The sequence below is a fragment of the Trichosurus vulpecula genome, chromosome 7 (assembly GCF_011100635.1).
Source record: "Trichosurus vulpecula isolate mTriVul1 chromosome 7, mTriVul1.pri, whole genome shotgun sequence".
NCBI classification, from domain to species: Eukaryota; Metazoa; Chordata; class Mammalia; order Diprotodontia; family Phalangeridae; genus Trichosurus; species Trichosurus vulpecula.
The window spans coordinates 209,711,289-209,783,377 of NC_050579.1; the positions used below are offsets into that span (position 1 = coordinate 209,711,289).

The window sequence follows — 72,089 nt, forward strand, 5'->3', positions numbered from 1 at the left end:
TAGCTGTGTGACCCTAAGTCACTTAACCCTGTTTGCCTCAGTTTCCTCATCTGTAAAATGAAAGGAAATGGCAAACCACTCCAAGATCTTTGTCAAGAAAACCCCAAAAAACGGTCATGAAGAGTCAGATACAACTGAAAAATTACTAAATAGAAAAAAAAGTCTAGAAAATCGTTTCATGGTAAGTACCAAAAGACTGACACTTCATATCTTTCCCAGTCCCAGAACCAAGTGTTCTACACACAGCAAGCATGAAATAAATACATCTTGTTGTTACAGACAATACAGGTGACAGAAGTTCAGATGAGGGACAGATCAATATTTATTAGCACAGTGAGGGACATTTTCTTGGAAGAGAGTTGGATTTGAGTTGATCCCTGAAGAAAGGTATGAATTGGAAAAGAAGAGTGGATAGCTGATATTGTTAGAAAGGAAAAGAAGATCTAAGGAAGAAAGAAAGAGACAGGAATTTGCAAAGAATATTTGAATATGATGGGCTGGCTTATTTGGAGGAGCAGTTGGTCATAAGTTCGGAAAGATAGTTGAAGACCTGTTTATGTCAGGCTTTGGAGGTCAGGTTTACAAGTTTATGATATATCTTGAAGATTAAGAGGAACTACTTAAGACTTTAAAGCATGAGAATGAATACATAAGTGGGATTTCAGGAAAATTAACATCTTGGAAAAGAGAAACTAGAGACATCAACAAGGATCATATTACAAAGATCAAAAGCATGAAGTTATAAGAATTAAAGTGTAAACAGTGGGAATAAAAAGTAGAGGTGAGATGTCTTATGAAGGAGGAATTAAGAGAATTATTTGATTATTACAACTTTAAAATAATGCCTCAAACCAAATTCTGGAGTGGTAGAGTCAACAAAAGGTCAGGGTAATATAACTGTCTACCCCAAGACAACTTGGAAGATTGGCAGGAAAAGTCTGTGACACCAGGGTGGAGGCCATACTGTGGCACCAGCAGCAGGTCTTGGAAATGACTGCAACAAGAGCAACAGCAGCTTCAGGAGCTCTCAGTCGATAGATTGGAAGTAGGTCAGAGAGAGATTACAGGGGACTCTTTGAAGGCTCTGAGGTCAGGACCCTGTTGCATTGCCCAGACTCTGTTCTGGGTTGGAGTCTTAGAGTGAAGAGTAGCAGCCACAGGGAAGGATGAGTCCTGGTCACAGTTCCAGGGTGGACAAGAATGCTTGTGATTGCTCACAGGGGAGTAGGGACTTTGCTTTTAGTTCAAAGGAGGAAAGGAACACTAACACTTGAGCCTGCAGGAAAGCAGAGACCCTGGTCATACTTCCAGGCTCAAGAGGAGCACCAATGCTTGTGGCTTCAAGGGAACATCTTAGCTTCTTGGGTAAAGACCAGAGAACAGTCCAGGAGAGAAGCGACCATACCTTTGCTTACATTATACTACCTTGGAAGCAGCAAAAACCTATAGACCCACTCCCAGAGAACTACCTTTGAGAATAGCAGCATGAAAAACCTGAAGCTTCAAGTAGTGCACCCCATCCTGAAGAGCAGAGCACAACTTTAACATAAAGTTAAAAGTCAAGAAATAGGCTGAAAAAAATGAGCAAATAACAAAAAAAGTACATGACCATAAAAAGACTATGGTGACGGGAAGATCAAGAACAAATTCAGAAGACAACCATGTAAAAACAGCTACAAGCAAAGCTGAAAAGAAAAAAAAAAGTGAATTGCACAGAAGTCCAACAAGAATTCTTGGAAGAGTTCAAGAGATATTTCCAAAATCAAATAAGAGATGTACAGAGGATTCTGGGAAGATGGTGAAGTAGGTCAGAAGATTCCAAGCTCTCCATATTTCCCCCACAAACCAGACAAAACAATGCTTCAGGGACAATGTAGAGCTGTAAAAATAAATAAGAGTTGGGGCAAAACAGTGGTTCTCCTGGGATAACCAGAGAAGATATGAAGAAAAATCTTAGGTCTGAGGTTTGGTCCCCATGAAGTGTAAACATCTTCCAGGCTAGTTCCACTGTAACAACAAGTGGCAAGCCCTGGGGCTAATTGGGTTGGAAGGTAGCATTGGCCCAAGCCACAGGAATTTTCACCTTCTGGACCATGTGGGGAGTCAGGCCTCTGAGTGGGGGATGATTGATAAGGGACACTAGACCCAGCTGTGCTACTGAGATGGAGCTTAAGATGAGAAGGGAACTAGCATTTGTCAGGTGAGTGCAGAAGCAGTGGGGTGGAGATGCCACTGGCTGTGGGCACTTACAGGAGGACAGAGGTCTTGGTTTCAGTTCCAGGCTAGAGAGGAGAAATGAAGGATCTGAGAGCAGAGGTACCATCCCCTATACCTGAGGACTAGAGGTAATTACAATAAAAAGCTGCTACAAATTTATTTTAAAAAAAATGAGGAGAAAAAGGAGAAAGAACCCAATTATAGAAAATTACTATGGGAATAGTAATAATAGCATAATAGTAATAAAAATAGTAGGATCCTCAGAGGAGAATCCTGAAGCAAAAAAGACTCTCAGGGGCAGCTGGGTGGTGCAGTGAATAGAGCACTGGCCCTAGAGTCACAAGGACCTGAATTCAAATCTGGCCTCAAACACTTGACACACTTACTAGCTGTGTGACCTTGGGCAATCACTTAACCCCAATCACCCTGCCTTCCCCCCCTCCAAAAACAAACAAACTAAAAAAAGCCAGAAACCAAAACAAACAAAAAAGACTCTCCTATCTGAAAGAGAAACATCAAAAGGTCACCTGCCCAAAAAGGATTCATAGAAAATCTTTAAAAAGACTTTAAAAATCAAATGAGAGAGATTGAAGAAAAATTAAAAAAAAAATAAAAACAGTCCAAGAAAAACAAGAAGATTATGAAAAGAAAGCCAACCAACTGGAAAAGAGGATCCAGAGTCTTAAGGAAGAAAACAACTCCCTGAAAATTAGAATTGCACAGCGAAGTTATAAGAAACCAAGAAATACTAAAACAAAATATAAAGAATGAAAAAATAGAAGATAATGTGAAACATCTCATAAGAAAAACAACTGATCTGGAGAACAGATCAAGAAGAGAAAACACAATAATCAGATTTTCTGAGAGCTATAATAAAAAGAAGAATCTTGATACAATAGTACAGGAAATAAAGAAAGAAAATTGTCCTGAAGTATTAGAACAAGAGGGGAAGGTAGAAATAGAAAAAATCCACCAATTACTATCTGAAAGAGATCCTCTGAGGAAAACCTACAGGAATATCATACTTAAATTCCAAAACCCTCAGTTCAAGGAGAAAATATTATGAGCAACAAGAAAAAAATTCAAATATGGCAGAGCCACAATTAGAATCACACAAGACATGGCAGCAGAGACACTAAAAGACTGCAGGTCTTGCAACACTTGATATTGAAGAGCAAAACAACTGGGGTTGTAGCCAAAAACATCCAAGTTAAGCATAATCTTGAATGAAAAAAATGAATATTTGATGAATTGCCTGACTTTCAGGATTCAAAAATGCCTGAACATAATAGAAAATTTCACATTCAAGATCCAAGATAAATATAAAGTATACATCAAAGACTAATTACAAGGCACTCAATAAGGACAGACTATTTACTTTTTATATGAGGAAATCTAAATCTTATGTCTAAGATTGTTATTAGCAATTGGGTAGCTTGAAAGAAAGACTGGGGTAGACCTGAGTATGATGTGATTCTAAAAAGTAAAACCATTTAGGAAAAGGTAAAAAGAATAATTATACACATGAGGTGCAAGAGGAATTAGATGGGGGAGCAGACCTAGTAATTCTGTAATCTTACTTTCCTGGATTAGACCAGGAGAATATTATACATGATTACAGACCCACGGTATCTGTGATGACAAATTTTGATAGGCTTGGCTCTTCTCAGCAATGCAAGGTTCTAAGACATCTCTGAAAGACTCATGATGGAGAAAGCTATCCATATCCAGGGAAAGAATTATGGAGTCTGAATGCTGATTGAAGCAAACTATTTGCTCTCTCTCTCTCTCTCTCTCTCTCTCTCTCTCTCTCTCTCTTTCTCTCATTTTCTTTCTTCTTTCTCATAGTTCATTGCACTGGTTATACTTCTTCTTTACAAAGTTGAAAATAAGTTCAACATGAAGGTTTATGTAGAACCTATATCAGATTGCATGCCATCAGGAGGGGTAGGGGGGAGGAGAGGGAGGAGGAGAAAATTTGGAACTTAAAAACTGGTGGAACTGAGTGTTGTAAACTAAAAATAAAAAGGGAATGGGTTAGAGAGGGAATAATACATATATAATTGGAAGGGTAGAAAAGTCTTCTAAATCCAGAAAGAAATAAAAGGCTAAAGGGATAAGTAGTGGGGAAAGGATAAAGAAGAGATTTTTAGAGGGAACATTACTCACATCAGATCTGGGTATCTATCTATCTGAAAAAAAGTACTCTAAATTTATAAAGAAATAGGAGGGTGAAGGAATAGGAAAAGGTGGGGTATAAAAGGGTGTCTAGATTGATGGGGATTGGATAAAGAGGTAATATATATATATTTATGGAAGGCTATAAGAGTCTTCTAAATTCAGATAGAAACAAGAGGATAAGGGGAAAGGGTGGGGAGAGAGGAAAAGGGAGGGATCTTTGGAGAGGAGTAGGGTAAATAATAGGAGGGCAAAGTAACAGTTGAAGTAAAGCAGAGGAGTCATAAGGGATAGGAAATAAGAAATACACACAAACACAAAATAAAGATCCAGGAGTAGAATTTATTAGGGAAAAAACTGGGGTAGTAATCATGATCTCAAACACAGTTAAAGCTAAAAAACGTTTAATTGAAAGAGAGAAGTAGGGAAACGATACTGGATATCAGCCACATTGATCAACATGTTTTAGACTATTTAAAATAATTAGACAGTATAAGGTTGCAATATTGCTGTGGTGTAGGAAATGATGAGTTGATGGACTTAGAAAAATAAGGAATGATTTGGACTTATGAAGGAAGATGTTCTAGAGGGCAAACAAGTATATTGTGATCTTAAATAGATGCATATGAATATATATGTCTATATATGAGTATGGTTATAGATATCTAAGCATGTGTATGTATGTGCATATGCATGTGTGCATGTATGCATGTTTGTGTGTATATATGTGTACATACTTATATATACATATGCACACATATGTGTATGTGTGTGTATACACACATACACAGCAGAGAACAAAAGAAAACTCACAAGGAAGTAAATATGGACAGCTCTGAACACAAAGTGTAGTGTTTATTATATAGGCTTTCTTGAAATTGAAATTTATTTCTGTATATTTTAAATCCTCTCTTACATTCTGCCATGCACATAACAATGCTTTTTTCTTTTCTTATTTTGTATTTAAGCTTTAGTATTTAAGTTTCTAATGTTTCTTTTCTGTTCTTATTGTATATTTATTTAAGTTGTAGTATTTAAATTTAAAATAAATTAATGAAAAAGAGATGTAGTATAAATATTGGGAAAATAAATGAGGCAATACAAGAAAATTATCAAAAGAGAATCAACAGGGGCAGCTAGGTGGAGCAGTCAGTAGACTATTGGCCCTAGAGTCAGGAGGACTTGAGTTCAAATCTGGCCTCAGACACTTGACACACTAGTTGTGTGACCTTGGGCCCTGCCTTCTCCCTCCGAAAAAAAACAACAACAACAACAATGACAACAACAAAAAGAGGATTAACAGCTTGGTAAGAGACAAAAAAATCCTGAGGAAAATAACACCTTAACAAAGAGAATTGGTCAAATGACAAAAGAGACACAAAAGTCCACTGAAAAGAATGCCTTAAAAAAATAAAATTGGCCAAATGGAAAAAGAGGTACAAAAGCTCAATGAAGGAAATAATTCTTTAAAAATTAGAACTGGTCAAATAGAAAGTAATGACTCAATGAGACATCAAGAAACAATAAAACAAAGTAAAAAATGAAAAAAAAAATAGAAGAAAACGTGAGATATCTCTTGGAAAAGCAACTGACATGGAAAACAGATTGAGAAGAGATAACTGAAGACTGATTGGACTACCTGAAAGCTGCGATCAAAAAAAAAAAAAAGAACCTAGACATCATCTTTCAAGAAATTATCAAGGAAAACTGCCCTGATATTCTAGAAGCAGTGGGGAAAACTGAAATTGAATGAAACCAGCAACCACTTTGTGAAAGTGATCCCAAAATGAAAACTCCCAGCCAAATTCCAAAGCTGCCCCTGCCTCTGCCCCAAATCAAGGAGAAAATACTGTGTATAGCCAAAATGAAAAAAATAATTAAATATTGTGAAGCTACAGTCAGGATCACATGAGACTTAGCAGCTTCCACACAAAAGGACTGGAGGACTTGGAATATGATATTCCAGAAGGCAAAGAAACTAGGATTAAAACCAAGAAGAACCTGCCCAGCAATAAATGAGTATAATTCTGCAAGGCAACAAATGTATATTTAATGAAATAGAAGACTTTCAAGAATTCCTGACAGAAACACCAGAGCTGAATAAAAAATTTGACTTTCAAATGCAAGACTCAAGAGAAGTATAAAAAGGTAAACACGAAAAAGAAATAAGGGATTCAAAGAGAGATTAATAAAATTGAAAGCAAACTTTTGAGCTAATAAATAAAACTAGAGGATCTTTTTATGAAAAAAATAATAAAATAGATAACCATTGGTTAATTTGATTTAAAAAAGAAAAGAAAACCAAATCATCAATATCAAAATTGAATAGGGTAAATTCATCTCCAATGCAGATGAAATTAAAGCAATTATTAGGAGCTATTTTGCCCAATTATATTCCAATAAATTTGACAACCTAATGAAACAGATGAAATTTATAAAAATATAAACTTCCTAGATAAACAGAAGAGGAAATAGCATACTTAAATAACCTTATCTTAGAAAAAGAAACTGAACAAACTATTAATGAGCTCCCTAAGAAAAAATCCCCAGGATCAGAATGATTCACACATGAATTCAATCAATCATTTAAAGAACAATTAATTCCAATACATAAACTATTTGGAATATTAGGCAAAAAAATAACAGGCAAAAAATCCTACCAAATTCCTTTTACAATACAAATATTCCTAAGCCAGGAAAAGTAAAAAGAGAGAAAGAAAATTATACAGTAATTTCATTAATGAATATTGATGGAAAAAATATTAAATGAACAAGAGCAAGGAGATTACAGCAATATGTCAAAAGAATCATATACTATGGGGATCCATCTATGTGTTGCATGCAGCCACCAGGCCCAAAAAGTGACTGCTGGAGGTTGGCAGGTGGCCTTTGTGACCTTACCATGGCCATGGATGGGGCTGTGCTCACCAGGCTGTTCATTCTGGATCCTTATTCTAGCGCCTCGTGGGCCCCGATGATGACAAGATTCTTTCTGAGTAGTTCTTTGAGAGCGAATTCTAGTCAAGGACAATCTGAACTAAGCAAGCAAACACTAAGAAGCCCAAGTCATCACAAGGACAGTTTGATGCTCCAGAAGATTCCAATTTAGAACAGGAGCCACTAGAAAAATTTCTGGGTGATATCAATCCTCTTACAAAGGAAAAGGGTGGCCCCAAAGGCTCTGAACCTACTCAATATGGAGGTTGGGAATGGAAAGGACGTTGTGTGGATTTTTAGTGGTCCAGCTCTTGACAAACTGGTCTCTTCCTCTGAATGTAATATATTAAATTTAAGTTCTACATGTTTAATTTCTTTGTGTTCCTTTTTTTTTAACTAACAAATTGTCTGATTTGAAGAATGTCAATCCAGAAAAGATTAAGTTTTGCAAGTATTTCTGCATTAGCACATTTGTTATTACAAATTTGTTAATGAAGAGATGATGTTCAGGACTGCCTGTCACTTTATCATTTAAATTAAAATTGCTTATATAATAAGTTTTATAATTTAATTTTTTATGGGGCTAAAGTGGTTGATTGTTTGACAGGTCTTACTGGAACATAAAATGTCATAAATCCCCAGATATATGTTTCTGGGTCTAGTCTCTAGTCTTCCTAGCTGAAAGATTTGGAAACAAGTACTTGAAGCGCCACAATTGAGATCTTAAGAAATAATTATGTAACTTATGCAAAATAATCCTTTTCAGTTCCACTAATTGAGAATTTGTGATAATTTGAACAAGTAAATTAGACTATGCCATTATCATCTGCAAAGAAAGGTATTGCCAAGCAAACAATAGCATAACCAGCATTTCAGTTAAGCAAATCCTTATTGAATACCTTCTCTTTACCTGACACTGTGCTAGATTGGGAGAGGGGAAAATAACAAAAGGAAAAAGAGGCCTAGACCCTGGCCTTCAGGAGCATATGGTATACTTGGGGAAATGATAGTACTGTTTTCCAAATTGTGGGCTGTACCACATTGGTAGGAGACAAGTCTTCTGTCTGTGGGGTCAGGGAATGTTGAAGCAGTAACCAAGATTATTGGGTGTTTTTAAATATAATTCTTGGATGAATAGATCCTTTTATTGAATTGGAAAAAAGTTCAAATCAAAATCGGCATGTGAAACTAGCATAAAATTCTGGATAATTGGTGAGGCAGTGTGCCCTAACATAGGTGACATGCAGGGAATAGGTAGTCACATGGAGAAAGGACCTGGTCCTTACACCAGAGGGAGGGGTTGGGTACTTTTATCCCCCAATGCTGCTTGAATGCTCCCTACCAGCCCTTCTTATGGCAGATGGGACTGGAGGAGGCCAGCTAATTGGCATTTGGACCATAAGTACAGCCCTTCCCTCTGGTGAAGGTTCCTAATCTTTTAACAATGAATTCAGTTCATCGATTATTTTATATTTTATCTTACTTTTACTTTATGTGTAAGTTTTGGGATTTTTTGTTATAAAATTGTGATAAATACTTAATTTTACTTGAATAAAATGCAAGCTGAGAAAAAAAGAAAGAATCATACACTATGACAAGGTGGGATCTACACCCAAAATGAAAGGCTCTTTCAAAATTAGGGATATGCTATTAGTATAATTGGCCATACTAATAACAAAAACAACAAAAATGTGATTATCTCAATCAATGAAGAAAAAGCTTTTGACAAAATAAACATTCATTTCCATTAAAAAACATTAGAAGGTATCATTATAAATGGAACTTTCCTTAAACTGATAAGTGACATCTATCTAAAGCCATCAGCTGGCATTATTTGTAATGGGAATAAGCTAGAATTGGGAATTATCCAATAAGATAATGGATGAACCAAAGATACCCATCTTCAGCACTATTCAAATTAACAAAATTATTACTCTTTGCAGATGATATGATGGTATACTTAGAGAATCCCGGAGTACCAACTAAAAACTATTTGAAATAATTAACAACTTAAGCAAAGCTGTGGGATATAAAACAAACCCACAGAAATCATCATTTCTATATATTACCAACAAAGTCCAGCAGCAAGGGATAGAAAGAGAAATTCCATTGAAAATAACTGCAGACAATAGAAAATATGTGGGGGTTTACATGCCAAGATAAACTCTGGAACTCTATGAACACAATCATAAGACACTTCACACAAATAAAGAGATATCTCCACTTCAAATGTTCATGCTATTTATGCCTAGCCTGTAGTAGAGTATTCTGAGCTCATCTTGGTCTAATCAGATGCAGTCAAACACACTGTACTTTGACTCTAACATAGTGATGTCATTTTGGTCCTCTTCTAGAAAAAAAGGACAACACGCATCCCAAAATAAGGTCAAAATGGCTATATGATTTAGATATAATGGGTGATATCATAAGTATTTTAGGTGAGCATGAATAATTTATCTATTAGATCTATGGATAAGGGAGGAATTTATAACCAAACAATAGAGAATATTATGATATATAAAATGCAAAATACAAAATTTTGATTACATTAGGGTTTTTTTGGTATAAAAAAGTCACTGCAGCCAAGATGAGAAGGAAAACAGGAAATGCAGAAAAATTTATAGCAAGTTTCTCTGATAAAGGCCTCATTTTTCAAATGTATAGGGAAATGAGTCAAATTTATAAGAATATGAGTCATTCCTCAATTGATAAATGGTTAAAACATATGAAGAGGCAATTTTTAGAAGGCAAAATCAAAGCTATCTATAGTCATATGAAAAAAAATGTTCTAAATGATTGTTGACTAGAGAAATGCAAATTAAAACAACTCTGAGGTACCACCTCACATGTATCAGACTGACTAAAATGACAGAAAAGGAAAATGATAAATGTTGGAAGGGATGTGGAAAAATTGGCACACTACTACATTGTTGGTGGAGTTGTGAACTGGAGAACAATTTGGAACTATGCCTAAATGTTTATAGAACTGTGAATACCCTTTAACCCTGCAATATCTCTACCAGGTCTACATCACAAAGACATCAAAGGAAGAGGAAAAGGACATATATGTTCAAAAATATTTATAGCAGCTCTTTTTGTGGTAGCAAAGATTGGAAATTGAGGGAATGCCCATTAATCAGGGAATGGCTGAGCAAGTTGTGGTATATGACTGTGATGGAATCCTATTGTGCTATAAGAAATAACAAGCAGGATGCTATCAGAAAAAACCCGGGAAGACTTATATGAACTGATGCAAAATGAAATGAGCAGAACCAGGAGGATATTGTACACAGTAACAGCAATATTATACAATGATCAACTATGAATGGCTTAGCTATTCTCAGCACTAAAATGATCATAGAGAATTCCAAAGAACTTATGATGAAACTGCTGTCCAGTTCCAGAGAAAAAACTGCGGGGGTCTGAATGAAGATTGAATTATATATTTTAACCTTATCTTTATTTTTCCTGGTTTCTGTTTCCTTTGCAACATGACTAATATGGAAATATGTTTTGCATGACTTCACATACACACACACACACACACACACACACACACACACACACACACACACATATATATATACATCTATAATCATATCAAATTTCTTATCTTCTAAAGGATGGTAAGCAAAATAAAAGAGAATTTGGAATTCAAAATTAAAAAAAATTAAAAACTTTTTTACATGTAATTGAGTAAAAATAAAATAGACAAAAATATTATTCCAAAGTTTTAAAACTGGATTCTTAGGAGTACAACTGATAGAAATATAGAAGTTAACAAAAATTATTCTGTTTTAGATTGAAGACTGAATTCAGAATTGAACAAATTAAGTATAACATGTGACAGTAAGTTGTCCCAGTAGAAATAATAAATTTTTAATAGTTATTCCATGTTTAAAAATATTAATCCTAGGTCTCATTAACTATGATGCACATACATACGCACAACTCAGAAATCAAGAAATTAGAAGAAGAAATGTCAAGAGATTTGTCTTAAAACTACATAGCATCTTTAATTTATAGCATTATTCAGTAGCATTTCTAATATTCATTTAGCTCAGGAAGTGAGTAGGGTAGAAATCTTACTCACAGTCATATAATCAACTTAAATTAGGTAGCCTATCAGAATTGATGGCACTGAGAGGAATAGATAAATGTGACTTCTGTTTCAGATTCCTACTTAGACAGCTAGAGTGGTGAGCTAAGGAGCAGCTTTTTTCATACATAGGAGCCACAGCTTGAGAGAAGTAAGAAGAAAAGATGAACTTTAGGTACATCTCTAATATATTCTAGGCTTTTCTTCTCAGTGAGCTTGGAGAGTGGGATTTCTCTTGAGTATCCCTCACAGTTTCAATAAAGAAGCTCTTTACTGCCCCACTTGGTATCTAGGTAGGGGTATAGGATAGAGATAATATTGGTCCTCCCCTTTCCCTGAAATCAGTCCTATTTGTTTTCTAACCTTCACTTGAACTATTGAGCTACTCAGGACGTATGCAAGACAATTGTCCTTTCTATGTTGGAAATAACCATTACACTAAATTGCTCTACCCTCAAGAATTCATCCCTCACTTTGGAAACACGTTCATCCATACTAGAGGTCTGCTGTTCTTTAGCCGTGAGTTTCAATAGCCACTGGCCCAGATAGATCACTATGCAAATTCCAAAATAACCTTAAAATATGTCAATTTTCAGATTAAAACTGGCATGATGACAAAAAAGGTTTATGTGTGTTTTTGGCTCTGTGCCTAGAGGAAATCTTTCATCAATGACATATTAGAACAGTGGACATTTTTCTACCACTGATGTGGGAAGAATAGAATGGATTTATTCCTAATGCATGAATCAATTCTCTTTACCAATTAGCTTTGTATAAAAAAAGCAATCTGTTATAAGCAATCAATTTGTCTTTTATTTTAGTTTGTCATCTTTCTCTCTCCTTCTCTCTTTTTTTTCCTCATTCTGAAACATCTGTCCACACCTTACTTAAATAATGGCTATCTAGTATGACACACAACATGGCCAATTTATAGTTTGAAGGTCAGAGATAGGAGTGTCTCTTGGGAGGAAAGTTATAAGGCAACATATTGTAGTGGAACGAATATTGGACTTCACATAAGGAAATTTGGGTTCCATTCCTAGTCTTGTCATATCACTTAACCTTTTTGAGCCTGGGTTTCCCAAATGATTCAAAATGGAAGGAAGATTAGAGGATTGCTCAGTTGCTTCCACTTCAAAAATTCTGTGATATAATAATATACATGTGTAAAATGATGGAAAGATGTTATTTTATAAGGGAAATGACCAATGTCATAGAAAGAATACCTGATTGTCCACACTACAACTGTCTTACCATTAAGTACTTGTGTAATATTGGACAAATTTCACCTTTGTTGCCTCATTAAACCTCAGTTTTCTCTTCTTTAAAATGAAGATGTCTTCTGTGCCTAACTTATGGGATTACTACGAGGTTGGAATGAGATAACACATATGAAATCATTTTGTAAACTCTAAAGCTCTGAATAAGTGCTTCAGTCAATCAGTCAAAAAACGTAAGTGTCAACTATATACCAGGCACTGCACTAAACTCTGAGAATACAAAAAGAGGCAAAACACTGTCCTTATCCTCAAGGAACACACAGTCTAATGAGGGAGACACATTTGAACAGAAATATATAAACTTAACCATATATAGGATAAATAAAAAAAATACAAAGGGAAAGCATTAGAATTAAGAAGACTTGGGAAAGGAGTTGAATAGGGAGAGCATTCTAGGCATGGGAAACAGTAAGAGAAAATGCCCAGAGCCAAGAAATGGAGTGTCTTGATCATTGAATTGCAAGGAGGCCTGTGTCACTTGATCAAAGAGTACATGGAGGGGAATAAAGTGTAAGTAGTATCGAAAGGTAAGAGAGAGCTTGATTGTGAAGGACTTTCAATGCAAAGTAGAGGATTCTGTATTGATCCTATTAGTAAAAGGGAGCCACTGAAGTTTACTGAATAGGGGGTGACATGGTCAGACCTACATTTTAGGAAAATCCCTTTGGTGTCTGAATGGAGGCTGTATTGGAATGAGGCAAGACTTCAGGCAGGCTGATATACTGACAGGCTATTGTAATGGTATAGGCATGAGATGATGAGAGCCTGCACCAGGGTGGCGGCAGTGTCAGAGGAGAGAAGGGGGCATTTTTAAGAGATGTCGTAGAGGTGAAATTGACCATCATTGGCAAGAGATTGGATACATGATTATTATTAACTTTTTATAGATTTATTAAGATGGCAATTCATAAAAGCCAAAGAAAAAGTAAGTAATATTGAAACAAAAATAAAACCCCACACTCTGTACTTGACTCTGCTTCTGTTTTTACCTTATGAAGAAAAAATATTTCAGCTTTAGTGAGGTTTTATGGCTTCGAATTAAGGTCCTTGGAGAACATGCATTTAAAAGATTTATGAAACTTAGGCAATTAATTTGTCCTGAAGAACTGAGCCTGAGATAAATTCTCATGTGACATATATGTATATACATGTATATGCACATATGTACATGTCTGTGTATATATACATACACATACATACATAGTGGGATATATAAATGGCACTTGTTGAATAGGAATAGAAAATCAAAATTATGTAGAAAAACTCTAGCCAAAAGATTATTTACTTAAGGGAGGAATTCAGTTAAAATTAATCAGATAATCTGCTCTAGAATAGAACATATCAGAAAATTCATATATATATATATATAAAACCCTAGAAATTTAAGGAATTAAATGTTTTCAGTCAATGAGAATTTATTGTATACTGTGGTAATCAAAGTTATTTGGAGGAGAGGGAGAAGTACAAGAAAGAGAAGACACATTTACCTCCTTCAACTACATTATGTAATACAACTTCTGAAGCATTCCAAAAGAATGGAAAATCTGAGCCTTTACTGAATGTCTGGTAGAGGATATTGACACACATAAACACTTGGAACACAAAGATATGAATTTATTCACAAATAATTTCATATGAATGAAGAAAAGAACAGGGTGGGAAATTGTTTTAAGGTAGTGCTTTTTTCCCCTATGAATACACATACATATATACATACATATATACACACACATACATACACACATTATATATATGAAAAATAATGATAGCAGTTGTGACATTGAATAGTATATCTATTCTTAAATTTCTAAATTTTAATTAATAAGATCATACATTCTGCCCTATATCATGTCTTCATATAGTCATAAGCTGAGCATATAGGCATTTCATAGTTATATGACAGGATGTTTTTCCATTCATTTACTCTTTTTTTTTTCTGAAGTCAAGATCCAATCAACTGTGCAATTTCTCTGAGAAGGGCTGTGTCAATCTACTTACTGTGGCCTCACCTCCTATCCCAGTAATGTTTGGGACCAAAGTGCTCCTCCTTGACCACTATTCCCCTTTGCATATTATGTAACCTGCACATTATAACCACTATTAAATTCCTTGAGTACATAGATCTAGTAAGCTCTTTGAGATCAGACATATTTCTTCTTTTTTTGATTTGCACAGTGTTTGACATACAGCAAGAATTTGTAAGTGCTTTTTAATGCATTCTTTGGTCCTATAAAGGTAGAGAGGAATTATTTGATTTATTTGAACAAAATTTCTGCTCCCTCTCAAATACTTTTCCCCATATGCCCTTCCCAAAGGAGAAAATAGACACGAATCTCTTTTCATTTTTCTCACTGTTGATGTTGTTCTTGTCACCAGTCTACATAAATATCTAAGATGTTTAGGGATTAGCTTGATACCCTCTGGGGGCAAAGGGTCCATTATAGTCCAGTAAGTGTCCTGGGAAAACTGGAAGATGAATCTTTCCTTGCTTTCTAACCTGAAAGCATGACTTTCACTATAGATATGTGCATTTAATCTAGGAGGCATCTATCATAGACTTCTGGATGGTCTCCCTGCCTCAAATCTCTCCCTGCTGCAGTCTGTTCTCCATTAAGATTTCAAAGTGATTTTTTGAATTTCCTGACTAGATTACCCCTTTATTCAGTCAGCTCCAGTGACTTCTGTTGCCTCCCGGATCAAACAGAAAATCTTGCAGTTTTAAAAGCCACATGCAACCTGGCTCCTTCCTATCTTTCCAATTGTCTTACATCTTACTTGTATCTACATACTCTGTGATCTAGTAACACTGGCTTCCTTGATGTTCTTCACATAAGACAATCTATCTCTTGCATCCATGTACTTTCTCTGGCTGTCCTTTATACCTAGAATTCTTTTCATCTTTGACTCTGCTTCTTGTTTTTCCTGGCTTCCTTCAAGTTTCAAATAAAATCCCACCTGTAAAAAACCTTTCTTAATGGTAGCATCTTCCTTTTGACTTTATCTCCAATTTACCCTGTATATGTCTTGTTGGCATATGATTTTGTTTGCATACTGTTTGGGACTATTTTTTAAAATATTTCTTTTTATCCCCATCATTGCTTTATACATAGTAGTAAGATTCATTGTTGACCTACTGATTTGTCGTAACAATGTATCTCTGAAATGTATCTCTGTAGCAAACCCAGTAGTCTTTAGCAACTGAGAATACTTCTTGATTTTGTTATAAATGAGGAATTTATTTAATTTCTACAATATCAGTTCATGTTTTCCATAAACTCTGTGTGTGTATGTTTGTAAAGTTAACATTGAGTAGTTGGAATGTGTTGGTGAAAGTAAATAGAATTTTCATTAAGGAAAGAATGAGTCCAAAGTCTAAGTTCTTTAAAGAGAAAACTAAATTTTCTGCAATTATTATGTACACAACAAATGAGAAATAGAACAAGCCAATCAGAATCCAGACAGTTGAAACTCAAAGCCAATTCCAGTTGGAACAATCTTAAAGTATTTTGACTGCCTTGTCAAATTTTATCTTTGTATCTTTATAGATGGCACTTACATGATGTTTGAATTGAATTTCAGAGAATGATGAAGGCCATCTATTTGTGGGAATATATGTGGGAAACCCCTTGATAGATAAAGAAATTCTATCTACATGAATGTAGGGGGATGATTTTCCTGTTTCTGGTAAATACATCTCTTCACTTTATTTCTCCTCATTAATCTTCTGATATCTGGGTATTGACTGCTTCACTGGTTGCTAGAAAAACCTAAAGATGGTGAACTCAGGGAAAGAGGATTGGTAAATTTTAAACTCTTTTTTTGTGCTAAGATTTTACAGCTTCTACTATATATTGAAGTAAAATAGAAAATTAAAATGTCATTTTTTTTGGTAGCAGTGGTGGTAGTGATGATAGTGACTACAGCTGGCATTTTTAGAGCATTTTAGGGTTTGTAAAGCATTTTACTTATATCATTTGAGTGTCACAACAATCCTATGAGGGAGGTGATACTATTATCCTCATGAGGATAGGTGTAATTTGAGAAGTTGTAATTTGCCCAGAGTCACATGGTAAATATCTGAGGCAGAATTTGAATTCAGGCCTTCCTGACTCCAACTCTAGTACTCTACCCACTATAGGCATTTAGCTTCTATGATGGTACTTGAAATTTAAATAATACTTAAAGGTTTTCAATGTGCTAAACATGCATGATTCCATTTGATCCATAACAACTCTATGAAGTAGGTACTTATTATATTTATTATATCATATTATATCATATCATATTATATTATATTATATTATATTATATTATATTATATTATATTATATTATATTATATTATATTATATTACATTATATTATATTATATTATATCATATTATGTTATAAATTGATTTTTCATCATCACTCTACTAGTGTCAGAGGCATAGTTTGAATTCCAGTCTTCCTTCTTTTAAGTTCAACACTATAGTACTACACCATTCCATCTTTCAATAAAAAATTATGGCATACTAAATAAGTATATTTATATCATCATATTTTAAATATAACTTTACATTCATAGATTTTAAACAATGGCATCTATTCCATTCTAGCATTCTTTTCAAATTAAAATTTAGCTTTTTAAAAGTTTAATGACCTGCCTCAAAACCTGTTGCTTCTTTGTCTTTGGAGGCTGGACTATTACTTGCTGGGTATGCTATAGTGTCTTGGATTGGTTGGACTGTATCGACACTAATGTATGTTGAACTCTCAAATTTTGTAAATCTAGATTATTGCTTTGTCTTTACCACACTCTATATTTCTCTTGATCATAATGAATTCCACCGCTTTGCTATTATTTGTTTATTTAGTTGTTGTTCAGTTGTGTCCCACTCTTCATGACCCATTCTTAGGATTTTCTTGGCAAAGACACTAGAGTGGTTTGCTATTTCCTTCTCGTGCTCATTTTACAGATGAGGAAACTGAGGCAAACAGGGTTAAGTTGGTTACACAGCTAGTAAGTGTTTGAGGCCAAGTTTGAACTCAGTCCTTCCTGACTTCATGCCTAGCACTCTATCCACTGGGCCATCAAGCTGCCATTGCTATTATTAGAATGAAACAAACTTGAGAGCAGGGATTGCATTACTTGGAATGAGCACAGTTCCTTATACATACAACCAGGACTTGAACCCATAATTTCCTCACAGTAAGCTTGCTCCAGGATACTGTTTTGTCTTTTTCCTGGCAAAAAGTAGATAGTTCATATTTATTGACTGGCTCTTCATAAAAATGTCATATAAAACAAGAAAAATGTATATATCATCAACACATTTGATATAAATGAAGAAAGCATTACTAGAAAGTAGAAGTCTTACTGTCAAGATTTTTTCCTATGTACCTAAACAAAGGTTGTAAGTCAATATTTGCACAATATTTTTGAAAGATATACTCAAATCAATAAATACTTAATGTACAGTGCCATACAGTGTACAGTGTTTACACTCACCTGGGCAAAGAGCAATATTGCAAGGTTTATGATGAGTTTCAGGTCCCTCACATGGTCTTCCCCCATACTGGGGAGGTATACATGATCGTGTCCTAGTTCTTTGGCCTCGACCACATGTAAAGGAACACAAACTCCAGGGTGACCATTCCTCCCAAACTCCATGTACTGTAATAAAGTAAAAAGAATTTAACAAAAAAGAAGGCAATAAAGACAGTCAAATCAGAAAAAAAGATCAGAAAAATAAAAAATTTTATCTTTTCCCCTGAAACCACATTATCAACCTTCTTAATTATAACAAAAATAGGAAAAAAATTGGAAAAGTATTGCTTGTTGGAAAGTTATTATTTTTTTCTATATTTGAGTACACTGAATTTTAAGCTATAGTGTTATGTGTGGGGCATATGTATACATTTTTTTCACTAGGAAGATTTTCAGTGAACTTATTTCTGCTTTAAGGTAATTATCACAATAAAGCTAGCGGCATAATGATCATTTTTTACTAATCCACTCACAGTAAGTTAAACGACTTTTCACTTAGGATCCTAAATTAAGAGCCTTAATAGACTTCTGGGGTCATTTATAACACAGCTGTTCTCACTCCTAATGTGGAAACTGAGAATCAGAGAGGTTAAGACACTTGTCCAAAGGTCACACATAAATAACAGTACACTATACAGTACCGAAGTAATAAGTGACATCCTTAAAAGTTTTGCCATACATTAAAAAAAGATGAAAGAGAATCAGCTGTTTGGGAAAACTAGCTTTGCATTATTTCCTTACTTAATTTTTTTTTCTTTGAGGATAAATTAAATCAACATTTTAATGTATAAAAACTGAGAGCTTTTAAGAGGAATATTTTAAATATTGCAGGTACAAACCTTTTTTGAGTTTCTTAAACTTTCTTCTCACCAGATATTTTCACTACTATCAAATATTTTTCCTATAGCTCTTAATTTTGAATCATTTAATACCTTATTGACCTTATATTATCAATACTTAACACAATATATCATGACTTAAAGAGATTGGTTCCTTTACGACTGTGCTTAAATTACTACAAATAATAATTTATGCTGACTTTTTAATCCTTTTATTAAATGGCCCAATAGTATATCAACAGTAGCTACTCTTAAAAAAATCTTTCTCTCAATAAAAAAGAAGAGAAAGAAATCAGCAGGAAGAAGATAAAGAAATATCTGACTTAATTTACTGCTAGAACTTGGCTTCAAAACAATATTACATTACTAGAAATTCAAAACTCCATCAAATAAGCAGTGAAGGCAGCACGTCTCCACATTGTCAGTTAAAAAAGAAGTCACTCCTATTCATACAGGTCATCAGCAAAAGTTATCTTATTTTCCTCTCAAATAGTGATAACAGGAAATAAAAACACTTAGATAATAAAAATGGGTAAACACAGACAAGTTATACTAAGACCCCTACCTTTATATTACAAACATTATATTTACTAGATCCTCAGAATGTTAAAAAATGTTTTAAAAAATGACAGCCCACTGGAGATAGGGGTATAGGAGATTTGTGAAGAGAAAAAAAATCTGTTTCCTCTTTAAAACTAGACAGGGATGAGCAGTAACCTGAGGGAAGGTGAGGGCAGCAGGATGGAGGGCAAGAAAAAGGTGTACAAGTTATGAGAGTCATTACAAATAAAGAATTTGCCCAATTTGCCACTCTTAGGTCCACATCTATAAACTTTCTAATTTGTATGGTTTTGCATGTTTGTAATCATGGAAAAGAGAAATATTTGAAAATAATTTAAAAATAGTACTCTTAAATAATATAAAAATTATTATATGTTGGTTTATATATACATATTATACACATATACACATACAAACATATACACATACATATATATTATATGAACACATTTACATATGTTCTATGTATACATGGTTAATCTAGCTTTAGTGAATGTATATCAATTGTTGTTAAAAAATAGGGAAGGCCATAGGGCTCAGCCTTTAGAAATAGCAGATATCATTTAAAATGATAAATAGCAACTTTAAAAAATAAAATATGATTTAGGATGCATATTTTAAAATATTTTCTGAATATATTGATATTAAAAATTTCTTATTGAATAATATATCCTTTCTTCCTCCCCTGTAGTCAGCATTTCTCATTTCTGTTGAAATAGCTGGTTCAAGATTGCTGAGTAGTGTCATTAATTACACTGCTCTGTTATTTAATTTGCTAGTTTATACATTTTCTCTCCTTAAAAATACTTCAGTATTCAAAGCATCCCAGAAAAAGGAATTTACTAAGTGAATTCCAAATTGGCAGATTTTCATCTGCTAATCTTAAAATCTTTGATTAACTTTGATGGCTTATGAAACCTAATGCTTTTGAAAAATAAGTTAATGATTAATTTTTTTCTTGAGTCTTTATTTTTCATGGTGTGATTTCATGATTCTCCCATCAAAGAATCAAAGCATCAAAGAGAGTAAAATAATATTAACTTTTTTTAATTAGGAAGTTTTGATCTAATATTGAATATAAAATCCTTTTTCTTCTATAGAATCCTACTGATTTGCTATGGGAAATAATGTAGTGCAGATACTGTGCCACAATTTCACATACTTTGCAATTCATAGATGCTCATTGTAAATGGTTTCAGTATGGTGGAAGAGGAGGAAGAAGAGGAGGAGGAGGAGAGAAGAGAGAAAGAAAGGCAGGAAGGAAGGAAAGGAAGGCAGGGGGAGCGAGAGGGGAGGGGGAGAAAGAGAGAAAGAAAGAAAGAAAGAAAGAAAGAAGAAAGAAAGAAAGAAAGAAAGAAAGAAAGAAAGAAGAAAGAAAGAAAAGAAAGAAAGAAAGAAACCGTCCTAATTCTAAATCTTAAAAATGTCTGGCACATTTAATCAATGCACAGGTAAACAAATGGGACTTGGGGAAGCAATCTTTTTGGAGCATGATCTATCTGTTTTGGCTGTAGAAACTGACCAGATTGACCATGTAATTGTAAAACCCCTCTGCTTGACTTTTTACTGTATATTAATACAGTGAACAAAAAGCTATATTATTAGAAGGTTTTGAAGCCAGTATAAATAGTGCAGCTTCTTAATTCTGTGGTTTCAAATTTTATAAAACAATTTTCAATGATATTTTCTTATAAAATTATTATCTCAAAGGAGAAAATGTAGGATACAACATATGCTCCTTTTGAGTAAGTATTGTTTCAGTCCTCGTATTTAAATCTCCAGTGCCTAACAGAACACTTGTCACATAATAAGTGCTTAATAAATAAATGTTAATTGGTTGCTCAAAAAAATATAAACTGGATATGATGCTGATGGGAGAAAATTAACTATACTTTAGTCTATGTAAAACTTTCCAAAGGGTAATAAAAAAATGTGAATGAGTACCATAAAATTACAAATCAGAAAACAATGATGTCTAAAACTGGTTACATAGCTTTTCACTTTCTTTGTTGTAAAATTATTTTCTATGGATCACTCAAAATTTATAATTACCTATTCAAAAGTACAAACTGGGAAAAAGAGAAGTTAGATTTCCTAGAATCTTAAAATGGTAGGGAAGTCTGAGATCACTATAAGGCAAGGGTCAAAGGACTACAATTAGTGAATAGCATAGCCAGGGCTCCAACCCATCTTTTGTGACTTAAGGTCTAGTAATTTTTCTCCTCTACCAGATGGCCCATGAAGAAAGAATTATATGATTTAGCTAAGGTAATCTGTAAAGTGAAACCTGAAAGTGAAAATGTTTCATTTTCCATCATTCCCCTTGGCAATGTAAATAACCTCTAGCATCACCATTTCATAATGTGAAACAAGGAATGGTTAACTCTCTAGTCTGACTTTGTACAATTTTATGTTATTTCTTTAAATGCAAACATATTTAGGATAGACACAATTTAACTAATCAGGTAATGGTTTTTAGCTCTTTTATCTCATTGCAAATGTGATATTTGAGTACAGAAAAAATTATACCATTTCAGGCAACATTTAAATGGAAGAATTCATTTGGAATCATTGCTTTCATTAAAAATTAGCTTGAAAGGAAAGCATACATAATGAGTTTGGAAAATATCAAAACAAAATAAATAACACATGAAATATTTCATAACAACCATGCAACATTTATGTAAATATGTTAAAACACCATTTGAAAGCATCACCTATGAGAATATTAGCATATTTATTCTTAATATGGAAATAAATCAAATTACTGTATTACAAAATGTTGATAAAGCAAAAGAAGGAAAAACTCAAATCTGCTTTTTCATTATCTTCAATTCTATTTTTCTGTATCATTATGAAGTAAAGATGCATTCCCTAATATCAATATCACATACTAAAACTTATAACAACAAATAAAATGGACACAACTGTTTGGAGAAAACTGTCATCAGCCAATATAAAGGGATACAGTTTAAGAAAATGAGTTAAAATTTCTGTCATGTAGACTACTCTTCAGTTTTCTCTTTTATTCTAGTGATATAATGAAGTGAAAGTAAGGATGAATGGAAGATGGAGAAATGTATTCTCAAATCCTCTGACAGATTTTCTCCTTTGCCTAGAGGAAGGACAGAATCACATAACTTTTGGTTGAAATATATAAACATGCACACATGTAAAATTGGCTGGAAAGAAAAACCTGACCAAAGTGTCTTCCAGTCCAACCTTTATTCCTACTCATAGCCATTTGAGGATAATAACCTGGGTCTCAGCCCAAGTTTAAAGAAAGAAACTGACATTCTTTCAAAAAACCATGTTCTGAAGAACTCTTTGCTTGTAAATCCTCTAGCCTTTATTGATTTAATACTTTTATCTCTCAAGTTGCTAACTCACAATTTTTTCTTATCCTTAGAAATTAATTTGATTTGGCTAATGGATTAGGGTTCAAGTAAGAACCAACTTTAAATACAGGCAGAGTACTTCCTCACCTGTAGAGTGAGATTAGTGAAGGGGATAAAAAGGGCTCTCTGTCCACAAATAATTCCACCACTGTATCTTTAACCCTTTTGATTGTCAATAAAGGGATAGGAACTGAATGTGATTTCTTTCTCTGTAATGTAGAGTCTCAGAGCATTTCCCAGAGCAATGAGATGTTAAATGCTTTGCCTAGAGTCACACATCCAGTATAAGAGGTGAGACTTAAAACCAAGTCTTCCTGGTTTCAATGCTAGCTTCCTAACTACTGTACCACAGTGTCTCATGCTGCCAATGCCTTTAGCATTGAAGGACAATGTTAAAATGCAGCCACCATTGGGAAAGCACCATTATTGTTCTTGCCTTATATCAAATGTGTTTAGTATTGTAACTAGTCAACAGACATGTACATTTTGATGATGAGAGTGGTGTGGGAGATGAGGGAGGCCTAGAATTTGGGATATTACCTGTAGTGTATAATATGGTGTAGTATACTAGGCAGTGAGACATCAACATGATGGTACTGGATACTTAAGCTGATGGGTGTCAAAATGAGGGATTGTACCAAGAAAGCCATTACAGCTCCCACAATTTTGCCTTGGGTTTGTCTTTGACTTATAGTTAACATTTAGCTGGCAAGGAATTCAATGAATTCTTTTTCTTTTTTAAATGTGATTTCATTAATGTAGGGAGGTGTCAGTGAGAAATCCCTTCTACTGATGCTCATCAGCCAGTAGTCTTCAACTTATATTCTTAGTGAGTTGACTGTGGCACTGAGAGATTAAATGACTTGTCCTTAGTCACATAGAAAACATGTGTCAGAGATAAGACTTGAACATAGATTTTCTTGCCTCTGAGGCCAGCTCTCTATCCAATACATCCTGCTGCTTTTCAGGAATCCCAAATACAGTTATACATTATTCTATAGCAGAGGATTGTTTATGTACAACACACACACACACACACACACACACACTTGAACTTAATAAAAGTGAGATTCCATAAATATTAACCACAAATTCGCTGTGTTTCACAAAGCATACACTACTAATTGCTCATTTTCAATTTTCTCAGTTTCTCAAATCTCTTCTATTCTTCTATGGAATTCTGGACCTTCTTTTCTATATTTTTCTGCATATTGATCTTATCCCATTCTCTGTATTCTTTCCAGTGTCATCTATGCTTCGTTCAATTTTTGCTCTAATTCCTCTTATCTTTCTTCCCTTAATGGTATCATTCCCTTTGTCCTTCACTTGTTCTTTCTGTTCTTTTAAAATTATATCAATTTCCTTTTGCCACTTTCTCTTTGTGTGCTTTTGTCTTATTCCCCTCCTATCCTTTATGTTCTATTTCTTTCCACATTCTACAGACTTTGTCAATGCTTTCTTGCACACTTGGCATTTTTTACTCTGCATATATCCTGTCTATATCTAGATATTTATTTGTCATCTTTTTAATTAGAATGTGATCTCCTTGAGGACAGGGATTATGTGTTTGTTTGTTTTTTGTATCTTCAGTCCTTGGGACAGTCCCTGGCATATAGCAAATTCCTATAGCATTTAATACATTCTCATTGATTAATTGTCTGACTGATTGGTTTCATTTGTTCTTTCCCATCTACTTCTTATCAATTCTTTCCCAGACCTTCTCCCCACCCTATCCTCTAATGTCTTATATAATCTCTTCTACTTACTGGTGAACGTATCTTGTTCTACTCAGCTGTGATTGTTTATCTTTCTACATAGCTTTGTTTCCTACTTGCAAGGTTGGTTCCTAGGATCAGGAGCTCCTTTGGGAACATCCATTCACTTAAGTGCCCCATATTTCTCTAGTATTCATTTCTACCTCTCTCTACTCAAAGGAAGAAACCCTAAGGGGCCTGAGATATAAAACCATAGGGGTGTCCCCAAGAAACCTACAAAACCAGAAAACTGTGACAGGCCATGTGTTTAGAGGGGGAGCAGGTAAAAATCCATGTTCCTCTGTGGACCCAAACCACTGCTGGTTGCCATAAAGCAACTCTTTATGGCATCAGTGCTGCTAGATCCTGGATTTATAGTTAGGATCTTTCCAGGCTATTCCACAGAGAATGAAATACAAACTGACAGCTACCAATATCAGAGAGGAGAGGAAAAGGGAGAGCAGCAGAAGGGAAGAGAAGAGAGGGAAAGAGGATGAGGGATGGAGAAAGACAAAGAGAGGGGGAAAGAGAAGGAAAAGGAATCAGGAGAAGGAGTGTGAAGGAGAGGAAAAGGGATAGAAGGAGAGGAAGAAAGAGAGAAGAAGAAGAAAGGGGAAGGAGGGAGGGAAAGAAGGAGGGAGGGAAGGAAAGAGGGAGTGGAGGAAAGAGAGGAGAAGAGACAGAAAGGAGAAGATTGAGGAAAAGAATTCTGTAATTGTATGAGTGCACCAGAAAATGCTGATTTGCAGGGAAATATTCAACATTTGCCTTAAGTAAGAAAGAGATGGTACTCTGTTTCATTTGGATGATATCATTTTCTGTTTTCTAAATGACTATCAAATGTCCAAAGCAATGGACAGTTCAAAAGAGGGCAGTCATTTCAAATTTTATATTAAACAGAAGTGTAAAATAGGGCCTCCAGCTCACAGACAGTAGCTGAGTATAGAGAACCAAATGTAATCATTGTACATATATAAGCATGGTCAAAGGAAGAGTTTGAGCTAAATAAAAAAAAGCCCTGAAAATTATTTTTTTTTACTTATAAAGTTATAATAACTCTTGTGGCAATTGTGGAAAATGCATGGCTCCAAAGGCTTGTCACTTGTCTTAAATAATGAAAATTTGTTTCATGTTCCCAGCATGTTAGTAAATTATGTTTTTCTTCTTCCTAAATCATTCAACAGAATATTTTTCCTCATCTTTTATTCCTGAAAAAAAACTTTATGGATAAACATCTAATTAAAAACATATACTCATATCTAGAACTAGCATTTGAAAAAAAATACTTGTATGGTTCTTTTGACTGCTATGAAAGCAGAAATAATCACATACATAATGAAATTTCCCAGATGAATAAGAATTACACTTATCCACTCTAATTAAAATGTCTATACTCAATTCATGTGAAAATAACCAAATGTTTCAAATGCTTAGCAAGACACAATTCAATAACATCCACAATTGTATTTGCTGCTAACACTACCTGGACAGAGGGCAGTGTTATTGCAAACCCTTGATTCTCTTAATGGGCCGCTGCAGTGTGTCCCGTAAGGTGATACACAAGCTCTGGTTCGCACCTGCGACCCTTGACCACAAGTAACTGAACATGAACTCCACTGGGACCACTCTTCCACACCAGATTCACCTGTACACAAGACAACAAATAAAAATGAATACTGCCTTGAGTAATAATATAAAACATTGTACGTAACTAAACATTGTGGCATGTAAGCATATTTGAAGGCAATATGACAATAAATAGTTGAAAGGGCCCATGGAAAAAAATGTTTAGTGAAACAATAAATTAAAAATTGGGATGCACAGAGAACTGATGCAAGAACTGACTTTGAGTCCAACCTTATAAGTAATGCTTCTTTTCACAAAACACCACTGCACTACAGACACTAAAAGAAAAAGAATTGGTCAACATTTTACGTAATGGAAGGCGAATTGGTTTTTATTCTCTGTCTCAAAATCTTTAAATAGATATGAATGGTACAGGGGGAGGGGAGCTGAATGCTATTTAAACATACTCTACTCTTTTAAAGTGAGGAATGAATTATATATCCATGCATTTCTACCTTGCCTTCATTGTAGATCCCCATTCCTAGCTCTTGGAATGTTCAAGCCATGGGTATTTTTGTCATATTAATTTGTGTTGTAGCACACTGAACAATTACTCTCATTGTATCCAAAAAGGTCCTAGAGTAGTACTACTTTGACATTTCAAAATGAAACTATTCATTCTATTGCAATTATTAATAAGGGAATTTTGACAACATGATGGTTTTCCCAGGGTCTAGACTAAATTAGTGACTCTAACTCAGAATGGATGAACTCTCCCAGTATTTGCATTATAATGCTAAAGAAAATGACAACAATGGGCTTTTATAAAATAAGGAAGGTCTGGAGCCGTTTCCCCACACCAAATAAATCACTTCTATAGCCTCAATGGTTTCCAAATTAATGAATTCAAGTTCTAAGGAAATTTAAAGTCTAAAATACTGAAGATCATTACAGTGGGCTCCTAATGCTCTCTTAGCCTAATATTCATAGTGGATATTATAAATTTGATCTCAAAACAAAATTTTCTTGGCCAGACATAAATACTATTTTCCTATCATTAACAAGTTATCAAGTTTTGACATTATCATAAACATTATTTCCATTACTTGCAGTGTTTGAGGAATGACTTAAGCATGCTTCTATTTTAAGTATTCCCACAGAGGTACTGATGATAATGAATTTTACATTTGGTATGTATCATACTAAATAGAGCATAAGGAGGGGTAGTCAGGTGAATGCATATAGAAATAAATTGGGCTAGTTTTTCATGGGTAATTCTCTTGTCTTGCTTGTAATAAATTGTATCCTACATCAGAATGTATGATCTAGAGTAATATTCTCCTTCAGTTTCTTTGTCCTAACAGAACATTTGATTCTGATTTTATACAAGGGACATATTAATTACTGATTACATTAGACTGTGAGATCCTTGAGAATAGAAATGTTTTGCCATTCTTTACATCCCTAGCATTTAGCTCAGTGGCTGGCACACAGTAGGCACTTAATAAATATTTATCAACTGGCTGAATAGTGCAAGTGACACTAAAAGTCAAAATTTTTCTTCTTAGGTATTCTTTACCATAAAAAACCTTATGCAGAATGTAAAATTTTAAACAGCAATGTTTCTCTGTTAGGTACTGAAGGGAAAATTTGTCAGGGTACAAATTTAGAGAAGATCTTAAAAAAATTGATCTTTAAAAAATTTTGAACCTATATGCAGGACCTATGTGCAGAAGCTATATTAAGAAAAGTGGCGATTTAGTGGGTTTTAGGAAGTTATCAATTAAATACTGGGATAGTACAATACAGATTTTATAAATTAAATAAACTGAGATAGCTTTTGTCCAAAATTGAAATTATTTTGTCTCAAGTAATGGTTCTAATTTTGCCCTGGCATGTAGGAAGTCAGAAATATTTGGTTTAATTGCACTTTCCAATGGTAACAGGTTTAGAACATTCAAGTACATATTGTATATTGGCAAATTAAGCATTGTAAGAAAACATTGATATTTTGTGAATATTAAACAATTACATGTTAACTCTCAGTTCATTTTTGCCAAAAAAAGTTTCAAAACTTGGGGATTAGTTCTGAATGATAATGCAAACTTTTCTTAATTCTGCTAAATGAGGTCTTAGAATGAGCAATCACTTGTCCATGGAAATTAGCACTGCCTTTCCTCTTTTTCCTCATCCCAAACTTTCAAATCAATTCATTGACAACAAATTTTCCTTCATTTGAGACCTTTTCTGATGACATGTATTCACTTTCAAACATGACTTTTTAATTTTAGACCAATGAAAGTGCGCCTATATAAATGGCAGCTTGCTGAAACGAATGCTTTGCTGGTAGAGGTACAGGCCAAATACTTCTTTTGCTTCTGTGCAGTTTGCTTCTGTTAATGTCTTGATTTTACAAGCCTGTGGAAAACAGCATAGCTCACTGGAAGATTGACAAAATTGAAATTCATTAGATGACTCATATGAGAGATTAAAAACATTTTGGATGGAATGTTTTAAGTAAAAAAGGACTATGTGTGATTTTCAATTTTTGATGCAAACTGCATTTTTTGAAAGGAAGAAGAAAAAATAATCATTGTGAGCATCTTTATAGCACTTCATGAGGTACAAAGCACTTCACAGACATCTATTTTCATCCTCACAACACCCCTGTGAGGTAGGTAGTAAAGGCATCTATTACCATTTTATTGATAAAGAAATGGAGACTTTGAGAAGTTAAGAAATGATTACTTGAAAAGTTTTTTCTTGGGTGATAGAGACCTTTAAAAGCAACTTGGACATTTCAGTTTGTTCATTCTATTGTGCATATGTGCATGTGTTTACATGAGCACATACATCTGTCTGTATACATATATGTTATAATATCTAGATTGTATGTTTGTGAAGAAAAATTCTTAAATGAAAATAAATTAACATTTGGTCTAGATGGTGCAATAAGACTAGTTGTATCTGAGCAAGGGAAAAGTCTTGATTTTACAATCTGATCATTTTGCCATCTAAACAATTGTTATCTATCTGCCCACAACCTGTTTGTCCATGGTCAATTAGATTACATGATACAACATATAGAAGTCTTATGCTTTAATAAGCATAGATTAGAAAATAATATAGAATAATCAGACTCTTAACCATGGCTATTTGATAAAGGATTTATTAACATTTGGAAATCTCTATGTTTTAAAGTATTGGTAAGTTCTTAAAGCCAACAAACAAAAATAATTGGAAACAGCTATCAATGCCAGTATTCCTTTTTAAAAATAAACTTAGAAACCTGATTTTAAATCCTGGTGTTGTTTTTTTTTTTTTTGAATTTTAAATGGCATGGCTCTTTAATATATTGAATGAGGTATTTTTTCTCAGTAAAGTAAAAAACTCTCATATTATCTAAAAGAAAATCCACGTCTATTTTAGTGTCATAAACTAAAAGTAACTTTTATAGCCAAATAGTAGGGATGAAATGTATCATTATCATGAACTATTTTTAAATATTAAAATCTGATTTAATTATTTAATTATTTTGGTAGGATAAGGGTCTAGACCTCTGATTTCATCAGGATAGTGAACTCCTGGAAATGTGAAAACTCTCTTCACTAACTTAGATCAACTATACCTCTGTAACTTCTAGTCTTAAAGAGTTACCTGAGGAAATGACAAACTAAGGCACTTTCCTATTGTTACACAGTAAATATCATAACTTTAACCCAGGCCTACTTCACTCTAAGATCAGTTCTCTATCCATCTATGCCAATATGTGCCCAAAAAATTAATCTATAGAACAGCAACCTCAATTCTTAACCCAACTTGACCAACTATTTAATTATGGTTATGACTTGTATGATAATAGATACCAGTTCCAAAAATTGGCTCAATGAATAGATTAACTATGCCAGCAACAATTCTTCATATTTATGAGGTGATAGATAATCTTATTGCATCATGAAGACCTTAGTATAATAAATATTTTTAAACTAAACACTTTCTAAGGAAGTTTCTTAAAATGTGCATACAAATCTGCAATGCAAGGTTTTCTGGTGACTCCTATAGATCTCTAAAGTTAAAAAAGAAAAAAAAATGTTTTTTTAAGTATTTCTGAAAAGTGTAAAATCTATTCTAGTACTTGGTTTTTCTACACTCTATATGGAGATTACAAAAATCATATCATAACCATTTCCATTATTATTTTATATTTATAGCTATCATATGTTCTCAAAATAACGTGAACAAAGGGAAAATATTCATGTCTCCAACCATTTCCTTTGCTTAAAACATAGGTAGAAGGGAATATGTAGTAATAAAACACTGTACAGGATGTCTAATTGTGTGACACTTACCTTTGTAAGATCCATACTAACTCCTATAATGCCTAAAGGAATGATAATTTCAGGAAAATGTAAATGAAAAATGATTATTAAAATATTTCCAGTAGACCTGATGGCTGCTTTTCACTTCATAGTTTTGCCAGTGGTGACTATTTCCTTCCCTCAAAAAAGAGCTTTATTCATAAAACAAAGCTTTGATTTTGAATGTTACTTTTATCTAATAGTAATTTTAGTTCATGAATATATATTCTGTTTATACTTCTTCTGTATCTTTATGCATCAGTCTGTTATATCCAATGATGAGTTCTCCAACATTAAGATTGTCAACTCTAGCACTCTAACAATTTTTTTCAGACATGTGGCAATAAAGCTGCTCATTATATTTTCAGAGATATGGATAAGAATGTGAGGAAATATTTTAAAATATTCTCATAATTCAATTTTTAAAATGCTTCATTAATTGTATAATCCAAGAGGTACAATATATTAGATATAGGATAGTGACTAGAAAGGAGCAATTAAATGAAAATATAGATATTAGTAAGTTTTTACTTTAAAAACCATAGTTATTTAGTTTTGGTTATCTGAATTCATAAAAAAGTTTTGATTAAAAGTTGGGTTTGTTAAGTTGTATGTACTGCTTATGCACTATAAGCAAATAAATTATGTGCATATGTATGTATGTATGTCTAAAGTATACTTATGTAAATTCTGATTTGCCCCAAATCAGTGCAAAAAACAGAAACAAAATGGGCAATTGTCATACGCCTGAGCATATGAGAACTGCACACTCAGGTTTCATGAATCCAATAAGTTCATCTCTTTTAAGGTGCTTTCTTCCTGACATTTGCCTGACACAAGGAAACATTCCCTATTAGCAGACAGATGAGTCAAGTGAATCTTTCCACCCTACCAACCAGATCATCTTTCAATGTAGTATTTCCCTTTTACTTGAATATTCTCCCCTGAAATTGTCCCTGAGATGATGGTGAGCACTCTGTGCCTTAGCCATTTCTTTAAACCCAATAGATGTCCCATGGTAAAGCTTCTCAAAGCCTACTGGGAAGAATGGCAAATTTTAGGATGTCTGGACATTTACACAAGTCCAGATAGACATTTCTTAATCCAAAACACAAATAGATTGCTTTGTATTGTTATCAGTGCCCATAAGTTTTGGCCTGAGCAAAGCAGTTTGTAGTAATTTCTGCATGTGCTAGAAACTAAACTTAGGTCATTACTGTACATTATTCTGAACATCAATCGCCCTCTTTATATTGCTGAATTTAAACCTGGTGATACTATTATCTCAAATTAAGTTCTCTAAAATACATTCATTTATTGTCTACAAAAAGCACATTTCAATGATATTAAAATATATTTTTAACATTGTATCATTAATTCTTGTATCTGATTAAACCTTATCTAGATATAGACAAAAGGAGAATATATCTATTCTTTCAGAGGTCTGTATCATAATCAACCAAGGCTTCATTTCAGAAAGGTGATGAATTTGCTTGAGACCATCTGCATCAATGGACCCCTCTAGATTGCAACAGATAAAACCTTTGTGGAGACAAAGATGTTTTAGTTTTCAAAATAAAAGTGACAATTGGATATGCTCATGACACATTTAAAAACAAAAACAAAAACCTTTCATTTAAGAGGTGCCAGTTGCAGAATTACCAGATAGAATGATAGCTCATTTATTACAATGAGCCCTAACTTGAATGTAAGATTAAGCAGCATCTCTGTATACACACAGACACTAAATATATAGGCAAAACCAATATTTTCCTAGTTATTTGTATAATATATGGCATTTTAAAATATGTGAAAACACTTATGAGAAAGACAGCCTTTTTATTGATATTTATTTTTTCTTAAAGTTTTGAGGTATCATATTATATGCAAATAGACTGTCTTCTTTTAGTTATTGGGTTTCCTTGAGAAAACCTGTTTTAAACCAAGGATATTGTAACTAATATTAAAATCACACAATTTGTAATGAATAATTTCTGCAAAATATGAATATTTGATTTATGCATAAAGTTAGGCAACTGAAGCCAGAACTTACAAAGAATTTGTTAAGTTCTGAACGCATCTCAGTTTAAATGTTATAATATTGAAGTCTTCTAATGTTGATTCATTATTAAGAATCTGGACTTCATTGGCAAGAGTTTCTTTAAAAATGTTTATGATATATTTCAAGTCATTAATTAGCATATTTAAATTGTAATGTTGCAGTCCTAATATTCAATTTGCATGCTACTTTATGAACAATGAAATCTATTCTGATAGTTAAGTAGTTCATAGTGCATATTTTTATGTCTTCTATTCAATTTCCAGCTACTTTATTTATGGACTTTAACTGGTGACAAAAAAAATGGTTCAAAAAAAGTATCAGCTTCAAAACTGACAAATGTGCAGCAAAAGATTATGAAAACATGCAGTGTTTTTTAAATTAAATTAACAACAGTAAATAGAAAAATGTAACTAATGTATTACCAGTTTGTGCCATAAATTTAGCAGCATCAGCTTGTTCCTGAGGGACCCTTTTCTCATGAACAGATCGAGGTCGCTGACTTTTAATTGTATGATCTCCCATCATTCCAAATTCTAAAGACAGAATAAAGGTATATGAAAGCTTGTGTGTAGACATTTCTCAAAATTTACATTACTGACTCATGCAATATGTTCCTACACATAACTAGAGATTCCTGATTAGGTTTACATTTACTTCATTTGCTAGACTGATCTCCTTCAAATAGATCTAATCTCAGTGTCAGCAGAACTTCAAACATGAACATATTTCAAGAAACAATAGAAACATCCATTGTAATGACAGACATAAGAGTGTAAACCAGCTAAATTAATGGAGACGCTGTACTATTGGGGATATTGTTTTAAAGCAAATGCATCATATAAATACAACCATAACATTAAATATTGCTGTTCAGTGATAGAAATTTGATTATCTTACAGGATGCTCCCTTCTCTGAACATTAATCAACCTGACGGATTTGTCAGCATCTTTCTTTGAGTATGGGACCAGTGTCAGACACTGCTTTATTTACTGAGGGGAACAGTGAATTGATGGAATACTGTATTATTTATAGTGGCTCTTTTCCCACAGGTATGGAGGTACTTGGTGCATTCGGAAACTTAAGGGAAATAGAGGTCAGGGTAACTTATCAATCTTTCCTAAGCAATACAAACTACATCCCATCCTCATCCCACCCCCATGGTCCCATCCTTTCTCATGCCGAATATAAGAAATTCAACTCTCCTCTCAGTTTATAACTCATCTGGAGTATAGAATCACCGAAGTCTTCTGTCAACGAATTATGTGGCTGCACAGGTTCTGGGCTAGGGAATGAGGAAAATCTGTGTGTATTCCAATGAGACATATCTTTTCCCGTATGGTGGGAGACAGATTGGCTACTCATCAGATTGGCCTTTCTGTTCAACCTCCCTTTGGGGAATAACCTCATGTATATAGAACTTTCAAAAGAGGCTATGCTTTATGCCAATGTGGTTGTTAGAAACCTATTTTAGTATTTCTAACACTTCAGGCAATTTCAACAAGATTATGACAAAATCTCATAAGGGATAGGCCAGAGGAAAAGAAGTAGGGGTAATTTCACTTGTATAAAGATATATGAAGAACAGACTTTTATTTATGGTAAAGTGAATTGGATTTGGCACTTTATAACAAAATGCAAAAGGATTCTTAAGTTAAAACTCTAGCACTGAGAATGTCAATAATTTAGAAAAGAATGATTTCATAAGCCTCAGATTTACTCTTGCCATCAATTCTAGATGAACTTTAAAAGAAAATATAAAACAATCCCCTCCCTAAACCATTTTCAAAGCATATTTTAATACTTACCCTTCATTCTAAACTGTAACTTTTTATACCACTAATTCTACCCATTGTGATCAGGTTTTTATATGGAAGTAATGTCCTGAGCCATATCCAGCCATATCTGACATATGCACATTAATAGGAAAATTTTAGTTCCATTTAGAGAAAAATCTAATGAGATGATGAAAACCCTTTTTTCCCTCCCACGCCTCAGACTTGGGGCAGAAATAGTATTGACATGGTCATGTGATGATTTTGATACAGTCAAAGCAATTATGGGCTTGTTGCATTTCTTCAATTTCAGTGGAAGGTTTCAATTGTGAAACTCGTTACAACTTTCATTTCTGTGCATGGCCTAACCCAATGTTTTACAACACAAGTAAGAATAAGATAAATGCCATTTCATGGTATTGGCAATGAATTATTTATACATAGAACAAAACTGGGTGAGGAAATTTTAAAATCCTGAGGATTTCATTAGGCAAAATTATTTTATAGGTGTAAATTTTTATTTAATCTTTTCTGTATGAAAATATATTTCATGCAAAACACATAACGTAGAGAAATTTAAATTCATCAAGGTGTTGTGCTACATCGGTATAGACTTTTCAATTTATACCCTGCATTGTGTATTTCAAAGGAGTGGTGTGTTTATAAAAAGGATGGTTATTCTTACATAAGAAATGGGAAAGATAATTCCTCTAGGATTATATCTGATATAATTTCCATTATTATCTTGAGTTAATGAAGAACTATTTTTTTTCTTCAATAACAATAAAACAAGTTATCTTTTAGGAAAAATTAGGATATATGCAAAAATCCATTACATAACAACAGCAGTAAAGATGATGATGATGACAAATAACTTTAGATTTGCATAGGATTTTCCCATATAAGGTGCATTCCATTGAATATTCCTCTAGATAGCAAGAACATGGGAAAAAAAGGTAATTCTAAACTATGGGGCAATTTTGACAAAATAAGTGATTAACCAATCCTTTGATTCAATTACAATAATTTAGAAATTTAATCTTTCATGAATTTTTGAATTTGAAAAATAAACTTTAGAATTTCAAATATCCCCTGACACATTCTTGCCTAAAACACAATATTAGGAACCTTTCCAGAAATATATCTTATATAATTGAGATGTGAAGATCCTGATGTTAGTCACTACCATTTATCATTGATATAAAAATGATATATATTCATTAATTTTTTCAATCCATTACAGCTTTTAATATCAGTCTTATTAGATACTTAATATCTAGATAAGGACTTCTACTTTCTTTGTTGCTATTTGCACTTAATTGGTTAAATAGCAATTTTTAGACTTTGCCTCTAAATCTGTGTAAGAAGCCTTTTCATAAGTGTATACTCTATTCTCTTGTGCTTGCTTTTCTACTTTGCATTTGTGGAGAATTATTTATTATATTGTTCAAAAAACTTATTTATAATTAAACTGTTTATATCCTATTTTCTACTTTCTGCATCCAGAATGTCATCTGACCTCAAAACTCTCTAGGAATATGTGAAATGATTATGAGGAATTTTAGGTTTCCCTCAGGTCCTAGATTGATCCAAAGCATTATTATTTAGGATTATGATACCCAGGACTTGTTAAGGTCCACCCAAACTTGTGTTTTGGATTCTTTTCATGTGATTTGTATGTGTCTCATGTGTGATCACTTTGTCAGGTGATTTGTATGTGAATTGTGCTGTGTGACTGTAATGGAAAGCAAAGTGGGACTTTTTTCTGTTTTTTTTTTTCTTTTGGAGCGCTTCTCAACACTAAGGCAATCAAATGCCTTTGATTGAGTCCTGCCTTTATTTGAATCAAGAGTCTTTGATTGAATCAGGAGTACTTGAATGGAAACAGTACATATACTCTGAGGTTAGCATTTTGCTTTGGGGGGCTTACTCATTGGAAGAGTTTTCATGTGATTTGGCCAGATGAGACTCTGGGTAGCCATTAAGGAGCCCCCCAGCTTTGAAAACCTGGATGTTGGTGCTTCTTTCTTTGGTAACTATGTATGTATTGCTATAGACAGACACTTAGAAGCCCTGTTTGCTGATTTGTGTTATTTGTTTTGTTCATATAATTCCTGCTTGCAATTTCTCTTTGTGTTCTCTCTGCAGTTCAGGGTGCTGACTTTCCCTCCTGAACTAAGTGAATGATATATGTATGTTTAATTAAAGTGTGATTGTAAACCCCTTAAAGTTGCTTTTCTTCAAAAAGCAGATCAAAGAACCTGTGCTAGCAGCCCTACTGTGTGCTGGTGTTATTGGCCTTACACATTCACAGCAGCTGCAAGCAGCATTGTTGTTACAGTGACTCCCATGTGTTCTTTCATAAAATTATTCATGTGTAAGTGGGTGTGGAAAATTTTGCCAAATTTTGTATGATGTAAATCTTCCAGGACCTGGAAAGAGGGAGACATACCTCCTTTCTGGCGCTCTCATTCTTTCTCTCTCTCTCTCTCTCTCTCTCTCTCTCTCTCTCTCTCTCTCTCTCTCTCTCTCTCTCTCTCTGTCTCTCTCTCTCTCTCTATCTCTCTCTCTCTCTCTCTCTCTCTCTCTCTCTCTCTCTCTCTCTCTCTCTCTCTCTGTCCCTCTCTCATATTCCCCCAAATGACCTAATAAATTTCTTTAGAAAACTTTCAGATTTTGGGATGTGTTTTCTTGAACACCACATTATCTCTTTTAATCCTCATTACTATCTATGTTAAGTGTATTGCATTATTTTATTAGTTAGTGCATGACAACTTGTTTAGCCATTTCCTCATTGTTGGACTTTTTTTGCATATATTTTGTTTTATTTTGCAAGTTCATTTAATGCTGTTTTGAAAATCGTTGAACCAATACTTTGGTTTTTTTGGTAATGCTATGAAAGTATAGTTGCAACAAGGGAATTAATGGACCAAAGAGTGATCATTTATTTAATTTTTATAAATACTATCAGATAGCCCTCCCAAAAGATTCTACAATTCACAATTTCATTAGCAATTACTGAATGTATCTGACTACAACCTTATCAGTGTTGACTTTCATGACATAGCCATTTATGAAGCATGTGAAGTGGTACTACAAAAAAAAAAAATAAACGTGCATCTCTTTAGTGATGAAGTGAGGGCAAATGTTTTCCTCAAGCAAATATAAACCAATTGTGCATTTTTGTTTTCTTTTTTTGAAAACTGTCAAATTGAATCCTTTGTTCATTTATGCATTATAGCTTAGGGCTATCATGTTCTTTATACATTTTAGATGTTAAAATTTTATAATAGTACTAATAATAGTTAGGATTTACATAGCACTTTAAATGTTGTTTAATGTAATTTACAAATATATATCAGTTATATTCATCATAAATACACTTTTCAGCTTATTTTCTTTCTATTTGAATTATTACTACAGAAAAATATATTATTATTAATATTCCATAAAAATCTCTTGGTGAGATTTCTTGCTGCCTTTATTAGAATAACAATTTTAAAACTCATCATTTATAGAAAAACCTTCAAGCATGAATGGGTTTAACTACCTAACTTATAAATCAAATAAAATAGATCGTATTTTTAAAATAAAGTTTTTCTGCACTCTGTTTTGTAAAGAAAAAGATTGTGTTTTTTATTGTATTTTTCTAATATTCCAGACTTAAGAACAACATACAGTTTTTGAAGTGAACTGTGAAAAATATATTGTTTTGGTTCTGTCTGTGTTTACTACAGTGTAAAAAATATTTATGGAGGCGCAAATTAATTTAAAAGGATTTTTTTTCCAATGCCAAGATTTCACCACAAACACAGTGGATTGCAATTGTATCTCTCCCTGATGTTTCTCCTTTGGTTTTCCCCCTTGAGAATGACAGTGACATCCTTTATCAACTCTCCTCTTCATCTATAATAAAATTTTGAAAGGTAACAATTATGCCTTTCTGGAGGAAAAGCAAGTCAATATTTTCTTGCTTTTGTTTTTCTTAAATAGTGGATTTATGCTGAATTTGGCTGTACTAATTGTAACATACTAAAGAGCTTTATGATGTGGTGGTCTCAGAACTGAAGTTAGCAAAGAGAATTTGATTCATTAACTAAAATAAGAGTAAAACATTCCCAAATTAAAAGGTGACTATTTTGCTGATAGAAATGCAAGCCAAATTTTAAAATGTCATTAAAACAATGAGTTTGTAAATTTACAATGTACTTCTAATCCATGTATAATACAAACACAGCCATAGGGATAATGCCAATTACAAAATGGATAAATGATTAAAGGATTTGAACTAAATTGTTAATAATAAAATGCTTGGGCTCATTTCATCATTAAGGAGTTTTTTTTTTAATAAGGTACCACCTCATGTCCCACAGACATGGCAAAAATTCGTGAAACTGAAAACTAGAGAAGTAGCTTGTAAAGAAATAGCTACCCTGAGGTGGCACAACGGATAGAGCACTGGCCCTGGAGTCAGGAGGATTTGAGTTTAAATCTGGCCTCAGACCTTTGACATTTACTAGCTGTGTGACCCTGGGCAAGTCACCTAACCCTCATTTCCTCTCCAAGAAAAAAAAAAGATGTAGATACCCTCTGATTATTAGTGTGGTTGTAAACTTTGTAGCATCTATTTAGAGATCAATCTGATAGAGTAAAGAAAAAATACAATGAGATTTCCAATTATTATATGTCAATGATATAAATACAGTTGTGAGAAATAACTAAAATAATACATAAAACTTAAATTCTTGAGTTTTTTCTGAAGGAATATTTGGTAATTTTAAAGAATATTTAATGACCTTAAGTGGTTCCCATCGGAGAATAACATTTTGAATAAAATAAACATTAATGTTCCCATCTAATATTGATTCCTAGATATTGCTAAATGTACTAACTACTACATGTTAATTTATGAAAAGTAAATGCTTTTAAGTAATGTTAATGTATTTTAACTGGCCAAAACAATTCCTTTCATAATCTGTCACTGTCTCTATAACCCCTAAGGACTACAGACACTGATAAATATAAAAAGATAATCATTATTGCTTTATTGTTGTCAGTTAACCTGGAGTTGGGAAAACTTTGTGTGAAAAGATGGAATTTAAATTTAAAGATTTAAATGAGCTATTTTTTAATAATAGATTTTTGAGAAAGCCACAGTAACATCAAAATATCTATTTGCTGCTGTGGACATATTTTTTAAACTTAATTATGGAGTGTGTGAAACTTTCCTCCAGTTTATCTTCTACAAAACTGCCAGTTTACTCCTCCTAAAGCACAGCTACGATATCACAGTCCCTTCGTGAAACATTTTCAAAAGATCCCATTGTATATAAGATAAAAATCCTCTAGTGTTCTTCACCTTTTCCTTCAAACTCCTTTTCATTCTTATTCCAACCATTTACAGATATTTCTAAAATGAAACCTCTGCATATGCAATTCTTTCTTGTCAGATTAAAGCATTTGCAGTTCTTCAAATAGGCCTTCAACTTTCCTAGCTCTGAAGTTTTGTGTGTCTGCCTTCGTCCTCTTGACTTGTCTCTACCTGTCAAAGAACCATTCTTTATGGCCTAGTTCAAATGACACCATTTCTATGAAACCTTCCCACAAGTCAATTCCTCTCCTCTGAAAAACTATGGCACTTTATACTATTCCGATCCTGTTTATCACATGATTCCTTCAATTATGTCTATCTTCCTCTACTCTTTTACCAAACTGTGAACTTCTTGAGGGTAGGAATTATGCCTCAGAACTCAAGGTATCCCATACAATGATAACACCATGTAGTGTACGTTGTAAATGCTCAATAAATATATGATGAAGGAAGAGCTGATTAAATAAATAGAACTTTCATTGAACATTTTCTTTCTGTGTCCCCTCTTAGTCTGGGTCTTTCTAAATCTTGTTTGGAAACTGTGATGACCAGAACATACTTTTTAAAAAAATCTTAATATTTTGATAGCAATCATTCTCTACCAGTAGTATTATTTGTAGTAAACTTACCTCAGACAATCATAAAGTATAATCAAAGAAAGACTATCTATAGGAATTAAGGGAAAATCAGCCCACTGTCAACTTCCACCAATGGAAATGGGTAACTTCTTTCTGATTAATTTAAGATTTTATTTAGTTTTAGGTGCCATTTTAATCCAATTTTCTTTCTCCTTTGTACCACACATTTGTATTTTTAATATATATTTGTGTGAAATTTTTGGAATAAAGCACATTAGGAAGGAGTGAAAATATCTGAGGATACATATTCTAAACTAAATAAGAGGAAACTTAATGCAGCATTTGACTTAAGCCATTAGCAAATGACTGTAGGAAAATATCTGGATAGGCCAATGATATGACCTGATAGAGTATTATTTACATTAACAACAACACAAAAACCTTCACTTGTATGGAATTTCATATCCATATATTTAGCTCTAACATCTCCCAAAAGTCAATCTGCATAGTCAACTGCTTGTGGATGTCCTATCAGCATTTCAATTTAAACATATCCATAATAAATCTTGTTATCTTCATTTCTAAATCTAATTCTTTTCTGAACTTCTTGGTTTTTAGTGAGGGCAGTACTCTTAACCATCACACAGGCAAATGACTTCAAAATCATCCTTGAATCTCAATTTTCCCTAAAAAACCCCCATCCAATCAATCAATCAGTTAATTACAAGCATTAATTAAATATATATAATTTTTATTTTTATTTATTTTTCAAGTTTATATTTTATTAAGTATTCATTAATATGTATACCAATAGTAATATTTTATCATGTTTATTATTATGTATTATACATAACATATATTATATAACATATATTAATATACAGTATATATAAATATATACTAATACTAAATATACATATATAATATGCTAATACATTAATGTATACATTTTATTAAGTATATATTGGTGCCAGGCACTATTGTAAATTCTAGGAGTACAAATACAAAAAAAAATGAAATTTATATTCTAATTGGAGAGACAACAAACACATATATTAGCTTATAAAGAATAAATGGAAATAAATAAAAGGGAGAGAGAGAACTAACAAGGACTTGAAGAGAAGCTTTTATGTGGGGATTATTGAGCTATATCTGGAAGAGAGGGATTCTCTGAGAAAGAGGTAAAGAGGGGTATATTCCAGCTATGGAGGATAGCCAGTGCAAAGCCACAGGAAGCTGATATGGAAGGACATATGTGATCAACAAAGAGAAGGCAAATGTGGCTAGATTGCAGGGTGCAGGGAGGGAGTAATATACAATCAGGCTGAGAAGATATGTTGGGCCAAAGTTATAAGAGCTTTCAAAGTTTAACAGAATTTATATTTTATCCTAGATGGAATCAAAACCACCAGAGTTTATTGAGTAGTAGAATAACATGGTCATAGCTGTACATGAGGAAAATTATTTTGATAACCTTCTGGGGTATAGATGGAGGTAAAGAGAGGTAAGACAGGGAGACTATCAGGAAACCATTCCATTGTTTTAGGCAAGAAGTGCTAAAAGTCCTAATCAAAGTGATATCTATGAAATAGAGAAGATGTGAAATAGGAGAGATGTTGTGAGAGTAAAAATCTGAGATTTGGCAATTGAAGAGATAAGTGGGGGTGGAGTGAGGAGTGGAGGAACATGCTGAGGTAACAAACTTGGAGGACCGGGAGAAAGACAACACCTTTGAGGGGAGTTTTGGAAGAGGGGTGGATTTGGTATGTTTGGGACGTATTTTGTGTGCAGTATTTCTGAGACATTCTATTTGAAATGCCTCATAGGAAGTTGGTAATATATGCCTCACACTCAAGGGAGAAATTAGGGCTGGATATATAGATTTGTGATTCATCTTCAATCAAGGAATAATAAAATCTATGTTATACTCAATTGCCAAGGTTTATTTATTCAACCTCCACAGCATCTCTCACATCATTCCCCATACATCCACTGAGAATGTTGCCTCTCTAGTATATAAACACTCAACATTTCTTTCCTCAGTTGTTGTGCCTGTATAACTCATCTACATATTTCATATCTTTAGTTCCACAAGGCCCAGGTCTGACCATCTTGCTCTTCTGCTTCTAGAAGAAGCCATACACCATCCATTTCAGTGTATTGCCATAGTGTTTTAAAGTCCTTTTTTAGCAGCTTGCAGCTGAAATGGTCAGAAAGAGTACTGTTGGGCAGAGGAAAAGATCTAAACAAATTCTTAAGGAATGTAAAACATGGCTCCTATTATAAACAAGCATTTGGATATGTGAAAGGAAGAGGGAGAGAACTTTGATTTAATAAGAAATGCTAAAATTTATGCATGAAGAAATAGAGATTTCAGATGGAATTTGAGCAATTTTGGTTAAAAAATGAACTGATATAAATATAAATATCTGGATCATCTTGTGAGTAATATAGCATACCTTGGATGTATGTGAACAGTTTGATAGTTTACGGGGTAGAGAAAGAACTTTTATTTATTTAAGACTAGAAAAGCTATGGCACCTGAAAGTAATAGTTTCAAGGACACAAAATGGTTATAGGTCCATTTTGGGAACTTAGAAGTACAAGAGAATTATGCTATCTCGAATTCATTTCCGTATTCCTATTTTATGACTAAAGAGGATAAAACTTTAAAAATGAGGAATCATATAAATATTTGGAGATTGAGGCAAGATTTTTAAAATGACTCAGTTTCACAGGAAAAAAATGGTGACTGGTTGATGGTTAGCTTTTAAGAAAAAGATGAATTACTGAGGTGAAGGAAACTTTCATCTAAGTAACTGAAAGACATAAAAGAAAGAGGTGGAGACCAAAGAGGAAAGAATGTGGCAAGTAAAGATTGAAAAAACAATAGGATATTGGAAAAGGATTTTGTTGGAAGGGTTTGAAGAGACTCCAAGTAAGAGCAGTAAGCTGATGAAAGGTTTCAGCTATAATGTTATATGATTCCTTATGACAGACTGAAAGCTACGATTTTAGCTACTGACCTTTGGCACTACTTAAAGGTGAAGAGAAGCAAAACTCAGAAATGTTGACCTTTTCTTCTTGCTTGGCTATGAGAGGGAAAAATCAGAAAGAAGAAAGACATATATTATGTGAAAGAATATAAGGAGGTGAATAGAATTTTGGAAAAGTTAGATATGATAGACCTCTGGAGAAAACTGGATAGGAATAGAAAGGAGTACACATTTTTCTCAGCTGTACATGGCACCTCCACACACACAAAATGACTTTGTATTAAGGTAAAGAAATCTCACAAACAAATGCAGAAAAGCACCAATACTAAATGTGCCAATTTCAGATCATAATGTAATAAAATTACATTTAATAAAAGGCTATGGAAATGTTGATTTAAAATTAATTAGAAACTAAATAATCTAATTCCAAAGAATGAGTGGGTCAAAGAACAAGTTGTAGACTCAATCAAGAATTTCATTAAAGAGAATAACAATAATGAGACAACATACCGAAATTTGTTTGATGGAGACAAACTAGTAATTAGGGGAAATTTTATGTCTCTAAACATGTAAATCAATAAAATAATGTGAAAATATGTTTAACATGAATCTATATGTAGAGTTTATATCAGATTGCATGCCATCTTAGGGATGGGGGTGGGGAGGGAAAGGGAGAAAATTTGGCACTTAAAAGCTTGTGGAACTGAATGTTGTAAACTAGAAATAAGTATATTTTTAAAAAACTATATATTAAAAAAATAAAATAGAGGAAGAATAGATCAATGATTTAAGTACACAATTAAAAATAACTAGACAAGAAGACATTTAAAATCCACAATTAAACAATAAAATAAAAATCCTGAAAATAGAAATAGAGATGAATAAAATTGAAAGTAAAAACAAAACTAACAAATAAAATTAGGAGATGATTTTATTAAAATCCAATAAAATAGATCAACTATTGGTTAATTTGATTAAAAGAAAGAGGAAAACTAAAGTACCAATATGAAAAATGTAAAAGGTTAATTCATCACCAATGAAGACAGCTAACACTAAGAGCATGTATTATTAGCAATGAGGATAAACTAGAAGCCTTCCCAATAAGATCAGGGTGAATAAGGATTTCCATTGTCACTACTATTATTTACTATTGCAATTAATTGCTAGATATAGCAAGAAGAGAAGGGAAAAAAAATAAAAGAATAATAGGCAATGAGGATAAAAAACTATCACTCTATGAAGATGATATCCTAGTATCCCTCAAGAGCCCTAGAGAATCAATTAAACACTAGGTGAAACAATTAACAACTTTAGCAAAATTTCAGGATGTAAAATAAACCCACATACATCATCCACATTTCTATATGCTACCAACAAAACCTAGCAAGAAAAGATAGAAAGAAAAAATAGATTTAAAATAACTGTAGACAATATAAAAATACTTGGGAGTCTATCTGATAAGATAAACCACAGGATGGTCTGAACACAATTACAAAATACTTTTCACACAAATAAAGACTGTTCCAAATGGAGAAATATTAATTTTTCATATGAAGTCTGAGGAAATATAATGAAAATGACAATTCAATCTAAATTAATTTACTTGTTCAGTTTCCTAGTAATCAAACTACAAAAGAACTACCCTCTAGAGCTAGAAAAAAAAAATGAACAGAATTCATCTGGAAGAACCAAAGGTCAAGAATATCACGGGTATCTACAAATAAAAAAACTGTGAAGGAAAGCAACCTAGCAACATTAGATTTAAAATTCCATTTCAAAGTGGTAATTATAAAAAATATTTGGTATTGACCAAAAACAAGAGTGGTGGACCACTTGAATAGTCAAGGTTCAAAATATACAATAGCAAATGACCATCATAACCTAGTGTTTGTTAAACCCAAAGACTCAAGCTTTTGGGGCAAGAACTCACTATTTGACAAAAATTGATGGTAAAACCAAAAAACAGTTTGTTCAAAACTAGGCATAGACCAACATATTTCACACTGTATACCAAGATAAAGTCAAAATGGATGAATGATTTAGAAATAAAGGGTGATATTATCAGTAAATTAGAGGAGCATGGAAAATTTTACCTGTCAGATCTATGGATAAGTGAAAAGTACATGACCAAAGAACAGATAGAGAGGATCATGAGAAGTAAAATGGATAATTTTGATTGTATGAGATTAAAGAGGTTTTGGGCAAACAAACCAAAACAGTTAAAGTTAGAAGGAAAGCAAAAAATTGGGGGAAATTTTTTTATAATTGGTTCCTCTGACAAAGACCTCATTTCTCAAATATGTGGAGAACTAAATCAAATTTATTTAAAAAAATTGTTCCACAATAGATGGTCTAAAGATATGAACAGGAAGTTTTCAGAAAAAAATTAAAGCTATCAATTTCACATAAAAATATTCTAAATTTCTACTGATGAGAGAAATGCAAATTAAAATAACTGTGATACCACTTCACATCTTCTTATTGGGTCACATAACTGAAAAGGAAAATGGGAAAAATGAGGACATTAATGCACTGTGGGTGAAATTGTGAACTGGTCCAACCATTCTGGAGAACAATTTCATACTATGCTCAAAGGGCTACAAAATTGTGCATACCCTTGTCCAGCAATACCACTACGAGGTCTGTATCCAAAAGAGAGATCAAAGAAACAGGAAAAGGATCTATACGTACATGGTGGCAAAGATTTGGAAATTGAGGGAATGCTGATCAATTGGGGAATGGCTGAACAATTTGTGGCATATAATTGTGATGGAATAGTATTGTGCAATAAGATATGATGAGGGGGATGGTTTCAGAAAAACCTGGAAAGACATATGAACTGATACAAAGTGAAGTGAGCAGAACTCGGAGAATACTATATACTGTAGCAGCAATATCATAATAAAGATCAACTGAAAGCCTTAGCTTCTCTAATCAATACAATGATCCAAGACAGTTTCAAAGGACTCATGATGAAAAATGCTATCCAGCCTCAGAGAGAGAACTGATGAACTCTCAGTGAAGATTGAAGCATACTTTTTTTCACCTTCTTTTCTTGCTTTTTTTTTTTATCACGGCTAATATGGAAATATATTTTACACGACTTCACACATGTACCTGATATCATATTGTTTGATTTGTCAATGGGTAGGGGAAGATCTGGAGGGAGGGAGAGAATTTGGAACTAAAAATTTTAAAATAAATGTTAAAAATAAAAAAAATGAATGAATAAAAACTAACTATAGTATCATGAATTTAACGAGATATTATCATGTCATAAGAAATGAGGGAAGGAATACTTTCAGATAAACCTAGAAGGACTGAAGCAGAGTGAAGTGAGCAGAACTAGGAGACTAAGAGGTTTACTGATTTGCTCATGTTCACATAGCTAGTGTCTGAGGCCTGATTTGAACTCAAGTCTTCCTTGAGTCCAATCGTGTAGGTGGAAGAAGAGGATCGTTTTCCTTTTGTTGGACCTCACCATGAACCAAATGCTGATATTTCCAGGGAATACTCTGAATGGGACCATAAAGCAACAAAATAGTGTGATATTAAGTTACTTTGATACCTCAATGGATCTTATAAATGTGTCCATTCCCTCTAATGAATGATGCAAACCCATCCATGCCCTCTTATTCACCACCTATGTTGTCCTCTAAAATCTCCATAGGTGGTCCCAATGTATTAAATGTATCTCTAGTTATATGAACATTGTGTGGATACCAACAGAGTATCTGGAACTTAATCAGTTATCCCTTGCTCTTCCCATGTGACAAATCTACATTCATTTCTAAGCATACTTTTCTATATTAAAATTCATTGTTATTTTTCTTTCACCTTTTTTTTGCTAATGTGTTATTGAAAAGTCCCCCATACTGAACTGAATTCATGCAAACTCAGACATTTTGTTATGGATACAGCTACATATATTTACCCATATAGAATGCTCTCAGTTACTTGACCACCAAACAGCCAATCATTGTAGGCCATTTTTCTTAGAGAAAATACCCTTAAGTATTTTATTTATGGAACCCGCTTTCCAATCTCCTCCCACAAAACAAGACATTTCTAGTGTAGGTTATTATTTATACTGGATGAAATCTTTAGTCTAGGAAATCCATGAAGTTTTCCATCTAAATAATACTATTACTAAAAAGAATAGAGGCGAGCTAGAAGAAAGCCTATGAAAGTCTGTAAATAAGACTCATTAAAAAGAAATGCATATCTTTTTTAGTCAGTGGTATCAACTTGGGACTATGTACATGTGTTTGCATTGGAGAAATGGATGTCTGAAAAGTGAAAGAATATTTCTCTATTCTTTGACAGTCTTATCCCTTGAGGAAGTGAAGTTCACCCTGAAACTTAATGGATACAGATTTTACTGGGAGAAATGTGGTCAGAAATTTTAACTTCTGAGCCAATCCTTTTAGGAAGCTAAGTGTAGTAGGAAGAGTAATGAGAAGACCTGTGTTCAAATCCTGATGCTGAATCTCATTAGCTATATGATCTTCAGTAATCCATTACTTCTCTAAATCCTTATTTTTTTTCACATGTAAGATTACCTACTTCCTAGAATTGTTGTAAAACTGTAAAATCCTATATGAATGTGAGCTCTTGGGGGGGGGGAGTTTTAGAGCAGCAGGGAAAATAATAGAAAAAAGGAATTTGGATAGTACCTAACAGCAACGCAATGTGCCTATCTTCCCCATCTTCTTCTCCTAGTGTCTTCTCCCTTTCCAGGAGTGATATCTCAAGGTTGCTAAAGGAATGGAGACCTTTATTAGATTAGATGTGTTTGTTTGCAAGTTGGAAAGAAGAAATGTGGTCTTTGGGATCACAGAGAGTATGATTTTTGCCAAGTTTGAAGTCAATGGAAAACATGAAACATCTGAACAGGCACGAGTTTTCTTTCGTCTCCAGCAGACAGGTATTCAGATCTGGGAGTACACAGACTCATTGCAAGCAATGCTTTCTCATTGACTTAGAAGGTACTTTTTCAGGGTCATGGGTTTTAGGGATCAGAGAAGGCTCTAGGGCCTGCAGGAGCCTTTTTTTGGGGGGGTGGGCAGCGGAGTTTATGGCTGCCTATAACCTTAGAACTTGTTATGCTCCTTGGCCTATGTGCTGAAATTGGATTCTGGAAAGTATAATATGCTTTTCTACTATTTTATATGCTTGCTTGATATGTATTGTTTAGAGATCCCATAAAGAGAATTTTTTTGGTAGAAGTGTACTTTTACTTTTTAGTTTAAATTTTCCTCTAATCATTCAATGAATATTTTTGTCCTAGATGCTTCACACATATATTTGATTTAAATTTGTGATTTCATAAGGAAAACCCAGTCAGGAAACTCTATTTACCTAGGAAGATCAACCTGTAGTCTTGGAGGGTTGCTTGGGGACCTGAGAGGCTCATTGTCACATAGTACATGGTACACAGTCAATATGAATTAATGAATGGATGAATAAAAAATCTTCAAGTCAAGCACTATGCTAGCTCTGGGAATAAATACACAGGAAAAAAGAGACCCTCCCTGCTCTCAAGGAGTTAAGTTTAGCTGCAGGGAAGATGGGGTGCATAAGAAGGCACACCTTGGGGTGCATAAGAAGGACAGAGAGCAAGGTCAAGGATTACTTAGAAAGAAATAGCACATCATATGCCAAGGTCTAATAGCGCAGAGGACATAGCATTAAGGAAAATGGTAAGGCCTAACGATCTACTATTTTACCTTAAGTATTAGAGTAGGTGACTCCATATTAGTGTAATAAGTGGAAACAACTTCATCCCTGACACTGACAGTTGGGAAGAGGCTAATGGCCCAATCGTAGAGCAAGGGGCCTGGGTAACCAGGGTAGGGATGGAAGGGTCAACATTCAACTCAGAGCAAGTATTCAGTATCTGACAGGCACTAGAGAGGAGGGTGGAGCAGGGGAAGAGAAGGACTACCTGCAGCCTGCTTCTCTGCTGGATCCATTTTGACATAGTGTGTTAGGGTGAAGTGGGGGAAGGGAAGACCCTGGCTCCCTATGAAATATAAAGCAAGGTCTTTCTGATTGTGAGGTGAATGTTTTATCTTCTGTTCCACACTGTTTCTTAATTCTAGTGATGCCATTTTGGTCCTCTTGGAGCACAATGAACAATAACTAGCTTCTCAATTCTCACTAATAAATACTTAAATACAACTATAAATTCTTCATAATAAATACATAAATGCAATTTTCAATAGTACATACATGGACTACCAAATTTTTAGGGAGAAATCAATGTATATTTGAAGTAAACTTTCAAGACACCCTATAGTAAACAGATGAAGAAATACATGTGGCATAAGAACCATTCTCTTTAACTAGGGAATCATCTTGTACATAGTTCATGTAGGGAATTCAGATATGCTCATAGAGTGTCAGTGGTATTGTATCACTGTCTCATGTTCAGAAAGAGGTGAAAATTAGGAGCTCTTTATTGTAAAAAATATACTTTATTTGATGTTTATATGCTGACACTCTTTGATAATGGAATAATCATTCATTTTAATTGACAAGCTGAGACAGCCTTGTGGATAACTTTATCTTAATTGGCTTATAATTTCCTTGTAGTAATCAGAATCTTTTGCATCAATCAAGCATCATGGAAATCTTGCCTTCATTAAACAGTCAGGAATACATTTGAAAGCCAGTCAACATTTTTGTTAACAGTTTCTTAATGAAGACAATGTGCTCCCAGATTTTTCTTTCAATTGCTGTACCAGTATTGTTAGGAAAATGAGAACCACACACATGCACAAGGTCTAAAATAAAGGGCAAGTGCTAAGGAAGGATTTGCCTCTCCTTTTTGCTTATCTTCAAGGAAATCTGTAATGGGAATAAAGAAAGGATGATAGATAAAAAGGCAGCATGGAAAGATTTGGCCAAAGAAAACACTGGACAAATTTCTACTTAATACTAGGGTATTAAGAGCTTTTGATAAAAAAAATGAAACTCTAGGTTAGAGATTCTTAGCTTGGGGCACACAGACACGCAAGAGCAGTGTGGGTAGAATTCAATGGATTTATGAACTTGTAACTTTTAATATTTTGAAAACTATTTCAATATAATTGGTTTCTTTTGTAAGATATGTATATTATTTTATGAATTTAAAAGCATTATTCTAAGAAAGGGACCCATAGTTTCACCAGAGTGTAAAAGGGCTCCATGACACAAAGAAGGTTAAGAATTTCTGTCATGGGAAAAAGAAGATTTGCATAAGTTTTATGCTAATTATAAAGCTTTATGCTGTTTGACCATGTCAATTATTCCATTATCCTGTAGATATTAGGACAAGATAATAATTTTCTATCCTAAGATGCAATTGATTAGGTTCACATGGTCATGATGAATACTAAATGCAGGTAGATGATACTGTAGTGATGGATTTGTAGTTAGGAAGAGCTGTGTTCAAATCTTGCCTCAGACATTGTAAGGGCAAAGAAAGTAGGGTTTTTTACTGTTTTTTCTTTTGTAGTGCTTCTCAGCACTAAGGCAATCAAGTGTCTTTGAGTGACTCTTGCCTGCCTTTGTGAAGGAAGGCCCATACCCTTTTGCTAATTAGGTCACAAGAGGTGTGAAGTGCCCTCAGGGCCCTGAAAAAAGGGTGTATATACTCTGAGGTTAGCATTTTGTTTGGGGACACACTCTTTGAAAGGGTGTTGGTGTGGAGATTCTGGGTAGTCGTTGGAGTCCCCTTGGCTTTGAACACCCAGTTGTCGGTAGTTCTCTCTCTGGTAACTGTGTATGTATTGCTATGGACAGATAGAAGCCTGTCTGCTGATTTGTATTATTTTGCTCTGTTTATATAATTTCTGCTTGCAATTTCTGTTTGTGTTTTCTCTTAAGTTCAGGGTGCTGACTTTTTTCCCTCAGAACTAAGTGAGTGATATATGTATGTTTAATTAAACCGAGATTGTAAACCCCTTAAAGTTGCTTTCCTTAAAAAAGCAGATCAAAGAACCTGTGCTCCTGTGTGCTCTTGTTGTTGGTCTTGTTGGCCTTACACCTCCAAAGCAGCTGCTAGCAACATTGTTACAGACATCTTGACAACAATGCTGCTAGCAGCTACTGTGGCTGTATAAGACCAACAACAATAGCTCACAGAAAGGGCTGCCAACACAGGTTCTTTGATCTGCTTTTCTAAGGAAAGCAACTTTAAGGGGTTAACAATCTCGGTTTAATTAAACATACATGTATCTATTTAGTTCAGGGAGAAAAGAACAGGCCCCTGAACTTCAGGGCAAATAGAAACAGAAATTACAAGCATACATTATAAACGGATCAACTAACACAAACCAGTCTGTCCATAGCAATACATAGTTACCAGAGAAGCACCAACATCTATCCGTCAGGGTAACAAAGCTGGGGGGGAAGCGGCAGGTTCAATGACTTGTCCAGAGTCTCCTCACCCGTATTCTTTCAATGAGAGTACCCCAAAAAGTGAACCACTCTCCTTCCAACACATACACCCAGCTCAGGACCCTGAGGGCTACAGGCTCACCATTTAGAGTGTGAGAAATCAGTGTGGGAAAGCTCCAACCACCACCAAACACATCATATACAATTCAATGACTCAATTGTCTTAGTGCTGAGAAACATTCCAAGACAAAAGATACCAGTTTACCTGCCCCATTCAAACAAAGCCCAGGCTCATTAAAGGCACTTAAGAGAAGAATAGTAAAAAACCCTGCCTCAATTACCACTACAGACCTTTAACTGTATGGCTCTGGAAAAGTCATTTTACTTCTGTCTACTTCATTTTCTTTGCAGTAAGATGGGGTTCCTAATGATAGGGCAAATGATTGCTAGATTAATAAATTACCAAGCTTTCTCACAGTTTTGGCACATAGCTTTGTGACACTAGGCAAGTCACTTCAACCTCTCTTTGCCTCAGTTTCCTCAACTGTAAAATGAGGATATTGATAGCTTCTACATTTCAGGGTTGTGGTATTAAATGAAAAGATATTTGTGAAAAAGCACCTGTTCTGTAGTAAATACTATATGAATACTTATTTCCTTCCCCATCCCAAGTGCTCTAAATCTTTATTTATTTAAATTTGTTTCTTCCTCACCTCAGTTCTGTTAATCTAATGGACCTGAAAATTTTCAGCAAAATCAATCTTATAAAAAAGAAAGAAAGAAAAGCTTCTTCCTTTTCAAAACCATCAGGTACAAGATTTTCCTCTTTAAAATGAAATAGATCTTTTCCAAAGTCCTGTTTCTTTATCTTATAGAACTGATGAATTCTACCATTCTTTCTTTTTTCAAATAAGTTTTTGTTAATTTATTATTATTATTTATATCTTGGTTTTTTATAATTATCACCATATTTATTTAATTTGCCATAACTATCAACATAATTTCTCCCATCATAATTTCTACCATAATGTTTTGAAAGTCTTCTCCAAGTATCTTTCCCCCTCCCCCTCCCAGAGTCATCTCATATAACACTTCTTTTAAGACAAAAAAGTAAAGAAAAAGAAGAAAAATTCAGCACAACGGTTCAGTCCTTCAAAAGTCAAAAAATATGTGCAATATGCCACATTGGTGGGCCTCCCACCTTTGCGAATGATTGAATGATTGGGATATGGGAGTGTCTTCTCATATCTCTTCTTTTGAGCCATGCTTTTATTTTATAATTTTGTAACATTCATTTTTTTTATTGTTTGTTTCTTCTTTTTCATTTACATTGTTGTAGTTGGTATACATTGTATCCTTTGTTCTATTTGCTTCATTCTGCATCAGTTCTTATAGATCTTTCCATGCTTCTCTATTTATCACACTTGTAAGTTCCTTCAAAACAGCAATATTCCACCAATTTGTTTAACCATTCTCCATTCCTTGGGCTTTGTTTCTGTTTGCTTTGTTTCCAACTCTTTGTTATCACAAAAAAAAATGCTGCTATAAATATTTTGATATATATCAGGATTTTCCTCTTTGGGAATAAGCATAGTAATGGGATCTTTGGGTCAAAGGATATGGAAAATTTAGTCAAAAGAAAGGAAAGAAGGGAGGAAGGAAGAAAGGAAGAAAAGAAAAAAGAAAGGAAGGAAGATCATAGATACTATTGGAAATTCCATGATTGGAGAAAATTACATCTTCTATTTCTTTACTATGCATCTAGATTGTTCAGTATACCTTTCTTTGCTTATGAATGCTGTTAATGGATTACAATGCTGTTTTAATGCCAAATAATCAATGACCTTTAAGAGTCATTAGTTATTATTCAGTCATTTCAGTTGTGTCTGTCTTTTTATGACCTGATTTGAGGTTTTCTTGGCAATGATAGGAGGAGTAGTTTGTCATTTCTTTCTTGAGTTCATTTTTTACAGATAAGGAAACTAAAGCAAACAGGGTTCAGCGACTACCCTGGGGATCATACAATTACAAGTGTCTGAGGCTGGATTTGAACTCAGATCTTCCTGTCTTCAAGTCCAGAGCTCTATTACTGTGCCACCTAGGATAACAGATTTACAGCTGAAAGGGATCTTTGAGGCCACTGCATTCATTTACAGATAAGGAAACTGAGGCAAAGAAAGATTAAGTGACTTGCCTAGAGTTTCATAGTAAGTGTCTGAGAAGAAAGAAGAATGAAGAAAAAGGAAAAAGAAAGAAGAGGAAGAGGAGGGAGAGGAGGAGGAAGGAGAGGAGGAGGAGGAGGAGGAGGAGGAGGAGAAGAAGCAGAAGAAGCAGAAGAAGAAGCAGAAGCAGCAGCAGAAGAAAGGTAGCATTTTAAAATTCTTTAAGGTTTGCAAAACATTTTACATACATTAATTCATTTTATCTTCAAAACAAAATTGGGAGATAGGTGTTATTATTATCTCCATTTTACAAATGAGAAATCTGAGGTCGTGAGAGATTAAGTGTCTTCTCAAGATCTGAAACAGGACTTGAAATCAGGTCTTCATGATTCCAAGTACAGTGTCCACACCACTGCACCACATTGCCTTTCATCATTTCCATTTCTTTTAGTTTTCCTTTTTACTGGTCATGTCTGTACAATGTTGAATACAGCCAGTTGCCTTCACAGAATTTCAGTGTTTCCCAGGCCATAACCTTCAAAGAACTGCCATCGTAGTACACCTAATGACTGGTTAGATTAGAGGGCAACCCAAGTCTCTCTTGATTCTTGAATTCTTTGGTTCTGAGCAAAATCATTGGGGTCATCGACTTCTAACTAAGACCATTCTGATTTGAGACAACTCTTAATTGGACTCTCTTCTCTAACAACTTATAGATGATGTATATAGCATGATGATTATTTGCAATAAACTAAAAAGTGATTAATCTAAGCCTCCTTAGTATACAGTATGTTTAGTGCCATATTCTCTCAGCTGTTGACCCAGTATCCAACTGCTTTGTTTATTTTACTTGATGCTCCTTGGGAAGCACAACTCGGTTGAAATTAAAAGGCTCACATTGTGATTTTAAGGATACCTTATGAAATAGCAGTCTTCTGATGCATTAACATCATATTGGATCAAACAGAACGGCTTTTGATGTGGTGGATACATTTTACACGCCATTTTTTTCCCATTAATGTTCCTACCTCGGGCCATCCAGATGCTTGGCTAATTTAGACTCCATTAAAATGCTATTTGTTGAGCGTAAGCAAGAACACACATCCAGATTTGTTATGAAGCACTTAAAGACATAAGGTATCCTGTCCCACCTTAGCTTCTTTGTAGAAGAAGCATATCACATATTATCATAAGAAAAGATAGTACGGTATCTGATTTTGCTCCCACAGAAGCTATCCACATAGGTGAGTTGAAGTTTACCCACCAAGACAATGGCCATCTTGCTGTCAGGAAAGCTAGAGAGGCTAAACTGTCTGAACCAGTTTAAGCTTATTATGTCAGTTCAAAGGTCAGGTTCTGGTCAAGTGTCCAGGCCTACTGGTCTGCATAATTTGCATATGTTAAAGAGTGAAAGTAGGGAAATAAAGAATGTAGGTTAATCCTAACTCAGACAAGGAAGACAGAGCTAATTAACTTAACTTTTGCTTCTGTGTCCTTACTATCCTACCTATGTAAATGGCATAAGTTAAGAAAAGTATGTAGAAGAGTAAAGAAGGTAAATTAACCCTAAGTCAAACAAGGATGGAGGAACTGGTTATCCTTACACCTGCTTCTTCATCGGTGTGAGTGTTCCTGGTGGGTACTGTATCTGCTCTCTCACGAAAAATGTAATAAATACATTCCTCTGCCCACTCTGCTCCTGAGTTCTTTGGGTGAGAATGGACAAATCACATGGATCTTCCTAAGGTTATGCTACCAGGAAAACAATGAGCCGCAGAAGCATGTCTCAGGCTTATTTCCTGACCTTACCTTGGGGAGACCTATGATCCTCACAGCAATGTTAAGGGGGTTACCACTTAGGTCTTCCTCAGGGAGCCCTGTGGTCTGCACAGCCTTCTTAAGGGGCTATCACTTGAGTCTTCTAGCCCTGTCTTGGGAGTCCTGTGATCTTTACCACCATCCTAAGGGGCCATCACTTGGGCCTTCCTCCAGGTCTAACCCTGCCTAGGAAGTCCTATGATCCCCACAGAGTAAGAGGGGCTACTACTTGGTCTTCCTCAGGGAGTCCTGTGGTCTGCACAGCCTTTCTTAGGGGTTATCTCTTGGTTCTTTCTCAGGGTCCAACTCTAGGGAGTCCTGTGATCCCCACAGCCTTACTAAGGGACCATCACGTGGTTCTTCCTCAGGGTTTAGCCCTGCCCAGGAAACCCTGTGAAAACTCCACAACCATATTTCTCACATCATTCAATTTTTGGTGTTCTATCCAGTAGACCTCAGCAAAAGATTCATTTCTTAAAATTTCCCTTGTGGATCCCAAGCTCTCTAACTCTTACTATTATATAAGAACTTAGATTGTCACAACAGTGCTCAATTCTTTTGACTGGGAGGCTGAGAAAGAACTGAATTCTTTACAAGGCAAGCAATCCACTAATCACTCAGAAAGGTCACAGCTGAATCATATGAAGTCTTAGCTCTTAGTACAAACAAACAGTACTCTATGTTATGCTCAGATATTGTGATTTCTGAAGCAAGTAACTGTTTTAAGAACTCAAACTGAGTTTTTCCTCCAACACAAAAGCACTAAATTGACCTTGAAAACTAAAAACTCTTCAAGATGTTGAAAAACTTAACATGAATAACCCCCACATGATTTCTGACATTTAAAAATGACCTTCAAGCAACTCAAATTTTTCCCCGAAAAAGGCAACATTCAAATTTTCCCAGAAACAGATTTGCAAATGAAAAGACATCTCCAGCTAAAAAAGTAATTATTTGCCATAAACTTTTTTTGTGTGAAAACTCCTTTGAAATCAATTGAGTTTAATACCCAGATTAAATAGAAATGCTCCATCAATTTTCATGTAGCATTTGCAACACTGCTGAATCATGTTTGAAAAGCCCATTTAATGTACTTTTCCTTTTCTTTTCAGTGGCTATCCCTCCCTCTCTTACATAACCTCCCCAGAAAAGAAACAATAAATCTGCAGCTAGAATTCTCAGTGCTTTACAATCCTGAGTGAGTGCCTCAGGCAGTCCATGAATTTCTTCCTTCTTTAATTCTTTGATCTTGGGTTCAAAATTCTGAGTCCTAGACTAGTTCCACAAGGACAGTTTTCTTCCCCACTCACTGTAATCCTTAGGCAACTAATGCTTTTAACTTTCCCCATACTTGGAATTGAATTTACTACTTCTTCCCCAATACAAAGCCCCTTCTTGAAATATTGCCATGTATCTGTTAAAGAAAATCCTGGTTTGGGGCCTGACCCTGGTGAATTAAGTTAAATTCAGGAAACAAGGCAAAAGAAGTTTTATTAGCACACCAAGTCATCAAGTAGTTAAGAGTACAACTGGTCAGGGTAAAACAATCCTGATTGATAGACTTTTCAATGAGGAAGTAGGATTAGTTTCTCTTTAGCTCCTCCTTCATAACTGCACCATTGGGAGATAGTATTAGCACTAAAGAGATGGGATTAGTCCTGAGGAGATAGGATTAATCCTGAGTGGGCCTTCCTCTGTCTCAGTCTGGCTGAGCACTGTACTGAAAAGGTCAAGCAAAGTTAAACATGAGGATCAGTCAGATTAAATTCTGCCACAGGGGCTGACTTTGCACATATCCTCCATCAAGAACATAACAAAAGCTGTAAGAAAATGTGGTTAAGTGGAATATAGATTCATAACCTGAAGAAATGCATTGATAATTTTTGTTAAAAATATTTGTTTCTCAATCTATATAGTTTGATCAATAAATCATTTAGGAATTTTCTTGTTTTTAATTGATAGTATCTTCATTTTGCAAATGAAGAATTCAATTAATAAATTTCCATATTAAAGCACTGAACAAATTACAAGATTCACAATCCTTAAATTATAAGTACAAATTCAATACTTACAGTCCTTAAACTTCCTCCCCTTACTCCAATTAAGCAATTCTCTTGAAAATAGCATGAATTTGATTTGCAGCTGTAGTCCATATACACAGTACCTCTCGAGTTCTTGTCTCAGTTTTATTGTTAATATCACACACACACACACACACACACACACAGACACATACATACACACACACACACATCCCCAGCAAATAACACAGCACCTAGCACAAAACTGGTACTTGATAAATATGTACTTTCTTGTTTAATGAATAACTGGCTATGGAGGATGAAAGGTAAGAGAAAGAGAAGAGTCTAAGATGACTTGAAGATGGGTAAACCATTGTATTTGATATTAGCTCACCATCAACAACTGTTCAGCCTGCAGTTAAGTGGAAGGCAAAGGAAACAAATTTTAGAGGCTTAAAAAGAGAACTAATAATGATGTAGGGGAGAGAGCAGGTATACTCTATTTATTTATTCAAGAAGGTAGGCAGTAAAAGAAAGGAGAAAAATAGGACAGTTGCTAGAAGGGCCAGCAAAATCTGTTTATCTAGGAAATCCTTTTACCTAATTGACAAAGAACTACATTAACTCTGGTGGAGTCAATCAAGGAACTGCCCTAAGCAAAAAGACTGCACATGATCCTGAATCCTTCTGGATGGCTACTATGGACTGATAAACCTGAAGATAGAAGCAGGTGGGGCAGTACTGAAAAGGTAACAGTAGTGAATGCAAGGCTATCACAACAGGCAGGAGAGGAAAGGATGTCTATACTTGTTAGTGTTCTAATAGCAGTTATGATGAAATGTGGTGTAATTTGCAGTGATATAATACAGTATGAATTCAGTTGCAATTTTACTGCTTTAGGTTATAAAATTGTTCTTTATTAACTTCGGGGGGAGAGATTATGAATAGATACATAGTAAAGCAGTACACAGATATAACAGTATGTTGAAGCATACTTTTGTGGCAAAGCCAATGCTTCAGGATAACTCTGTTAGTAGCAGTTACATAAAAACCAAGTTCAACAAATTTTTTCTAGAAAGAGCCCTATACAGAGAATCAGAAAGTTTGAGTTTGTAGCTCAGTTCTGTTATTAACATTCTTCTGGGCCTCAGTTTTCCTATCTGTAAAATGAGATGCTTGAAAAAAAGGAGCATGGTATAGTGCAAAGAACAATGGCTGTGGAGAAGCTGGGTTCAATCATACCTCTTATATAATGGCCTTGGACAATTCATTTAACTTCTTTGGGTCTCAGTTTCCTTAATTATATAATTAAGGTATTGGTCTAGATAGCCTTCAATGTTCCTTCAAGTTCTAGAGCTTTGATCCTGTGATTCCTTAGGATCATAGGACTTTAGAGATTGCAAGGGATCTTGGAAATCAAAAAATTCAGTCCCAGCATTTTAGAGATGAGGACACTGAGACAGAAACATAGTAATTTACTAGGTGATCAGGTGCTGAGACAGGAGTCAGGAAGACCTGAGTTCAAATTCAGTACCTAACTCACTGGGCTTTTGAGGACTGAATGAGATAATAGTTTTAAAGCACTTATTACAGTGCCTGTGATATACTAGGCACTTAATAAATGCTTATTTTTCCCCTTCTACCCACTCCCAACACACACACAAAGTTATAGGGTAGTAAGTGACAAAGCCAAAATTTAATGCAAGATCTTTGTAATTCAAATAAACTGCTCATTTCATGATGTCTATGATCCTTTCTTGAAGGGATCTTGCATTACATAGTTCTATGTTCCAAACTCAAACCAGCTCCAAAGAAGTATTATTTTCCCAAGCTTCAAAAGGAAATAGAAGCTATCTTTGGTATGAATCTCAAGAGCTTGTCATTAGACACCAGGGTATCATTTAAAGGAGAACGTCTGTAGATTAGCATCTAGGTGATACTAAGATAGGCCTAAATTCTTGGGAAGGCAATGTAGTAAAATGGTGAAAGAATGGTCTTTTAGTCTGACAACAAGTTTAAATCATAATTCTGCTGCGTAACCTTAGGGAAGTCACCTATCCCTCCCTGAGCTTTCCATTGCATACATGTAAAACTGGAATCTGAAGACTTTCCTTACTTCATTGGTCTGACATTAGGACAGCATTTCAAATGAAATAATGCAAATTTTAAGGTGTTATATAAATGTCAGCTATTATTACTTAAAAAAAACCCTTTAAGTAAGTTATCTAAATATCATTTATAAGTATTATGTTTGAAGGAGTAAAGCTTCATATAGCCAAGTAATATGAAATAGTCATTTCAATAAGCTTACTTTGTGCAAAACTCTGTTCTACCTTCTGAGAACAGAAAGACAAAACCAAAACATTCTCTTCCATCATATAATTTATGTGAGAAACAAGAACAACTGCTCAATTTAGTAACATACAATCCATGTCTCTAGAATTTGAAAACCAATCTCTTCTTGTAGTCTTCTATGAGACTAAGACATTATAACAACGTTACTTGCCACAACTGTGGCTGTGTAAGGCCAATAGCACCAGGACGCAGGAAAGCTGCTAGTGCAGGTTCTTTGATCTGCTTTTCTAAGGAAAGCAACTCTAAGGGGTTTACAATCTCACTTTAATAAAACATACATATATCATTCACTTAGTTCAGGGGAAAAAGTCAGCACCAAGAACTTCAGAACAAATATAAACAGAAATTACAGACAGAGAAGATATAAACAGAGCACATAACACAAATCAACAGACAGGCTTCTAGTTGTCTGACCAAAGCTATACACACATAGTTACCAGAGAGAGAAGCACCAACATCTGGGTTTTCAAAGCCAGGAGATTCCTTAACGGCTACCCAGAGTCTCCACACCAGCACTCTTCCAGTGAATGAGCCCCAAACAAAATGCTAACCTGAGACGATACATACCCTGGGCCATGGGGCTTCACAGCTCTTGAGGGCTTCACACCTCTTGTGACCTAATTATCAAAAGGGTGTGGGCCTTCCTACAAACAAAGGCAAGTCTCACTCAAAAGCACTTGATTGCCATAGTGCTGAGAAGCACTCCAAAAGGAAAAAACAGTAAGAAAGTCCCAACTTGGTTGCCCTTAGAGACATTCATGGTCATTTACATCCAGCATATCATGTCTCAAGCACTTGTTTCAACTTTACCAGGTAACAGGGGGATAGTGGATAAAATGCTGGATTTGGGGTCAGAAAAACCTGGATTTGAATCTTGCCTCAGATATTTACTAGTCATGTCATCCTGGGCAAGTCATGCAATCTTTCTCAGCTTCGGTTTTACTTTTTGCAAAATGAGGATTATATTGACACTTATTTCATAGAGATTATACATTCTTAGAGGCAGAGATGGAAGGAACTTTAGAGGTCATTTAGTGCCCACCTTCTCATTTTAGAGCTGAAGAAACTGAGGCAGAGACATGAAGTGACCTGCCCAAAATCACGTAGTAGTGACAGAGAAAGGATTTGAATTTGGGTCCTCTGAGTGAAAAGGCAGCATTCTGTCCACTAAACCAGGATCTGGTGAGGATCAAATGAGACTGAAACTTAATAGAATCATAGATCCAAAGAAGTATAGGTGAACTGAATGGAAACTAAGATATTATCTACTTGCATTCTCTCATTTTGCAAAATTACATTTGCACATGAACATGAAGATATTCAGAGCTTTTTTTTTCCAATCAATCAGTTAAATCAATCTTAGTAATCAACAAACCAACAAACAACACAATTAAGCACCTGCTATGTGCCAGACACTGCTATGCACTGGATCTACAAATAAAAGAATAAAGCAACCTTTACTTATAAAAAACTTAGGTGGGATGTACAACTGAATGAAAGGATGGAAGGAAAAACTCAGGCCTCACAAAAATACAGCTTGAGGAAAGTTTCACATCCGTGACATTTTGGGGAAAAATATGCACACATTAAGTGATAGCCAAGATGGATGGGCACAAATAATTTAGTGCTTATTGAGAAAAGCCTCTGGGAAGACTATAAGTCTTACATACAAGGGTGATACAATAAGATAATATTTAACCAGAAGCCACCGTTGAGAAACAAATATGTAGATAGTCTGTTATGTAGCAATGATACTGTATTAGGTCTTTGATTATGACTCAAGAATGACTCTTCTGATGGTCAATATAAGATGCAAAAGGAATTAGGAGTGATCCTTTGTGTGAATCTCTTTGAATTTTTCATCAGGTACAGAGCTGTCAATAAATCATAGGAAGACAGAGGCCAAAGTAACCATCTATGTGCTATTAAAACAGACCTGAATCACCTAAAGGGCAGATACTATCTTATAATGGATCATAAGATGTAATATTTGTAAAAGTGCTTTGCACAGTGCCTAGTACATAGGAGGCGATATGTAAAAGCTTATTTCTTTCCCTTCCCAATAATGGTAAGATCATAGGTCATGTCTCTTTATTTACAAAATTCCTCTTTGTATATCATTTCCTTATCCATCAACCAGATATTCTATTCTATCTTTGTTTTTTTTTTTAAATTCTGGTCTCCACTGGAACAAAAATAGACTGTTTTGGTTGTTGTATTAGTGATTTTTTGCAAGCCTTAGCTTCTAGTAGGCTTAAGGCATGCCAAAAATATTTTTAAAGCATCAGACCAGTCTTTTAAATCCATTCTCAGTTTTATGCCCTTTTTTCTATCTTTTGAAAATACAATTTTGAAATCTGAACTCATGCAACCTCACTAATCTCTTTAGATACTTGGCCAATCTTCCTCATCAAAGTTGTTCAAAATCCTGTTGTCTGAATTCTTGAGAAAAAAAAATCTCTTATATATCTAAATGACTTTTATTGTCTCAAACCACAAAAGCATACCTATATTTTGTCAAAAGTTTTTGAAATCTGCTTTCCTCAATTCTAGGGTAGAGGTCAGGACTTTTGACTACAAGTTTTAGACACAAAGGTGACATAATAAAGGGATATTCAACCATTTCCATCATTATTGATCATGAATTCTATTATGACAAGAAGTGAAGATGGATTTTCAAGATAAACTCTAAATAGTCCTTAAATATTTTTCTAGTTGTGTCCATTTAGTATTAGTTTGAGTGAAAATGAGTATAATACATCATGATATAATGGAAAGAGGACCAGATTTAAAATCAGAGGATCTTGGTTCAAATGCTGGGTCAGATATTAAGTAAGGAATTTAACTTCTCCAGGCCTCAGTTTTCTCATAACTACAATTAGAACAAGACTGGATAATTTTATATCTAACATTATTCCAACTCCAAAATCTGTGATTTTATTTGTATTGAACTCGACAATTTGGGTTCATTAGGATCAGGTTTGGTGGTCTATCAGAAGTGATTAATGATTTAGATTAATGATGACTATCTATAACATAACAAACAAAAAAAAACAAACCAGTAGTGTTTCTGGTGTTTGAACATAAATGATTACCAGATTACACAGGAATGACTAGATGTATGCTTTTATTACTATAGGGATGTCCCATGGAAATTAATTCCTTCTGCCACTTCAGCCTGTCACCTTCTCTGCAATTTATATAGTCTTAGAGAGTTTAGCAGAGCACTGAGAGGTTAGGAGACTTGTTTAGGGTTACTAAGCCAGTATGTCAGACTTAGGACTTAAATAGTTCTAAATCAGTTTTCTAATGCTGTCTCTTAGTAGATTAAATAATACTTTTACTTCTATTTTCTCTTCTTTAATTACAACCAGGAAAAACAAAAACAAAACATGATACATATTTTGACATCCCATGCATAAAAATGCTGACAGACACTTCTTCAGTCGATTAAAAAACATAGCAAGAAAACAAATTTACAGAGAAAACTATAGTATTTGACAAACATTGTAGTTTAGCCAACTCAATCAAGGTATGCTCAGTTGTTTTTACTCAGTGTATTGGAATTCCACACCCAGTTGTTTGAAATAACAAAAGGCTATTAAATATTAAAGTATAAGTGTAGCTAGGTAGTACAATGGATTTAGTGGTGGGCCTGGAGTCAGGAGGACCTGAGTTCAAATGTGGCCCCAGATACTTATTGGCTATGTCACTATGGCAAGTTACTTGACCGTCTGCCTCAGTTTCCTCACCTTTAAAATGAGCTGGAGAAGGAAATGGTAAACCAGTCCAGTATCTTTGCTAAGAAAACCCCAAATGATGTCATCAAGAATCAGACACGACTGAAAAACATATTAAAAATATAAGGGAAGTCAAATCCTTATCCAGTTATTAAAATACACTGAAAATCCTTCTTCCTTCAAGAAACCTTTCCTGACTCATTCAATAAAGATCCTTTGCTCACATACCTCACATCACACTTGACTTTTCACCACTGTAAGATACATACATTTTGGGAAATATGGTTATGTATTTGCATTGTACACTCTCTCTTCCTAGACTATAAGCTCCATAAAGATTGGAACCAAAGTGCCCAGCACAAATAAGTACTTAGAATTTTTTGTTGAATTGAGTTAAATATGAAATAACTTTTATTTAAGTAAGAAATTTAACTAATGAGCTACTTAACATTCTCCTAACATGATAAATGACAAAGCATTTGCTAAAACACACACACACACACACACACACACACACACACACACACACCCCACAACTTTTTTCTTTGAAAAAGACCCTATGATAGATAATCAAAACTATTGGGGGGAAAAAGCCTAATAGCTGCTAAAGATATATATTTTTTTAAAAGGCACAACCTGTTCCGTTCTTCCATGATTATTAAAAAACAAAATTAAAAAAAAAAACTACAGCTAAGATCACTGGAAACACTCACCAGATCAAACTTTATTGCCAAAGAATTGTCATACTTATTAAATTATTTTTCCATTAGGGGAATGTTTTTGAATTGTATTATTAAAGTAACATAAAGGAAAAAAAAAGATGGAATAAACACCATTACAAAGTACCTCACTTTTCTTAGAGTTCTATATTCAGTACATATGATGTTTTTATTGAGAACATTCTTTGAGACACTTTGGAAGCCTTAAAGTACCTTCTGGCTAATCATTATGCTAACAGATACACATTATCAAAAGATATTACTTCTGTCTTCAAACATCTTTGAGGTTTTACTATATTTATTTTTGAGACTAAGACTTAAAAGCAAATACTTATTAAACAATTACCAATAAGCCAGATTGGGGCAATCTGAAAGGCAATCTAAATTATTCAATTTAATATGCAAAACATAATGCTATCTCTATGCATATATGTGTATACACACATTACATAGTAAGTTCTTAATAAATGCTTGTTGTCATTTCCAGAAACTCTACTTAAGAAGTTTGCCAGATTAAAAAAAAAAAAACCCTGCTACCAATCTCCAGGATACTTTACAAATGTAAAAATATTCACATATGTGTGTATATGTATATATGTATATGCCTATCAGTGTGTACATGTATAATGTATATATATTTTTGTTGTTTTTCAGTCATGACCAACAATTTTTGACCATATTTGGGGTTTTCTTGGCAAAGATACTGGAGTGATTTGCTATTTCCTTCACCAGCTCATTTTACAGATGAAGAAACAGAGGCAAATGGGGGTAAGCGACTTCCCACAGTCACACAGCTAATGAATGTCTAAGGCTGGATTGAGCTCAGGTTCTCCTGACTCCAGGCCCAGCACTCTATCCACTGTGCCACTTAGCTACCTTGTTTATATATGTGTGTGTGCAGAATTTTTGATCTTATAATGAAATGTTAAACTACCCTCTTTACAATTCTCTTACTTTCTACATCTATATTGAATTCCCTTTTTCTCTTGACCTCAATACCCACCCAGCCTTATCTCTCTAAGTAAACAGTTTCTTAAAAGTGGAATGTCTTTATAATTCTTTGATATCTTTTATAGTGCCAAGTATAGCTCTGGAAACCAGCTAGTGCTGATGCATGTTAGTCAGTTAGCTGATAGAGCCTTCCTAACTTGTTGGAAGATTCTATTGTTTTTCATAAGGTTAGGAAGTATGGTCTAGAAGGACGGAAGAAGCAAAGCAAAGAAAATAGGAAAGAAATAAACTTCTTGATTTTTTCCTTTTCATTTCTGTGAGAATGCAGTTAGAATTTTGTAGAATAGATCAACATCATGCAAAGGTGAAAAGTATCCCTGAAAACGAATCATTTGCTATAAACTTTGAATAAATCTCCCTAGACATTATGAAATCTTGAAAAATGATTACCATTTCAAATTTTCTTTTGCTTGAATAATCACAAATGTCCTGAATATATAACCTATCCCTATGCAAATATACTTACATAGGCATATTTATGCATACATGCATATATGTTTGTTTCTGGATAATAATAATAATAATAGCAAATATTTATATAGTACCTACTATGTGCCAGGCATTATGCTAAGTGCTTTACAAATATTATTTCATTTATCCTCACAACAACCCTGGGAGATATGTTAAATTATTTTTATTCCCATTCTACAGAAAAGGAAATTGAGAGAAACAGAGGTTAAGTGACTCGTGCAGGGTTATACAGTTGGTAAGTGCCTGAGGCCACATTTTAACTCCTGTCATTCTGATTCAAGGCTCAGCATTCTATCCACTTTGCCACCTACCGGCCAATAGATAGATCAATAGATGATACGCATATATACACACTTATGACTGGTAGCATAGTCTTGGTATATACTGAGAAATTAATCTATAGCTCAAAAGCAAATACCAAATTTCATGGGACCAGCAATATTTTCTCCTATAAATTTACAGATTAAGCTACATAAATGTACAAGGCTTCATTTAAGTGCTGAAATTTCAACTAGTTTTGCTTTCACTTAAACTATTTCATTTTACTAAACAAAATCACTAAGCTTTAAAATTTTATTAAGATCATACTTGTAGACTTATATCACTTTTTTCTGATATATCTAACTGTATTTGAGACTATTTTTATTTTAAAAAATCCCTATTTTTTTAAAGCAAAATAATAAATACTGAATTTTTATGAGTGTTTCATAAGGGGAAAAATCAGTCTATTGAAGAGATGACATGCTATTTCATGCCAAAGGAATGATACATTAAAATCAATCAACAATGCCATATGTCAATATTCATTTCATCATGGGGTGTTAGGGGTGGATGGTACCACCAATGGTTTGATTTCATGCTGCTTTAAAATGCTGCAATGAACAAACTCTTTAAAAGTATACATTGATGATTAGACATTTAGCTATTATAATGAAAATGTTCCTTAGGGAAGGAAATAACCACCAGGACTCAAAATCAGTTTCAGCAACTATAGTTTAGAATAAGATATAACAATAGGAATAACAGCTGGAAATGCTTAGACATTTTTAGAATATTGAAGAAAAAAACAAGATAGCAACAAAAACTATTAGTTAAAGATTTATTCGTGGTATGAATTATGGAATAAAAAGTGGTTTATTGTTCATATTTCAAGATGGCTTTATGGATGGACAAACATGTTTTTCTAGGAGGGGTCATCGAACATCCCTATTGCTAAGTCTCCCTTGTGATCAAGGACTTAGACAAAGTTCCAATGATAGTAAAATGTGACTAAAAATAAAACTTTTAAAATATTAATTATTTATCCAGGTTATAAGGTTAGTATGAAAGAATAATTCTCTTCACCATAATTTCCTTTTAAATTAAAAAATTATTTTGACTTCCATTAGCAAGTTCAAATATTCAAATGTGTAAACAAGAGGACAAGAAAACTGAACAAAAGAGATTGCAAATTGTTGTAAATGTTCATAAATTTTTATTTACCAATTATTAACTACCTCCAAAATGATGTACATATATATTTATATATATATTTTAACAGCTATCAAAATTTTTCAAAAAGCCTTTCTCTAATCTCTATCAAAGTATAAATACAGGCATTAAATTGTATTCTAATGTTACAGAAATGTTTTTTTCTCTGAAAGCAAATATGCTATTGTTTCACTCTAATAGGTTCAGAATGTCCATTAGAAAGGATTAAAAGGATCATATTAGAAATAAAACAGAATCATTACATGTCTAGGACTAAATGGTCTGTAATACCTCCCCTGCGCTATAAAGCTATTGCAAGAAAACAAGCCATGTAATTTTATGATAATCTAAAGACCACCTATTGAGCTGATTTAAATTTTTTTAAATAATATTTTTAATGTATTTTTTAAACCATGTCAAAAACCTTACAGGTTATCTAAGAAGTGGAAAGTGGAATAGCAATATATGTGTGTTGGTGTCTGTGTGTGTGTGTGATTTTTGAACTCTTTATAGTGAATTGCTTGAGTGCCAGTAGGCTCAAAGTGGACTGAAATTCTGAGGTGACTTGAATACTTATTTGGAATCACAGGATCATTGATCTTTTGAGCATTTAAGTGACAACTGAAATGTCAGTGCTGCAACAGAAACTCAGCGTGACTGAAGTCAAGAAAGGCAAGAAGACAGGAGGAAAGAGAGACAGTCAGGAAGAAGGAAGGAAGGCAGGCAGACAGGGAGGAAGGAAAGAAGGAAAGAAGGAAGGAAGGAAGGAAGGAAGGAAGGAAGGAAGGAAGGAAGAAGGAAGGAAGGAAGGAAGGAAGGAAGAAAGAAAGGAAGAAAGGAAGGAAGAAAAGAAGGAAGGAAGTAAGAAGAGAGAAGGGAGGAAGGGAAGGAGGGAAGGAAGGGGTGGGGGAAGAAGGCTAGAAAGGAGGGTAAAAGGGATGGTGGAAAAGAGAACAGAGAAGAGGGAGCAAAGAAGGAAAAATCAGAATAGAGCAGTGTATAGAGGTCTCCTTATAGGCTGGAAGCCCTGGGCCCTAGTGCTCTCTATGACATCCTGATCTTCAATTCACTGGGCAAGTAACTTAAACTCTTAATGCTCCTCACAGTTCTCTGATACTAAAAGTTGCAAAGAAGGTGCCAACCTGCATTGGTAGATGGAGTTTCCCTGCCTAAGATTTTCTAGATCAATAAAAAGTATAGCTCCTATCCCTCTAAGTGAGTACTATATGCTAACAACTGTGCTAATCTCTAGGGATATAAATAGCTACCAAACCCAACAGAACTTTTGTCCTTAAGAAGGTTACATACTAATTGGGAAGCAATAAACATAGAAGAGTGGTCTCCTGAGAGGGGTAATTTCATCCTGAAATTTACTGGGATGAAGAGTACAGCCATAGGGGAAGAGATGAATGCATTGATATTATTTTGTTTATTAGGAATTAACTGGTTTGCTGCTTAATTAAGGAACTCCAATAACTCCCATTTCAACTGGCATAGTCAACTTCTAATGTTGCCTGATAGTTAAACTAAATTAAGAGACAAAAATGATCGAAATGGCTAGCTTCATATTTATTTTTTAAAATATAAATTATAATTTTAAACAATTTAAAAGCTGGATTTCCCAGGGTTTTCTGTGATAACCATACTATAGCCCTCTATGCTTCAGTATTCTAAGTATCTGTGGTTTTATCAGCATAGGTATTCATTCCAAGGAAACATAGAAACTCCTCTACAACCTAATCTAGGGGTTCTTAATCTTTTTTGTAGCATAAACCTCTTTGTCAGTGTGGTGAAGCCTATAGATCCCTTCTCAGAATACTTTTTAAATATATAAAAACACATGGGATTATAGAAGGAAACAATTGTTTTGAAATGTAGTTCATCTATCTATCTTTCTATCTATCTATCATCTATCTACCTACTACCTACCTATCTACCTACCTATGTACCTACCAACCTACCTATTTATCTACCTATCTACCTACCTTCCTACCAATTTATCTTAAAAATTCATGGACCTTAAATTAAGGATCCATAGTCTATCACCTTCCAGGAGGTTATGGCTGAAAAAAATCATCACTTTGAACCTAGTAGGGTAAGAATTCTTTTCAAAAAGTCTGTTGCTCTGGTCACAAACAGAATGTATTGCTGAATATAATCTCACAATCTTTTCAGCAAGGTAAGAGCTGCAAGATCTTTTCTTCCAGCCTTTAGAGCCTACCTTTTATAATTACCATCTACTCTGAATGTATCTTGTATATAAGCTACTTAATTATATGCAATCTCCACTAGACTATATATTTCTATGCTTTGTTGTTTTTCCTTTACAAAATACTTTAGCACAGTGCCTGCAACACACTATAGCATTTAATAAATGCATGTTGACTGACTTTGCTAGCAAGACCTTCAAGAACCCAAGGTTATCTCTATACCACAGTGAAGCACTGGAGGAACCTAGGGTAGAATAAAGAGAAAGTAATTAAATCCCAAGATTCAAAAAGAATGTGTTGTATCATTAAACTAGCAAAAGAGCAACACTAAGGACAACACAATAGCTAATGTTTATATGGCACTATGAGGGCTGTATAATACTTTACATTTGTTATTTCATTTGATCCTCACAAAAAACATGTGAGATAAGTGTTATTGTTATTTTACTTTTACAGATGAGGAAACTGAGACTGAAAAAAGTTAACTGACTCATTTAGGGTCACTTATCTAATAAGTATATAAGGTAGGATTGGAACTCAGGTCTTCTGACTCAAAGTTCATCACAATCTGATGTGCCTCTAGCTGCCTCTCTAAACCACTGACACCTAACCTCAAGCATGTAGGAAAATTTCAGAGGGCCCATGAAGTTGGATGGGGAAAAATACATCTCTGTTTCAACATAATTGTTTTCTTTTAAAATTTTATGAATCTTATTCTATGCACATAGTAACATTATTCTGAGAAGGACTACATGGGCAGTCTATGGCACTAAAATGGTAAAAACAAACCCTCCCTTACTAAAAAAATATAGAATTCACTAAAACTTCAGTACAACCCATGTTCTCCCTTTGAGTCTATTCCAATCTTATTACATAGTCTATTAATAACTTCAAAATTCAGAGCACTTGGAATAATGTCTGATAGAAAGAGTGACAGGCTAGAAGTTAGCAAATTGAGGTTTGCCACTAATTATCCATGAGACTGGTCATATCCTTGTGACCCAAGTCACAAGATCTCTGGGTCTATTTCCATCTAAAATATAAATTGAAAATATTAGATCAGATTATTCCTAATGTCTTTTCCAAAATTTTATGATTTTTAGGATGCTACATGTTCAGAACTATCTTCTTAACATGGTTATTGTAATTGGCACTAAGAATGTACCTCATGGCATGCCAGGTATCTTTTTTTTCTGGTTATTGGGTCAAGCAAGAGAAAGAAAACTAAAAATTGCTGATATAAAAATACTGAATAAAAAGCTAGGAATGCACATATCCCCCACCCCTACACATATGGATTTTTTTGTGACTTGAAGTAATAGAAATTTCCTACCAAAAATTGCTTTGAATTTGGTAACAATGAAATACTGAAACCTAACTATTTGAAATCCCTTCATAGGTTTGCATAATGAAATCATAAGTGCTCTAAATCAGATGAATTGTTGTCAATTAGAAAAACAAAGTACTTCATATCTCTTCACTATAATCTGTGAAGAAAATACCCATATCAATCTGTCATCTCTCTCTCTCTCTCTCTCTCTCTCTCTCTCTCTCTCTCTGTCTATCTATCTATCTATCTATCTATCTATCTATCTATCTATCTATCTATCTATCTATCTATCTGCCTGTCAGTCTGTCTCTCTGTCTGTCTGTCTTTCTATTTCTCTATAGGAACTAGGTTTTTAGTCAAGATGTTCCTTGTCTCCTGACAATGTTTCTTTTCAATAAGCTTGTAGATATCTTTATTGAAAAATTAACATTACTTTTCTCCCCCTTTCATTCCTGGATTGTTGGAAACTAATTTCATTTGGCAAATATAAATCAGATAACTTCCTTGCAGCAGGTGCTAGGCTGGATGCTGGAGAAAAATATAAAGATAAAAACAGATGCCCTTCCTGCCCTTAAGAAGTTTATATCCTTACTGGGTGTAAATGAATGGATACATGTACTGTTAGATAGACCATTTCATGGAGGAGGATATTGATATGGAGAAATTGTAGGAATCAGGCTATAATTTCAGTGCTTCAGAAATAGCTACATATCCCTAGTATTCTTAGGGATATATTAAGAAATTCACAGAATTTCTTAATAATTTCACACTACGTATATGAACAGGTCCAACACAAATATATCAGGGAGTGTGTACTATTTAGTGAACTAAGACTACATGTATAGCTGGATTAGCTCTGCTCTGATTATTGAAACCCTCCTCTCCCCCTTTCCCAGTGGTT

The 72,089-nt window shown here is 34.2% G+C and overlaps 1 protein-coding gene across 1 annotated transcript; it reads right to left on the reverse strand.

Annotated features, from left to right (window-relative positions):
- Positions 1-11,817: 11,817 nt before the first annotated feature.
- LOC118857794 (adhesion G protein-coupled receptor B3-like) lies at positions 11,818-33,300 on the reverse strand. The gene is made up of 5 exons (XM_036768310.1): positions 33,201-33,300; positions 26,276-26,437; positions 18,202-18,366; positions 14,199-14,303; positions 11,818-11,984 (listed from the first exon to the last, which is right to left on the reverse strand). The coding sequence occupies exons 1-5, from the start codon at positions 33,298-33,300 to the stop codon at positions 11,818-11,820; spliced, it is 699 nt and encodes a 232-aa protein (XP_036624205.1).
- Between the last annotated feature and the right edge of the window lie 38,789 nt (positions 33,301-72,089).

Coding starts and splice junctions, on each gene's coding strand:
- LOC118857794 (XM_036768310.1), bottom strand. CDS start 33,300: ATGGGAGATCATACAATTAAAAGTCAGCGACCTCGATCTGTTCATGAG. Junction 26,438..33,200: donor TAAATTTATGGCACAAACTG/GTAATACATTAG, acceptor TCTTGTGTACAG/GTGAATCTGGTGTGGAAGAG. Junction 18,367..26,275: donor TAACACTGCCCTCTGTCCAG/GTAGTGTTAGCA, acceptor ACTTTATTACAG/TACATGGAGTTTGGGAGGAA.